Source organism: Lissotriton helveticus, chromosome 7 (assembly GCF_964261635.1).
Source record: "Lissotriton helveticus chromosome 7, aLisHel1.1, whole genome shotgun sequence".
NCBI lineage: Eukaryota > Metazoa > Chordata > Amphibia > Caudata > Salamandridae > Lissotriton > Lissotriton helveticus.
Window position 1 is genome coordinate 927,837,741 of NC_136068.1, and position 72,089 is coordinate 927,909,829.

Genomic DNA, 72,089 nt, shown 5'->3' on the forward strand with positions numbered 1-72,089 from the left:
CGCTGCAAGTTTCTATTTTACAGTGGATCCGGTGGATCCGGTTGTAGGGATTGGCCGAAAGTCATTGAATGCTGATGCCACGCCAGAACTCGTGATTGGAGAAAGTGTTCACATAACAATAACAGCTGCTCCTTGTGTTCGCAGAGTGTTTGCAACCGCCAGTTTTCATTTTCTTGGCGCCATAAATAACACGTGCTACTGTCGAAGGGGGATATGAGAGCCCTATCTTCCTAGCAAACATCTTTACATGAAAGGGAGTGAGCTACACATCTACAGAATCCATTTATAACATGATGTTCATATAGACCTCTCCCCAATCACAGGCACAAATATGGTGACAATCACAGAGATGCTGCAACATGCACCTCCAGACTATGGGTGAATTGGCATATAATATACATTCTTCGGTTTTAAGTGCAAAGCTCATAAACAGTCAAGTATTCAACGCAAACATTGAAAGTGCAAGAAAAAAGAACATATAGAACCAATAGTGATGGAGTGTTGATCAAAAAAGAAAAATACGGATTTAAAACCAAATACATGCAGTGATGGAAATGGGAAAAATACCCTAGGAACCTTTACATTTGGCCTCGAGAGGTCGCAGCAGAAAGGTGTTAGACACCCAAAAGGTGACTCATCGGGAGCGAATCTGACAGTCAATGTAGTATACATTTGTTTTTAAGGAACTCCAAATACATTACTAACAAAGACAAATGTGATTGTAAATCTGTTCTAGTGTACTTCATTGGTCACAAGCAGACTCGATTTTAAATGATCTGATGAGTTAAGGCAACTGCTACAGAGATCTTAATGCGCACAGCAATTTCCTTGGAATGAGAACAGTGAGAACTGGTGGTTAATGTACTTCCTGTACAAATCTGTATCCATAAGCTGCCTCATCATAACATAGCATAGAGGGTTAATGCGCCTACTGAAAGCACAACGTGAAGCTCATAGACTTTTATTATATGTAGACAGCTCTGTCTGTTAAGAGCAGACATTAAGGAACGACATAGAAAACGAAAGACACAGGTGTACAACCTTACTGCTTTTTCTCAATCTTTACTTAGTCTGAGGTTGCTAAAAAAAGGGTTATTTGGTTTAATAATAAAGACTTAGCAATAATTGCTAATTGGCTATCAGTGTGAATACTTTTATTAACAGAAATAGCTCGACATTTTTACAGTGCGTTCAAATCTCAATAAATACAGACCTTGGTAAAAACTCGAAAAGCTGCCTATAAAATGTTCTTTCGGATTAGTATTAAATGCACCCTGCTGTTCACAGATAGTGACACACGGTGTCGCCCTCCGCCATATATTAAATTAAAGGCAACCCAAGCCTATGTCGCTCTCTCTCTCTGTTCGCTGTGATAGTCTTTTCGGGGCAGTCAGAGGTTGCGCCTGATACGTTCAGCATCCTTTGGGGAGAGACGGATGAAGGATTCGACCGCTCCGTGGGATGGGTTTTGCCGGCAGACACTGGATTCTCCCCTGGATTGCCGTCTTCACGGTCTCGCTCCTGTGCTGCGGGGGACGGGCTGAGGGACCGATCCGCTACTCGGTGCTGGAGGAGTCTGAAGCCGGCACCGAGGTGGGGAATGTGGCGCGCGACCTGGGCGTGGACCCGAGGGATCTGTACGGACGGAAATTCCGTCTGACTTATAAAACCAAGGGTCAGTACTTCACGGTAAGTATGAAGAGCGGGGCTTTACTGACCAAAGAAATACTGGACCGGGAAGCCCTGTGCGGCAGCGCCGCCGCCTGTGTGATGAACCTGGAGGCGGTGATGGACAATCCACTGGAATTCCACCGCCTCGAGGTGGAGATTGTGGACATTAATGACAACGCGCCCGTGTTCCCGGCGAGTGAAAGCCGGTTTACAATCCCCGAGACGACTCTGCCGGGGGCTCATTTTCCACTGAGTAGAGCGAATGACCCGGATGTCGGTACGAACTCTCGGTGCTCGTACAGACTGAGCCGCAGTGAGTTTTTCACACTTGATACGAAAGTCAGTGAATATAAAAGAACGTCTGTGGATTTGGTGCTGAGCAAACCCTTGGACCGGGAGCAGCAGGCAGTGCACGAGCTGACCCTCACAGCTGCGGACGGGGGGGACCCAACGAGGTCGGGGGATTCTCACATAACTATCAGGGTCCTGGATGCGAATGACAACCCTCCTGTGTTTGATAAAGAAGTTTACAGGATCAGTGTGCTGGAAAATACCCCTGCAGGTACTGTGCTGATGAAGCTAAATGCTACCGACCTAGACGAAGGCGCAAATGGAGAAATTGTGTATTCCTTTGGCAGCCACGCATTTCTCGAGGTAAGAAAGATGTTTTCTATTGATCCAGAGAATGGTGAAATTGGAGCAATTGGACTCCTGGACTTTGAGGAGTCAAATGTGTATGAACTCGACTTTCAGGCGCAAGATAAGGGGTCCCTGCCCATGACTGCTCACTGCAAGGTCCTGGTGGAAATTATTGATGTCAATGACAACGCTCCGGAGATAAGAGTGACTTCTTTTTCTAGCCCAGTGAAAGAGGACGCCCAGCCGGGACAGGTCATTGCCCTCTTTACTGTGACTGATAAGGATGCTGGGGTCAATGGGCAAGTCCGGTGTCAAATTGTAAATGAGCTTCCATTTGTGATAACTTCTAAATACTACAACTTTCACTCCCTGTCTGTGAAGGAACCTCTAGACCGCGAGGCGGCTTCTGAGTACAACGTCACAGTCGTTGCCACAGACGGGGGATCTCCCTCACTGACTGCAATTAAGACCATTGTGGTTTCTGTGTCTGATGTGAATGACAACCCTCCTGCCTTCTCAGAGTCGTCTTATGTGATCAGTGTTCCAGAAAATAATGTGCCCGGATCACATATTCTCCAGGTCTCAGCTCTAGACCCGGATGTAGATGACAATGCCCGCGTTAGATATTCGTTGTTAGAAAACAGCGCAGACGCTGTGTCTCTTCTGAGTCTATTCTCTGTGCACACAGAGACTGGGGTCATTTCAGCTCTGCAGCCTTTTGATTATGAGAAGTTCCAAGTAGTGCAGTTTTTGGTTGAAGCAAAGGATTGTGGGTCTCCTGCCATGAGTGGCATCGCCAACATGACAATATTTATTCAAGATGCAAATGACAACCCACCAACCATAATCCAGACTGGATCCAAGAGTCCTGGATCAGGTGACACTGTGCTGGTGCCACGGTCATCCAACGCTGGCCACATTGTGTCTAAAATCAGAGCAATTGACGCAGACTCTGGACACAATGCTTGGCTGTTCTACGAATTTATAGCCTCCACAATGGGGACACCTTTCAAGATTGGTAGCTACACAGGGGAAATCAGCCTTCGACACCCCGTGGGAGAGAATTATCTTGAAAGATATGAGCTTTTCATTCTCGTAAAGGATCATGGGACCCCGCCCCTTTCAGCAACAGCCACTCTTACTGTATCACTGGTAGAAAACACACCAGAAGTGAAATTGGACTACAAACAGGTGGGCAAGAAGGATAACTACCTCACTAATCTAAACTCATATTTAATAATCTCAATTGCCTTCATTTCGGGTATTTTTATATTTTGCAGTATACTTTTTATTGCTTTACATTACATCAAAGTGCGAAATAAAAATGGACTAAGGGAAAAAACAGAGCTATGTCCTGGTGATGGAGGAGGTAATTTGTTATATTCACAAACACAGCAGGGCAGTTCGTATCTGACTGCACAGCCCGCGGACTGTGATAATGGAACACTGAAATCTAACCTGCCACATGAAGGCTGGACTCGTGTTATTCTCAACGGAGGTATACCTGGATATGTGATACAGAGGTACAGCATTGCTGAGGGAAATAACAGCCAGACACCGGGTGAGGTAAGAGAGTAAATGTGGATGTAAATATGGCATTTAAAGGTACAACGTTAATTAGAACATTGGAATTTGGCGCACTCCATTGAATACAATGGAGTGCTCCGAGCTTCTATGGGCCGGTAAAGGCCGTAAAGCAACATTCCAATTTTGTTTTATAAAGGCCTCTTGGAGCCTGAGGGGATTTAAACCACCTCGGGCGCCGAGAGGTCTTTGTTTTATTTGGTAGAACAATCTGCCCTCCAGTGGCAGAATGTTCTAATAGCCTTATAGCCCTCCGTAACTGGGCTATACCAACCATTAAAGTCCCACTCCCTTGTTAAAGGCCCTCGCCTTTGACTCGGGCCTTTAACAATGGAGCGGCCCTTTAATGTCCGGTATAGCTATAAGGCTATAAAAGAGACTATCTCAAATCTATGTTGATTTTTTTAAATACCGACCTGCAATGAAATGCAGACTGGCTGTACACAAAATAAGGCATGGAAATGATTTTACAAATAATATAATTATTTTTTAACTGTCATATTTATGTCTAGCTAGAGAGCACTTTTTTTGTCTCGCAGACCTTTTATAATGAAAACATATTTACAGATCAAGGAGCCTTGGTTTAGCCCTTTTCAGCTATTGATTGTTTTTGCAACGGACCCTTCCAGCTCTTGCTTGTTAAGAGTCATTTACATTGTGTTTCAGACTAGACAGTATTTCCTTTATATTTTCATGCTGTTCTGTTATTGGACATTATTTGTATCTTGTTGTCCTTGTGGGGGGTGCCAAGGCACTGCACTGAGGGAGCCTGTACTCTATGTTGCTTTGATATCATGACCTACATGGTCTATCAGGTATTGGCTGGCCCATGCATGCTTCATCTTGAGCAATGGCAGTGGGATCATCTGCTACTGAGTTGTTACACACTTGGGGCCTGATTAGGAGTTTGGTGTTTCTCCTGTTGGCCCGCCACCACTGAGCTGACAGGAGTGCCGCCAAGCCTGTAGTGCGCCCACCCTCTGGATTACAACTTAAATCCATGGCGGATGAGCGGTGCTGCGGTAGTCTCATGGTGGTGGTCTGTTGGGCTCATAGGGGAGCCTAACATGCAGACCGCCAAAGGAACATCCCTGCAGCACTTACCTGCACAGTGTGGCGTGCACCATATCATGCATGCCACAATGTGCAGGAACAGGGGTGCAATTCTAGGGAGAAACAGCATGTGCCCCTCTGCAGGCACCCCCAGGAGTGGCAGGGGGCCCGGTTAGGGCATCTTTAGTTGCCTCTCCACTAATCTTTTCATGGCGGGCTCACCGCCATGAAATGGGCTGTGGACAGGTAACTCAGAATATGCTCAGTGGGTTCCTGGATCCCGGCAGATGCAGCAGTACTATGGTGGTCCAACTGCCACACTCAGAATACGGCAGGTGGACTGCCAGTGTGGCAGTGGTCGGGCCACCACAATGAGTAGGGCAGTCCTATGGACCGCCATATTCGTAATGAGGCCCTTGTTATTGGGATTTTCCACCACCCAACGCATCAGACGTTCAGCATGCCTCACAGCATGCCAGGGTCTTTCTAAGATCTCATTGGTCTGAGTGTTAGGGTGCTCATTTTCCCATGTCTCAGATACGCACATGGCCAGTAGTCCTTTTCTTGCTCTGATTTGGAAGAGCCATTAAATACTAATGGGGTTACCCCAGAGAAAGTCAAGGACCTGGGAATCTATACAGTATAAACAACATTTGATCAATTTGTGATACATGATTGATTGAATACTGTTTTTCATGATAAATATATAAAAATATGATTTTCGCATAAAAAATAATGTTGTCTTTTATCTCTGTGTGACAACAATTGAATTATAAAATAACCTATATATGACCGTTTGAATTAACTTTGCACCTTACGTGTGCTGTAAAGATACGTCAGAACCAATTGTTGTTTATACTGATTGGAAGAGCAGTAACAGAACCTCGTTTTGCCTCTTCATGTTTCTACAGGACCATAATTGCCTACAGGGTAAATGGAGTATGGGCGGTGGGAGGAACTCTCACTGGGGGCTTCTACACTCATTACCCATACTGTGGGCACTGGAGTGGTGTGGCAGGGGAAGACAAAAATAAGTATCAGAGTTGACTAAATTATGCAGCAAGAAAATGCGAACTTTGTGACGTAATGTGGCACATTTTGTAGAAGTATTCACTATTTTGTCATTTCTACAAATACAAACACTGTATGTGCAAAGGGTTCACCGCAATAATATCCATTCCATTACTAAATACAGACACCATTAACTGAAAGATAACCTGTTTCTGCATGAAAAAAGGACTGCAGCTGTGTGGCAACATGTGTGGTAGTGTTTTTATTAACTTGTGATCCATTGACTCAAAATTATTTTTTGTTGTTAAAATCTGCTAATAATGCAGAAGATGATTGATTGTGTGGCAAGTGCTGCGAATTAACAAAATATTCTCTATAGAACACGGCTACTCAAAAATGCGTCCTGGTGCATTTAGGCATCCAAAAAGGAGATAAGACAGAAGTTTATCCACTCACACATTCACTGCTAGAGTCTAAATAAGAATGTTTTCAGTACCTTTTTAAATATAATTACCTCAGGAATTAGTCTCAAATATTGAGGCAGTTTATTTGGCTGGATCAGGTAATCTGGTAGACCAAGATACGGGACATTGGCATCATCCAGCCTAGATAGAATCAGTGACCTGACCACTGTAAATTGAGCCTCATGGGGGAAGCAATTGAAGAAACTTCTTCAACATGGGAAGTATCCAAAAACAGGTTTTTGCCACTGCTGACACCTGTGCTCCTAATGAAAACTAGGCATGAAAGAGCACTCCCAGATTTCTAGCCACCGCAGTTGGAGGGGGCTGAGGGAGAACACTGTCGGGCCAGGCCCCAACCAAAACTGGAAGAGGATCCCGTCCAAACAATAAGACTTCTGTCTTATCTGGGTTGCACTGCCGTCTATTGCCCTTCAGCCAGTCTAGCAGTGCCACCAAACAGCTGGCAAAATCAGCCCTCGCACTCACATGATCCCCATCATACACAAGCAGGAGTTGGGTATCATCGGCATATGAGATGATCTTGATGTTGAAGGATTCCACCAAGCACGCTAAAGGAAACATATGAATGTTGAAGAGCATGGGGCTAAGGAAGTCGCCTTGCGGCACCCCCTCACTTCAACATTTTTCCTCCTGAGGCATACAGCTTCATCCATCCCACATGCTTCCATCCTTAAGGAAGGAACCCAGCCAGCTCAGTGCAGACCCTGTTATTCCCAGATGCTCTAACCTGTGCAGCAAGATGTTATGAGCCACAGTATCAAATGCTGCTGAAAGGTCCAACAGCACCAAAGCCACATTGAGGCCCGAATATAAACTAAACTTAATCGACTCTGAGACCTCTAATAATGTGGTCTTGGTGCTGTGGTGGGCTCTGAACCCTGAATGAGAGGGGTGTTTTCCGTAACAAAAATGTGGTGAGTAGCTGGTTTACCAACTTCTCCAACACCTTTGAAGCTGCTGGCAGCAGCAAGACTAGCCTAAAGTTAGCTAAGGATTCAGGATCAGCATTGGCCTTTTTAATAAAGGGATCACATCAGCTCTTTTCCAATCGTCAGGTATTATGTGTGAGTGGAGGGAGATAGCCAATAACTCCTGATATATCGGATCATTAATGATGGAGTTAGACTTCAATATGTGAGGGGGTATGGGATCCATTGGAGACCCTGACCTACAATTAAAAAAATAAGTAGTTACATCCTCCAGGGATGGCACCAATAAAGTTGTCAATGTTGAGTGAGGTATTTGACCCACCAGGTCTTCTAGTTCAGACCCTCCCAAAGTATGGTTCACCTCTGACAAGTTAGAATGATTTCTAAGGATTTTTTCCTCAAAGTCATTTAGTCAGGAGCATAGGTACTGACTAGGTTCCAGCGGAGGGGATGTAGAATCCATGAAATTGGCTACAATTTTGAAAATCAATTTCCATCATCTCAGCCTTCCTTATACAATGTGTAGAAAAGGTGCTGTGAGTCTTCTTAAGATTCCTATGGTAGGATTTCAGGGGCAATTTATAATGTACTTTGTCGGAGTCCTGATATGAACACCGCCATCCTCTTTCTAATTTCTTGCATGCTGCTCTTTTATAAACTAATTCCTGCAAGAAACAACATGATGAGAGGGTCTTTGTAGCCTTTCTGGAGCCCAAGATGGGGGCTAATAGATTAGCCTAAGTCCTGGGCTAATCACAATGTCCCCCTCTCTAGCAGACTCGGGGATCACAGATTTAGAATCCAGCAAGGTGCTCCTTAACTCATCCAAGGGTACACTACTCCACCATATCTTCTCAACCTATGGTAGGGAAGGACAGGGATCCATAAAATAATCAAGCTTCCATCAAAAAGGCAAAAGAAAGAAATCCGACCATGGCACTGACTGGGAAGAATCTCATTTTAGTGTTGGATTAGAAAAAATGCTATATGGGTAGGCCCCAATTATAACTAAATTAAAAGAGGCAAAAGTTACAACTAAGTGCATTGGTAAGGGCTCTTCTTCCATATCTAAATGAATATTAAAATCACCAAGCATGGTGAAGTTAGTATGGGTGATACATTTAAGGGCTAATTCTTGATCAAGGGATGAAATAAAGTCTCCGGCATATCCTAGGGGGTGACAGACCAATATCACAGACAGGCAGTGCTGTCTGTCAATGGATAAGCTGAAGCCCAGGGTTTCAGCTCCTCTAATCCCATCTGGTGTTAAGGGCCTACAACCATCAGTCCTTTTAAAAGCCATTGCCACCCTACCTCCTCTTCTTCTGGCCCTGTCTTAATGCACACATACATAAGCCTCAGGGATAGCAAAGTGCCAATCAGTGCAAGCATCCTCGTTCTATGGTAAATAAATAAATAATTACCGGTACTATTTTTCTATGCATTAACTAAAAAGGATAGCTCAATAAATAAGAGGCAGAATCCGGGGTATCTGAGTCATATGGGCTTTAATCAGATGGCTCGAGCCAATGGACCATCGGGTTCCATCACCCGCAAAGGTTCAGGAAGGGACAGACACAAGAAAAAGGGGAATGGCAGCTGCCCCATCTCATTAACATCATACAGTATATATAGTAAAACAGTACAATTGCATTGAATACAGTAGGCGTAACAAGTGACAAACGGAAGATAAGAACACATGGGCGTGAAAAGAAGGCGTGCACAGGGCGTGCACGGAGACATGTGATGTAAACGTCACAGAAGTGTCATAAGTGGGTGGATACATGGAGGGGGCTACCTGGGCAGCTGGAACCTTTAACCTACTGGTGCGCGCAAACGAGTCATGACGTGTAACTGGGGAGAGCTGGGGGCTCTGACTTCTGGCACTAGAAGAGGAGACTAGAGTCTGGGATGTCAGGACGACATGTACCTATAGCATATCTGATATCTCGTGTTTGGAGTACATGTTGATAGAATCTAAAAGTCATCAGGGCAAAGGCTACTTGTCACTAAGGCTAGTGCATGCATATATTTCTTAGTGTATTGTGTGTGCTATGAATCTTCTATGGATATTAATTCAGTAATTCTCTTGCATGGAGACAGAAAGACTAGACTATAGATGAAGATGTTTATGCGGTTCGTTAGCTAGGAATGTGAAGCCGGGGAGCTGAACTGATAACTAGAGGCATAACATATTCTTGGCAGACAGGCAGGCAGGCCAGGCCGGGCACCGCGCTGCTTGGCAGAAAGTAAGTGAAGGGTCAGGGATGCGGGAGGGGCTGCATCGCTCCTCGGAGTAGTTTCAGGAGACTTGATGCTTGAATCTGATGTCCGGGCCCTGTGAGGCCTAGAAACGGGGACAACTCGATGATTTAACGTGCACAATGTAAAGACGTTGGCAACACAGGCCTAATACTTGTTGCTTTCACGGGGACTGGATAACTGACATATTAACGTTGGACACAACTATAAATGCGTCTTTATTCTGTCCAGGGGGTAAATATGCATATTAATCATGCACATATAACATATAATGGGGAACACGTAGGGACACATGACAGGGCAAAATTCAATTTTCCTCATTCCCTCCTTGTTCCCTACGTTTCCTTCAGGAAACATCAATATTCATGATACCATCTATCTGTTCATACAGCATCATTTGCTCGTCTCTTATCTTCTGGGAATGGAACTTTGGACTTGGAATACAAGAGGTAGCGCACAAGCCGCAAATCGCAGGGCCACATTGTAAACAGAGACAACAACTGAATATGATCATTACTACTATTCCTAGAAATGACAGTACTTTCCATCCCCAGGCAGATATTATATTCCAGAGCCAACCGGACCATGTCCAGGTGCCTGGATTCTGGTGTAGCTGATGGGCTATTTTATGAAGTCTCGTTATAGCTGAATATACAGACGGTGCGTTATTAGGAATGAAAATGCAATAACTAGATCCGATGACTCTACAAGCTCCGCCCCTATCGGCCAGTATGACGTCAAGAACAAGGCGGTTCTGAAGAACGACAAATCTCATAGCAGATTGCTCTTCTGTTAAGTTACCTAGGGCAGAAGTAGTCTCATTCACTACTGCTTCAAGGGTTCTGGTTAACCTACGTATTAGCTTACTATTCTGGACAGGTCCTATGAAGAAAAAGAAACCTTTATTGAAGTCTGTATACTGTTCTAATGCAGTTTCAGTCTGATCGACAATTGGGGACTCGATCTCCCTTCTATGTCTGATGTGTACTAGATGTGTATTTCTGTGATAATCGGATGGGGCTAGGAAAACTGGTGGCAGTAGGAAGGCAATGTAACATGTTCCATCCCAATCTAGGGGCAGACGTACATATGCGGTCTGACCACATACAAAATATGAATGACGTGAGGCTTTGAAAGTAGATTTCCCACTGTCACTATACTCGACCACAGTATTACAATCACTGTGTCCTAGATGTACTGAACCATTCTTTCTAACACATAACTCGCCTTTCACTGGTAGAACTGTTATAGCAGGCAAGTCTGGAGTAGTCTCGGACTGAACATTCAAAACCATGAAATTCGAGGAGAAATTACCTAGATCGTATACTTCATTTTCTAGATCTAACCCTGTCCTATGGGAAAGACCTTCCTTGTCTGGGAAACATGTTCTATTCAAAAGGGACTTATCGTCTAAGGATGATGTTATCGTAAACCATGCTCCACACGAACCATTGTGTGAAAATGGATAGGGAAAAAGTGGCAGAACTCCCTTCGGTGTCTGGTAAGGGGGGAGTCGACCACACATCCAACAATTAGTGGCAGTGCTGTCTGTCAATGGATAAGCTGAAGCCCAGGGTTTCAGCTCCTCTAATCCCATCTGGTGTTAAGGGCCTACAACCATCAGTCCTTTTAAAAGCCATTGCCACCCTACCTCCTCTTCTTCTGGCCCTGTCTTAATGCACACATACATAAGCCTCAGGGATAGCAAAGTGCCAATCAGTGCAAGCATCCTCGTTCTATGGTAAATAAATAAATAATTACCGGTACTATTTTTCTATGCATTAACTAAAAAGGATAGCTCAATAAATAAGAGGCAGAATCCGGGGTATCTGAGTCATATGGGCTTTAATCAGATGGCTCGAGCCAATGGACCATCGGGTTCCATCACCCGCAAAGGTTCAGGAAGGGACAGACACAAGAAAAAGGGGAATGGCAGCTGCCCCATCTCATTAACATCATACAGTATATATAGTAAAACAGTACAATTGCATTGAATACAGTAGGCGTAACAAGTGACAAACGGAAGATAAGAACACATGGGCGTGAAAAGAAGGCGTGCACAGGGCGTGCACGGAGACATGTGATGTAAACGTCACAGAAGTGTCATAAGTGGGTGGATACATGGAGGGGGCTACCTGGGCAGCTGGAACCTTTAACCTACTGGTGCGCGCAAACGAGTCATGACGTGTAACTGGGGAGAGCTGGGGGCTCTGACTTCTGGCACTAGAAGAGGAGACTAGAGTCTGGGATGTCAGGACGACATGTACCTATAGCATATCTGATATCTCGTGTTTGGAGTACATGTTGATAGAATCTAAAAGTCATCAGGGCAAAGGCTACTTGTCACTAAGGCTAGTGCATGCATATATTTCTTAGTGTATTGTGTGTGCTATGAATCTTCTATGGATATTAATTCAGTAATTCTCTTGCATGGAGACAGAAAGACTAGACTATAGATGAAGATGTTTATGCGGTTCGTTAGCTAGGAATGTGAAGCCGGGGAGCTGAACTGATAACTAGAGGCATAACATATTCTTGGCAGACAGGCAGGCAGGCCAGGCCGGGCACCGCGCTGCTTGGCAGAAAGTAAGTGAAGGGTCAGGGATGCGGGAGGGGCTGCATCGCTCCTCGGAGTAGTTTCAGGAGACTTGATGCTTGAATCTGATGTCCGGGCCCTGTGAGGCCTAGAAACGGGGACAACTCGATGATTTAACGTGCACAATGTAAAGACGTTGGCAACACAGGCCTAATACTTGTTGCTTTCACGGGGACTGGATAACTGACATATTAACGTTGGACACAACTATAAATGCGTCTTTATTCTGTCCAGGGGGTAAATATGCATATTAATCATGCACATATAACATATAATGGGGAACACGTAGGGACACATGACAGGGCAAAATTCAATTTTCCTCATTCCCTCCTTGTTCCCTACGTTTCCTTCAGGAAACATCAATATTCATGATACCATCTATCTGTTCATACAGCATCATTTGCTCGTCTCTTATCTTCTGGGAATGGAACTTTGGACTTGGAATACAAGAGGTAGCGCACAAGCCGCAAATCGCAGGGCCACATTGTAAACAGAGACAACAACTGAATATGATCATTACTACTATTCCTAGAAATGACAGTACTTTCCATCCCCAGGCAGATATTATATTCCAGAGCCAACCGGACCATGTCCAGGTGCCTGGATTCTGGTGTAGCTGATGGGCTATTTTATGAAGTCTCGTTATAGCTGAATATACAGACGGTGCGTTATTAGGAATGAAAATGCAATAACTAGATCCGATGACTCTACAAGCTCCGCCCCTATCGGCCAGTATGACGTCAAGAACAAGGCGGTTCTGAAGAACGACAAATCTCATAGCAGATTGCTCTTCTGTTAAGTTACCTAGGGCAGAAGTAGTCTCATTCACTACTGCTTCAAGGGTTCTGGTTAACCTACGTATTAGCTTACTATTCTGGACAGGTCCTATGAAGAAAAAGAAACCTTTATTGAAGTCTGTATACTGTTCTAATGCAGTTTCAGTCTGATCGACAATTGGGGACTCGATCTCCCTTCTATGTCTGATGTGTACTAGATGTGTATTTCTGTGATAATCGGATGGGGCTAGGAAAACTGGTGGCAGTAGGAAGGCAATGTAACATGTTCCATCCCAATCTAGGGGCAGACGTACATATGCGGTCTGACCACATACAAAATATGAATGACGTGAGGCTTTGAAAGTAGATTTCCCACTGTCACTATACTCGACCACAGTATTACAATCACTGTGTCCTAGATGTACTGAACCATTCTTTCTAACACATAACTCGCCTTTCACTGGTAGAACTGTTATAGCAGGCAAGTCTGGAGTAGTCTCGGACTGAACATTCAAAACCATGAAATTCGAGGAGAAATTACCTAGATCGTATACTTCATTTTCTAGATCTAACCCTGTCCTATGGGAAAGACCTTCCTTGTCTGGGAAACATGTTCTATTCAAAAGGGACTTATCGTCTAAGGATGATGTTATCGTAAACCATGCTCCACACGAACCATTGTGTGAAAATGGATAGGGAAAAAGTGGCAGAACTCCCTTCGGTGTCTGGTAAGGGGGGAGTCGACCACACATCCAACAATTAGTGGCATTGCTGGTCTGGTGTGAATAGTGTAACATACGTATCAAAGTATTGTTGCGCATTGCAAGTCGGTAAGATAACTCGTGAGGAGGTAGTTCACTAAATGTGTGCTCTACTGTATCATTAGAGGAAAGATGTACATGCGAATCAAGAGGAGGAAAAAATACATGTAAAACATAACTTATACATGTGATCGTAAGACTCAGAAATAACAAACAATAACGTAATAACGCATCTGCTGCGCAGATTCTTACAATAACGTATTTTCTTGGAGTTTCGTCTAACTCTCTCACTATGGGGGTCTATCTGTTATGTTATGTTATGTTAATTGGGCTCTTCTATAGCGCAACGGCTACTCACGATGGAGTGTCCCGGCGCTTTGGCGAAGAGGACCTTTATTGGAAAGGAAACATAACTGAGATTAAAAGACTTCACAATTCATAAGTAAAAAGCCAGGTTTTTAATGCCTTTCTGAAGGACATCAGACTAGGGGCCTGTCTAAGAGCGAAAGGCAGTTCATTCCAAGCGCGTGGAGCCAGGTAGTGGAACGAGCGCCCCCCTTGTCGAGTGCGTTTGATGGATGGAACGAACATTTTGAGCAAGGAGGCAGAGCGAAGAGCTCTGCTCGGTTTGTAAAGAACAAGACGCTTTCTAATATACCTGGGGCCCAAGTCATGAAGAGCCTTATAGGTTAAAGTCAAGCTCTTGAACAGCACCCTTTTGGCTATAGGGAGCCAGTGCAATTCCTTAAGCAGGTTAGAAGCACTCGCTCGTCTAGGAAGACCATAAATAGCCCGCGCAGCTGAATTTTGCACAACCTGGAGTCTCCTTACCAGATATTTAGGAAGGCCAAAATAAACGGCATTTACATAGTCCATGCGTGACCCTACCAGTGCTTGGACGATAACCCTGCGATGGTTCACGGAAATCAAAGGAAGAAATTTCCTGAGCATCCTCAGGATACCGAAACATTTCCCTGCAAGACTGGCTATTTGGGGTCCAAAAGTCAACTCATTGTCTACAATGATGCCAAGATTTTTAGCCTTGGTACTAGCATTGGTAGGAGGGAAAAGATCCTGGGGCCACCAACTTTTCCAGTTTGGTTCAGAGACACACCCGAAAAAAAACAGCTCCGATTTATCGGAGTTGCATTTCAGGCCGTGTCTCTTGAACCAATCAAAGACTGCTTCTAAACAGCCTCTGATACGTGTCCCATCAAACATCTCATTCTTGTTCTGGGTGAACAAGAGCTGGGTGTCATCAGCGTAAGACACGATCTGAGCGCCAAACGACTCCGCAACCTCTGCAAGGGGGGCCATAAAGATGTTAAAAAGCAGGGGACTAAGAATAGACCCCTGAGGGACCCCCACTTCCAGGGCTGACATAGCTGCGGAGTGAGGTGGCGCCCTGATCGTTTGCCGACGGCTGGCTAGAAATGACTTAAGCCAGTTCCACACCGTCCCCCTAAGACCACAATCCCAGAGTCGAATTAGGAGAGTGTCGTGGGGAACGGTGTCAAACGCCGCCGACAAGTCTAACATGACCAACATGGCCTTACCTCCCGAGTCTAAGACCTCTCTAATGGCGGTGGTGACTTCCAGTAATGCGGTCTCTGTGCTGTAATTCGCACGAAACCCAGATTGAGTACTGTGCAACATGTTGTTATTCTCGATGAAATCTGAGATGGATCGGTGCACATGCCTTTCCGCCACCTTTGCCAGAGCGGGGAGGAGAGAAATAGGCCTATAGTTGGCGTGTATGATCTCATACATGTCAGGAACCTGTCTAACCGCTTCACCCGAGAGGGACTTAAACAATTAAACTGTCTTACTTGCTAGACCTTAATTTGATTTTATACTCCTGCTGCGGAGTTTTCTCTAACAGGGGAAGTTTAGAGTCAGTTTCGGGGCAGTCCTTGAAAAAAGTCTTTGGACGGAGTCCATGGAAACGCTTGATGTGGCTGGAGTGTAGCCAGCCCTTCCGGCCCTCCAGTTTCACAGCGGTCCTTGTGGTCATCAGAACAAGTTTCGGCTCCTTCCAGCGGGGCTCCAGCGGGCTTGAACGATCGAAATTCCTAACAAGGACGAGGTCGCCTGGAATGACCTCGTGTGGTTTCACCTGGGTGTTGTCTGGAAAGGCAGCCGCGACCTGTGAACGACAAGAGAGTAGTGCAGACATCAAGGAAGCTAGGTAATCTGTCAGCATATTACTGTCAACATCGGTAATTTTACGTGGCATAGGTGTACCCCACATGTTCGGGGGACGACCAAACACAACCTCAAAAGGTGACAGACCTGAACGGGAGTGTGCGACCATTCTCATATAAAAAAGGGCGACTGGCAGGGCTACCATCCAATCTACTCCTTTCTCGGCACAGACCTTTGCAATACGGATTTTCAGAGTTTGATTATGTCTGTCGACGAGGCCAGCTGCCTCGGGGTGTCGTACGCAGTGGAACTTCCACTGGTACCCTAACAGAAGAGATACTTGTTTCATGAGTTCGGATGAGAATGGCTGGCCGTTGTCTGAATACACGACCCTGGGCAAACCATAGCGGGGGAAAAACTCACGAACCAACTGCCTGGCAGTGGTCGCGGCAGTGTAATCTGGAACTGGATATGCTTCTGTCCATCTGGACAAAGCGCATACAACTACGAGGACATACTTGAAACCTCGACATCGTTCCATCTGAATATAATCCATCTGGAGGACTTCAAAAGGGTGGTCAGGAGGATGGAATCCACCTTGTTCCACCGGAACACCTTTTCCTGGATTGAACTGACAACAGATCATGCAGGTACGCACTTTCTGCTTCGCTGCTGCTCGTAAATGCTTGTTAAACCAGAGGTTCTGGATGCTGTCTAACATGGCTTTTTCTCCTAAATGTGCTGGACTATGTGCTGTATTCATAATGACTTGAACCATAGAGTCTGGGAGAAACCATGTGGCTTTTCCCTTCGTCAACCATCCCTGATCTGTCTGGACCCCTCCTTGTTCAGACCATTTCTTGATTTCGTCTGGGGTAGCATGTGACTGTATGTCTAGTACGTCTTGTGTAGGGTCCTTAACTGTCATACAAGTCGTCTGATCTGGAACATCTGTCTTTGTTGTGTTAACTGGGATGTCTGGAGTCTGAGCTGTAAGCTTGGCTGTTCGATCTGCTAGATCGTTACCTTGGGAAATGGTGTCAGTGGCTTTCGTATGTGCTTTGCACTTCATAATGGCAATGGCTGTCGGTAAATGTATTGCTTCTAACAGAGCTTGAATGAGGGGGCCATGCGGAATCTTGGCTCCATGAGAGGTCATGAAACCTCTTTCTTGCCAGAGGACTCCAAAGTCGTGTACGACTCCGAATGCATATCGTGAATCTGTGTATATGTTTACTTTCAGGTTCTTAGCTCGTATGCAGGCTTGGGTCAGAGCGATGAGCTCTGCTGCTTGAGCAGACAGGGTGTCAATACGATGTGTTTCTATAACTTCAGTTTCAGTAGTCACTGCATACGCGGCTACTAACTCTCCTGTACTTGTTCTCATACATGAACCATCCACGTAAAGTGTCATGTCTGGATCAGGTAATGCAATATCCGTCAAGTCTTGTCTTGGCTTTGTCATGGTGTTAATAACTTCCACACAGTCATGTGTTGCAGGATTTGAAACAGTCGAGGGTAACAAGGTAGCAGGATTTAATATGTTGCAGCGTCTGATTTCTATGTGTGGCTGAAACAGTGTCAGTTCGTATCCTGTTAATCGTGCAATTGTCAAGTGCTGAGTCTGTGTTCGGTTTAAAAGAACTTCCACAGAGTGTGGAACTTGTACTGTCAGGGAGTGTCCTAACACTATGGAATCACTTTGTCTGATAGCTAGAGCTGTGGCGGCAACTGACTTGAGGCATGCAGGCAGAGCCTGGGCTACCGGATCTAATGTGCTAGAAAAATAAGCACAAGGCTTGTGTTGTCCTGCTTGATTTTGCGTGAGAACAGATAATGCTGTACCATCACGTTCAGTAACAAAGAGTGTAAAAGGCTTACTGTAGTTTGGTGTCGCTAACACAGGTGCATTACATAAAGCTTTCTTTAACTCATTGAAAACAAGTGTATGTTCCTGGGTCCAAGGGAGGACAGTCGATGTGGCTGCCTCCTGTGTTGTCAATTGTATCAGTGGTTTGGCTAGATATGCATACTGAGGGATCCATTGTCTGCAGTAAGAAGTGAGGCCGATAAAAGCTCGTACCTCCTTCTGTGTCTGGGGCTGTGGAAGATGTGCTATTAACTGGATACGGTCTGGTGTCAACTGTCTACCCCTCTTGGACAGCAAGTGTCCAAGGTATACCACTTGCTGGACACAGAATTGTAGTTTCGAAGGGGACACCTTGTGTCCCATCTCTGCCAGAAAATACAAGACTGTCAGTGACGCACGTTCGCAGTCACGTTCTGTACGGGCTGTGATCAATAGATCATCGACATACTGGAGCAGGGCAGTGTCAGTTGGCATGTGAATACTGTCTAGTTGTCTTTTAAGTGCTTGACTGTAAATACTAGGACTCTCTGTGAAACCTTGAGGAGCACGTGTAAATTTATAGCTTCTTCCATTTAAACAGAATCCGAAAAGGAACTGGCTGTCTGGATGGATGGGGACACTAAAGAATGCGTTCTTGAGATCAATAACAGTAAAGAACGTAGCTTCAGAATCAATGGCAGTCAATAGGGAAGAGATGTCTGGAACCACTGGGTACTGGGGTATGATACATTTATTGAGTTCTCGAAGGTCAATCACTAATCGATAAACTGGAGGTGCATTTGGATCAGTACGTTTAAGAATCGGAATGATAGGAGAATTACATACATTGGAGTCAGTTTCTACAACTACTCCTTGAGCAATGAGCTCATCAATGATTTTCGATAAGGCTGCTACAGCCTCAGGGGGTAACTTGTACTGTCGGATTTGTGGTAATACAACACCTTGTTTCAGAGTAACACGATATGGTGTAATGTGCATACAACTTACATCAGTTGGACCTTGCGCCCATAAATGCTGTGGTACATTCAGTAATCTTGGATCAAAATCACGTAACACATAATGACCTTTAAAATCACGTAAAAACAATCTCACTCCTTCCGGAGAACAGCATATGACTGCTCCTAATTCTTTCAATGTTTCAATACCAAGTAAATTTTCTGGACATGATTTCGTAAGTAACAAGTCTGTAGTTCGGGACAATGGACCAACTTCTAGGGAAACTGGTTTCGATATTTCATTAACAATCGGCTTTCCTGAAAATCCCAGGGAAACATTTCTTGAGCCTGAGAGTGGAGCCCCTGGAACCTCGTCATGACTGATGGTAGTCCTACTTGCCCCTGTATCAATCAGAAACTTTCTGTCTTTCGCTAATACTTGACTGTGTACATAGGGACCCTCTTGATCTACAGGAACCTCGATGAGAGGCAAGCCAACCTCCCTCTCTAGGCTGTTTCATGAATACTGCTGATATTCTGGATAATCTGACTGTGCGTACTGGTACATCTGTTGTGTAACATGTTGTGTGGCAGCTATAGGCTGCGGTACTGTAACTGTCTGTTGTGCGTTATGCGGTGGTTGCGAATTCTGCGGAAAACATGTTCTTGTCTAGGAGGACGCGGTCTCTCTTTCGTCTTACCTGTAGCTATGTTGTGTTTCAGAACTGCACATTCGTTTATATAATGACCTGGCTGTTTACAGTAATTGCATGTCCCTTTAACGGGAGCTGTAGAATGACTAGTTTGATTCGTACCCCTCTTCTGACTATCTACTGGAACAGACTGTGCAACTAATACTTTCATTTTCGTGTCTTTCATACGTCTTCTTTCGTGTTCTTGCTCTTCCCTGATTCTATTCTGGTGATACTGTAACGATCTGGAGCATTTGGGACGGGGTATTAGCTTGCCATGTACTCTCGACCTTTAGTACTCGATTTTTAACTTGCGGTAAAGAATTCTCAACTAGTTTGGTAACAAAAAGATGGGGATACGACTCACTACTTGTTTTCAGACCGCTATTAATAATGAAACATTTCTCAAATCTGGAATAAAAATCACTAGTGTCTTCGTCTTGTTTCTGTTTACAGGCTGAGATGGCATCCCAGTCTTCCTTTTTCGTGGCTAATAATCTTGGCAAGACTTGTATTAACAACTCGGGCAATTCTTTGGCTTTATCCCCGAGACCGGTACCAGGAACTCGTGTGTTATCTTCGTTCTCTAACGCGGTCCAATCAATCTTTTTCTCTCCCACCTCCCATTCTTTTTCTTTAAGTTTTTCATATATGCCTGCCGGCAACAGGACCTTTAACATTTTGATGATATCAGGATACGTGTATTCTCCCATACGGAGCATGTCTTTTAACTCATGGTGGAACCCTGCTGGATCTTTATCGTGACAGGGCACTAACTTTTTCATTTCTAGTAGTTCTATTTTCGTTATAGGGGTGTAAACAAATACTCGTTCGAGCTCACCCCCCGTTCCCTTAACAGGATGCACTTCTCGCAACGGATTCTGTCTATCTATGTAGAATGGGGGTGAAACAGGAACAAAATGCGGAGTCAGGAACGTTCTGTATTTGTGGCGCTGTTCTAAAATGACACTAATTAAATCGGTACCTAGACCTTTCCATCTGTTTAGGAGTAACTCGTTCAGTACATTATATAAAGGATCTGGATCAGAATGCTGATCCTCATACAGTGTAATGAGGTGCTGGATCATGTACATACCCACCAGTCGCTGCTCGGCTGGGGGCAGCTTCAGAAACATTTGAGCCACTACTTCGTCTGAAAACGTGGTAGAATCACTAGTCCATCGAACTGCTGATCGGGCTAGTTCTTGTTCATGCATGGTACTAAGTTCACTGTAACCTATTCGTAGTTTCAGAACTTTATCGGTAGCCTGGAATAATTGTTCAAGAGAACACTGTTCTGGTACGGGAGGAGGAAAAGCTTTCTTGTAGTCTAGGCGTGTGTGTCTATCAGAAGGTCTCGTCCTACCTACATACGCTATTCTGGTGGGATTCTCGTTGTCTATATCTTCGTCTGAAGAGTCATTCTCTTTCTCTGCTATTATTCTTGCTTTCTCCCTTTCGTGTATGCCTATAATTTCTTTACGAATCTTTCTGTACATGGTTTCTATACTATTTTGTGTCTTGTGTTTTCCGTCTGCTATATTGTCACTCCATCTTATCAGGACTTTCATCTCTTCTTTGTCTTTATCAGGACGATCCTGTTCTCTTATTAAACAATTTATTAGAAATTGCAAAATCATGCCTTGAGTCTCGACTTTCCTATGTGCCATGGCTTCGTGAATACTTTCTGGTTTCTCCCCTGTTCGGATGAAATGATATATTCTGTCTAAATGTTCTTTCATATCTGATATGGTAATCAAGAAGTCTACAACTCGTCGTAAACGTACGGAATGCAATATCATGTGATCTTCACCTGGCACTGGGTCATATCTACAATCAGTAAGGTACTTTTTGAGGGCTTCGTACGTGGCCACTTTTGGCGTACGCTGTAATGCTGCGTCTCTCAGCGTCAGGCGCTTTGTTTGAGGCGGGGTGATAGGAGTACCTCCCCCTGCTCCTCCTGAACTAGAATCATCAATCAATACTGAATGTGCGACTGCCGGTAACGTGACTGGTAAAGTAGATGTACGTAATGTGGGTTGGTCCTGGGGTACTGGCATATGGACAGGATTCCCGGGACCCACGGCTGGAGGCACAGTAATTACGTTATTAACAGGAGGTTGAACTTGAACAGGCGGAGTAGGATTCGTATTAGCATATTCTGGGACAGTGTCTTCTAGATAGGAAGAAAGGAAGATTTCAGCTGCAGTCGGTTTATGACGTAGCTTAGTCGGAACCAATGGTGGCGGTAAATTACAGAGTGTTTCCGGGGTCGCTTTAGGCAAACCCTCGGCGAGAAGGGGATACATACCTTTAATAAGGGCATTTCTCTGTCGGTCTGACTGTTCTGCTCTAACTCGTTCACCTTCTTCTAGTAATTCCCTTTCTTGGGCTTTTCCTGAGGATTCTCTACTTAATTCTGCTTTTCTGAATTCTTTCTCTGTTCTTTTATGGGATTCTTTACGCCATAATTCTATGGCATCTTTCTGGGATTGTCTGGCTTTCTTTTTCCATAATGCTTCTTCTACTCTCATGATGCACTCGGCATCCCATGTTCCTGAAACAGGCCATCTATATTTCTCTTCGAGATGCTTGGTGTAGTCCACCCATAAATCTAGATACAGTATGGCATCTAAGCCATGCTTATGATACATGAAATGTCCAGGACTGTCCCTAGGGGGGACAGGAACTGATTCTTCGAGTAACCCTTTTCTGGTTTTTATCTGACGTAACTTAGAAAACAGCGGCATATTTGAACCGTACTTGAACTTGAACACAATACACAATGAACACAGTAATGAATAGCAAAACAATCACTCATACCACGACATCAAAAAACACATTAATAACAGTTCGAACAGATACTACCTAATACATTGAAAACATAATACTTGAATTTCTCGAGAACAGACTTACTAGAATTACTGGATGCACTGCTAAAACAGTACAGAACATACCGGTCTCCTAAAGAGACACGTCATACCGTATCCACCTAGGTGAACACGTCGGACCGGATCTGTGTACCCAAACCCGTCGGACCGGGCACAAATTAATGAACCCGTCTAGATACGTCCCAGCAACGGTACTCACCGGGAAGCAAAACTGAAGGCCTCGGACTGGACTGGACAGCTACGACGTCTGGTTACTGCTACGCACTACGCATGCGCCTCGGGCTTCGGAAACAGGTGGGCCTCCGGATACCTCGGACCTTGCTCTCTCGGCTTGGGCTCTGGTCGGGACGATCCGCCTTCCTCACCGCCTCGTCTGGATGCCGGACCGCAGTCTCCGTCTCCTCCGTGGGCCTGAGGGAGACTTGAAGCAGAAATATCTGCACGTGCACAGTAGGGGTCCGTCACGGCTGTAGAAGGGTCAGGGGGCCTGCGTTACATCGCCGGCGCGTGGGGAAGGGGCTCGTTCCTATTCGGGTGCCATTTATGTGGTAAATAAATAATTACCGGTACTATTTTTCTATGCATTAACTAAAAAGGATAGCTCAATAAATAAGAGGCAGAATCCGGGGTATCTGAGTCATATGGGCTTTAATCAGATGGCTCGAGCCAATGGACCATCGGGTTCCATCACCCGCAAAGGTTCAGGAAGGGACAGACACAAGAAAAAGGGGAATGGCAGCTGCCCCATCTCATTAACATCATACAGTATATATAGTAAAACAGTACAATTGCATTGAATACAGTAGGCGTAACAAGTGACAAACGGAAGATAAGAACACATGGGCGTGAAAAGAAGGCGTGCACAGGGCGTGCACGGAGACATGTGATGTAAACGTCACAGAAGTGTCATAAGTGGGTGGATACATGGAGGGGGCTACCTGGGCAGCTGGAACCTTTAACCTACTGGTGCGCGCAAACGAGTCATGACGTGTAACTGGGGAGAGCTGGGGGCTCTGACTTCTGGCACTAGAAGAGGAGACTAGAGTCTGGGATGTCAGGACGGCATGTACCTATAGCATATCTGATATCTCGTGTTTGGAGTACATGTTGATAGAATCTAAAAGTCATCAGGGCAAAGGCTACTTGTCACTAAGGCTAGTGCATGCATATATTTCTTAGTGTATTGTGTGTGCTATGAATCTTCTATGGATATTAATTCAGTAATTCTCTTGCATGGAGACAGAAAGACTAGACTATAGATGAAGATGTTTATGCGGTTCGTTAGCTAGGAATGTGAAGCCGGGGAGCTGAACTGATAACTAGAGGCATAACATATTCTTGGCAGACAGGCAGGCAGGCCAGGCCGGGCACCGCGCTGCTTGGCAGAAAGTAAGTGAAGGGTCAGGGATGCGGGAGGGGCTGCATCGCTCCTCGGAGTGGTTTCAGGAGACTTGATGCTTGAATCTGATGTCCGGGCCCTGTGAGGCCTAGAAACGGGGACAACTCGATGATTTAACGTGCACAATGTAAAGACGTTGGCAACACAGGCCTAATACTTGTTGCTTTCACGGGGACTGGATAACTGACATATTAACGTTGGACACAACTATAAATGCGTCTTTATTCGGTCCAGGGGGTAAATATGCATATTAATCATGTACATATAACATATAATGGGGAACACGTAGGAACACATGACAGGGCAAAATTCAATTTTCCTCTTTTCAACCACATTTCAGTCATAAAAAGTACGTCCAAAGTCTTTTCCTTTAGCAACTCATATACTTCTGAAGCGTGCTTATGCAGGAAACGAACATACATCAATACTGCCATAACTCCTTTAGACTATTTCTAGAGGCTGTATTATTAGTGACTTGGTGGTTCAAGGGGAAAAGGCTATGCTTGCAATTGCCAAATGTAACGGGGCCAGTAGCATCCACCAAAATAGGACAACACCCGAGCAAACTCCCCCCTCTCATAACTACAATCTCCTCTGATGTGTAAGTCTGACAGGACCGACCCTCTGCTTGATAAGCAGCATAATGGCTGGTGCTGGCTGCAGTAGGGATGAGGACGGGCGAGATGGGCTTGTCTTAGGCGTGCTTTCGGCACACCAGCAACGCGCCTGCTGCGTGTCCGTGCTGGAGCAATGATTATATTGTAAAAGAAAAAAAACTCCTACTTGACTGTGGAGCACTAGAGCACGCTCGATATAAGATTGCATTGTTTTGTGTTCCAAAAAGCCCTCTTCCCAGTATGCAGACTGACCCTGGGACCTCCGGTCCAGGAACCTTTTAAAAAAAAAAATGAATTCATAGCTTTGCCAACAAAAATTCCCCCAACAATAAAGCAGCAGATTTCAACAGCTTTTAAAAAAACATCTAAATCCAAACATTTTAGGCTCTATTTCGGATTCAGTGCAGCTTAAAATGTTAAAACTCCATAATAAAAGTTATGTGGAAAAAGTAAAAGCAGAGTTGCATAATTCCAGCAGCCTTACACATTTATGAGGATATGTTCACAGGCTCTCCCCGCATGGGTGGGTGATAGCTTTTGGAGTGCACAGCTGATCCAGTGCCCCCTTCAAAATGGCGGGTTACCACGCTTTGCCCCATGACATTGAGGTGTGACCCGGCATCAGGTTGGCACACTGCTCCTGGCTTGAAGTGAGGAGTACTCACAGTGGTGTGATGAGGCGGTTGTCTTGGCTAATGGCCACATCCTTAACAAGCATTGGCATTGCCAATAGGTCTCGCTTGTGGGACCTTATAAGCACATCTTCCACCTCATTATTTTGCAGCCTAGGCACATGTTCCAATGCCGCCCAGCGAGTGGCGCTGTTTCCTCACATGAGGTAAAGAAGGAAGAGAAATGCACGGCCGTGAAAGTGGCTCTCGGGGGCGCATTCCTTTGAAGTGTCGGGTCTGATGCAATTATGCGAGGCAGGCTGGTTAGGAAGCAAATGGCAAGGGAGGGAGGCTGAGGCTTTGATGTGGGGAGTCACAAGTGAAGTGAATAATTAGGGGAGGAGAACTGGCAGGCTGATAGGCAGAAGGCTCAGGCAAGCTCGTGCACGAAGGAGCTTGCTGTCACGTGATTCACGTGAACCTAAAGAAAACTGCAGCGCAAGAAGCCCTTGGTTTCACGAGGATTTTGGCTACTTGAATTCTCGCTCCGCTCGATGCGCTTGCGCGCATCGATAGGTCGCGAAACCTAAAAAGTGTGACAAGGCTGCGCTCAAGCTCTTTGTTCCAGCCCACCTCATCACAATCCCCACAGCCTTGCATCACCACCCAAACAGAGGCCCACAGTAAGCATCAAGAGCACTGGGGCAGGAATTGCCAGTGCATGCAGCATTTGGTAAGAGGGGAGGCTGCTGATTGGTTGCCCTACAGGGCCCTTTTCACACCTTTCATGCACAAATGCAATGTATTCGTAGCATGGGCGCTTTGGGGATTGGAGAATGCAGATTGCACCAAGGGAGTTGGAGTCGCCCCAGGTAGGGTTGCTGTAAGTGAGTGGGCCTCCTGCATGATTTCTTCAGTGCATCAAGGATTTTGCTTAAGAGCTATTGTTCAGTTTAAGGTGTGGGGAGGAGCCCTTAGAGAGCTCTTCCCATGCCTGGGGGACCAGTTGAAGGGTATATGTGAGTTCACCGATTTTTTATGTTTTTTGATGCGCTGGGGAGGTATTGGGTTGTAGGTGACTTGATGTCCAGCCTACTCTGTAATTCGGGGACAAATATGTTTATACCTTGTAAATAGGAATTGTTTAATGCATATCTTCCCAATAATGTGTGATGTTTGTGTACTAATTAAATACGGCCTGAAATTGTTTATCTCTAACCAAAAAAGTTTCTGGACTCAGGCTGTGTTTTTTGAGATGCTGTCGGAATTGAAAGTAGGAAATAACAGGGACAGAGGGGCTGAGGGCATCAACTTGTCCCCAACCATATAATCCTTTCTTTCCTTTCATTATGTTTCTGCTTTTCCCCGACATTAAACAGATAACTGATTATTTTAAAAAGATTACGGTGTCATAAACTAGAACATTCCAGAAAAAGTGAAGTTGACAAATTTTTATATTTGTTTACTAGAAGAGTTTTTCCTGGGCCCCATCGGTTTCTGAAATTTGTAGGCATATGCGTAACTGAAATAATTATTTAAATAGAGTATTACACATCTCGCCATAATCTCTGCTGTCTGAATGGTCTAATTTACCCATGCACATCATTGCATGAACTAACCTGGGGTTTTGTAGCTCTGGGTTTTATTCAGTAGCGGCTGGTACACCAAATATTTGGTGAGGCAACCAGTCACTAAAGATACATTGAAACATGATAATTGAGGCAGCGTGACCAGGCACTGGAGAGAAAACATGCCTTTGTAATTTGGTAATTTAAATATGAAATTAAACAGAAGGCAGCTGGCTGAGCAGAACCAGCAAATGAGTGATGCCATCAACAAAATAAGCATAAATGATAGAAAATAAGCTAGAAACGTGGTTTGGAGTCTAACTTGCTGACATTGGTGCCCGGAGCGCAGGGCTACTTCAATCTTGACTCTGACACGTGACTAAAATGTATCTCGTGATATCACATTATCTCCCTGTTACCAGTATTTGAGGTGGTGGATGGGTGCCTGGGAACAGTGCAAGTTCGCACAGTGCACAGCAATGTGAAGAAAACCAGGAAGTCGGATAGGTGGTCCGCTTATGTTTTCCTTTCCATCTGGCCTTTCCAACACTAACGCACTGCTTTCTTACTTGGGATTACCTGATTATTTGTGGTTGCTTTCTATAGCATATATACATATATAACACGTGACCCTCCCCCTCGAGTCATGTGACCCTTTCAGCTATGTCTGGTATTCTAGACAACTTACAGTACTCTGTATACTCCAACTTGCAACCCCAAACGTGTCCTGAGAAACATGAATCTATAGGTCCCAGAAGCGAAAATTCTCTCAGCCCAGGAACTTGTGGAGGATGATAAGTCTTTCTGCACACTGCACGAAGACTGCTCATAAGTTGTGTGTTTTAAAAAAGAATGCTCTGTTTCAGCATGGTAAATAAAAAAATCTGCAAACTACAAAAGAAAAACTTGCCCAACGTATGCAGAAATCAAGCGCTCAGTAGGAACACAGCAGAGCAAACGGCGGCAGCCCGCGTGGGGGAAATAAAGTTATTTTCCACGTTCTGTTACCTGAGGTGCAGTTTCCTCCTTCTTGTCACTCAGAGAGCGTTATTACTTTTGTGACAAGAACTCCAGTATCTCGTGCTGCCTGTAACCCAGCCCGAGCACAACAGCATCCTCCAAAGAGGCAGCCTAAAGGCACGTGAACGGCTTTATCAAAACACTAAATGCCCCAACTAGCCAAGAATCTAACAAGTTTAAAACATTTACATGTACACCATTTTATTTGACATGCACACATGTTTGATCAGTCAGGCTTGTTAAAGACATGTGGACACATGAGAAATGCAGTAAAAGCATTATACATTTATTAAATATTAAACACGCATAGGTAATTTAAATTCCAAAATATACCTGGGTATTTGGATAAATAGTGACAGGTGATGAGAGAAAGAAAAGGTGAGAGGAAATGCACTTACCTACTCTGCTGGCTCGCTTCCTCTGGTACTCGGGCTTCAGACCCTCAGCCCTGTGGCTGCAGCAATTGAATTCTCCACACCAATCCAGACACTGCACTCATGCTGCTAATAATGTTAAACAGCATGAGAGCAGCACCAGGATTGGCTGCAGCGGCCTGCCTCGATGCTCAAGCAGGCACTGGGGACTCGTGCCTGTTCTCCACCTGGCAGTCTAAGACAGCTGAGTGGAGCTGTTTAACCACTTGCATGCTGATGACGGCCCCCTTCCGTCATGCACTACGGCGCTCGTGTCCTGATGACGGCTGGGGGCCGTCATAAACCCGCCCACTCGCGATTTTGCCGCACAGGCGCAGAATCGCGGCAGCATGCAAGGGGTGAAAGTGCTCATGTGAGGCTGGCGGTCGCATGACAGCCAACCAAAATGACATGCACACTCTAAAGTGGTTGAGTGAACTGGAACTACCTACAATATATTTTACTACTTTTACCCACAAATGATTCTGGGTCCTTTGATTGGGAAAAGGTGGGCACTCTAGACTAAGGGGTCGATTTATATTTTGGTGGCGAGGGAACTCTGTCGCAATGGTGACGAGCTTCCCCCCTGTCAATACTATGCTCTACCTACCTCATTTAAATGCTGGCGGACCATACATTGAAGTGGGCAGACACTAGTCCTTCTCCACTGTGGTCAAACGTTTCTGGCAGCCCGGTGGAGTAAGGGCTTTCAGAGATTTAGCTATTTATCCACTCACCTAATATAGATGAGCAGATATATCAGATATATCAGATATATAGATGTTTCTCAATATTCATCAACACCAGGAAAATCCTGGCGGTACAAGGCACTTACAAGTGCTCAGTGCAACATCCCCGCCTTCCTAACATGGAAACCAACTCCCATGGCTAAGTGGACATTGTTTTTTATTTATTATTTTTACATCCCGCTTTGGGATTTTCTTTTTTAAAAGAATAAAGAAAAAATCTTGGCAAGTTTGCTGTATGGCTCCATTATGTTGAGTGAGCCATAAAGTAAAATTACAATGCATTGACATAAACCACCATGGCAACAGTTCCTGCCACTGCTAAAAATATCTGCTGGGCTTACGAACCATTCTAGATTTGGCCACCAGCACTTTTATCAGGGCAACAGAGTAATTTACTCCATAGCCCTGGCGGAGTATGGGGTGATCACCCAAAAATAAATCAGGCCCTTAGTCATTTAAATACTAAAAAAAAAGACCCATAGGCCCCTCCTCATTCTCTAGATCAAGTTCCTTCAGTGAGTTTTAGATAATTCATCCAAGGGTTCTCTAATGCATGAGCTTTCCCAGATCTCTTACACCATATTAAGCACTTTGAACATATCAGAATAGGCCATACATAATTGGTGACACACCACCACAAACTGTGATTTAATTACTATGTTCTGCTACAAAGGATTAGATTCAGGGTAGAGTTGAGACTATGCACATATTGTGGGAGCTTTAAATGAGCCTTCAAAATATTAATGTGTACAAAGACAACCTACTTGGAAAAGCCACATGCCTCTATAAAAGGTTTGGCATCAACCTGCCTTTCATCACATTCATTAGACAACCCACCTTTGGAGAGGTTAGCACCTCATGTAAATGACTCGGGGCATATGTAAAGTTGCTAGATTTGGTCTTATGGGTGCCATGGGGTGTTTTACTACCTTGACAATCATTAAGCACAAATCTGAAATAGTTATATTCGGGTTTCTACTCAACCATGCATTCCTCTGCTGATCATTTATTCTTTCTTTAGACTCTGTGCCCAAAAAACAGCAAATTAGATTTCCCAAGATTTATGTACATGGATTGTAGGAACTCACCCCTGTTTTAGTCCCGATAGGCATAAATTGTGTTGATATTTTAATTTTCTCCCACGTCTTGCTGCAAAGAGTTTGGCAAGTTCTCAAAAGAGAAGGTGCAATACCCGAATAAATCAGTTTCTTCCAGTTATGACCTCAGCCCATTCCGCCAAACACCTCTTTGTAATCTGGGAACCAGGTGTACATTTTGGCATGTTCAACAACAATATGTTTATATCTTGAAGAATCATTAAAGACAAAGTAAGAATGTTCTCTGACATGTCGCAGTTTGGTCGAAAGCCAATATTGCAATGTGCAGTTGTGTCACTGGTCTGACTCCACTGTTGCTTCTTAACAAGATCAGTCCATAGGCTGTAGCCTCAAAATCATGGACAAATATTATTTCATAAAAAAAACAGGTTTCTTTTTTAACTGGGTGAATACGAATCCCTTCCAAAACTCTGGGGTTGCAATATTCGGCATCTGACTTTAAGAGGGCAGCAGAATCACCACGAGGCTTATGGCTGTCTCACACTCTAAGTGAAGGTTATAATGTTAACCACTTCCTTTATGGACGGATCCCACCATTGTCCAGGTTCAAGTGCCTGATTGACTTTATTTGACATGCAATACACATATAGTTTGTTGACATGGTCCAGCCAATCATATTCAGAGATTTCTTTGAGATGATGTTGTTATGGCCTATGTCATTAACATAGGCTAAACGTCGTTTGAAATCCTTTTCCTTTGCAATCTTAAGCAAATGCTGTTCTTCCCTTATACTGTCTGTCTACCTTCCACTCTTACCTTTAGTTATTTTATTTTCATCTTACTCAAACTGTGATGTTACCCTTTGCTCTTTTCTTCACCTTCCTTCTTGTTTTTAACTCCCTATTCTGACCTATTTTAAGATCTCTAGTTGTGGAATTACAAATTTGTATTTTGTCATTTTGGCCCCTTCAATGACGTGACAACATATATATATATATATACAAAGCTAAGTCTCTACCATCCTTAGCCCCTGAATCTCTGAACAAAATATTCTAGGAGTTCAGTATTGATTTTTGTGTTAGCTTTCCAGGTATTACACTTTCCTACCCTACTTTTGATGCATCCCATGTTTCAGCAACTGGCACTTAATGTTCACTCTCTAGCCTTTGTGAGATAGTAAAGTCTGGGCAAGTGTGAAAGCCAGACAAGGAGAAGAATATGCAGTCTAAAACAGCAAGCCTTTGAGTGGCTACATGAGAGTGACTGGGATGTTTGGACTAATTCACATAAAAAAAAACACCAATATATGTCCATGCTAGATATCGAATAGGTACCTCCTTCTAGGATCTGCTAGTAACCTATGTATATAGCTTTCACGTATACTCCATTAACTCATACCAGCAGCTGAAGAAAGAAGGAAAGAAGAGTGAGCAAGGGGGCCTTTAATTTCACCCCTAGTATTCCAAGTGAGTTATGTTCAGTGTCTAATGAACCCCATCTAGAACTGACCACTAACCCTCTTTTTACTCTGCATTTTTGTTGGGAAAGTGTCTATGAGCTAAGACACTTGGAAGCACAAACTTTCAATCTCATAGAAACATGTCTGTGAGTCTTTGCCCATTGTACTAATTTAACTGTCCTCATCTGGTACTCACTTCTTGTAGGACCTGTAGCTAAGGTGTTATCAGACCTTTAACTAGTGCTCATCCACTTACTAACAGTCCAGATTCCATATGTTAGCGGATATTTTGTTAGGAAGGATTGTTTCCAGTGCTCTCTTTTAAAGTAGTAATATAAGCTTAAGCAGCAGAGATACATGCATTGCATTGTTGCAACATATATAATGATAGTCTATGAATTAGTGACTTATAATGTTGCTTCTGCTGTAAGATTAAGCTTTTATAGATAATCTGTCAATGTAGTACTATCTTATAATATAGTTCTGTTGTTCTTATGATACCCTATCAAATCACAACTCTCTGGTTCTGTAATCCTTCAACCAGATAATGTTGACTTCTAGTAGTGTTGATGTTTCAGTTATGATATACCCCCAGTTATACTACCCCAGAATAAATCTGTCTCTGTGGCACAATTCAGTAATAGCTCTTTGTCTTTCATTTAATTACATATCCTCATGTAGCACCGTATCATTCATTTGTTTCTACTTGGACCATTGTGGATTTTTCAGCAAGATAAGGAATGTTGTTAGGGAGTATTTCACAACAGAACTTGCATGCTCTCAACGTCATGCTCCAGTGGGCAAATACACTTTTTGAATCCCATGACCTCTCAAATAGAAAACCACTCAAATCAATTTGGCTTCTTATCCCATAGAAATTGCTGATCCATTCCACAGTTTCTATGCAGTCCACTAAAACGTAATGATCTGTGTCAAAAACGGCTATTTGAAACTTCAAGATTCAAGCAATAAAGCTCCCGTCAACCTGTAGAGAAGAGGGTTGATCGGCAGGGGAACTAAAATAGTTGCTAAAAAATGCTTGTTTGATGTAAGCTTGATTCGCGGTCTATGTATGTATGTATGTATAAAATATTTTATAACGCGCTCTGCTACTACAGAGTATCCTGGCGCGATATGTGAACTACAACAGAGCCAAACCAGAGGGAGAAGAAAAGCAACTAGATACTGAGTTTGAAAAGGTAGGTTTTTAACCCCTTCTTAAATTCTGTCAGAGTGGCTGATGCTCGCAAAGAGAGCGGCAGGGCGTTCCAAGATCGGGCTGCTTGAACAGAAATAGACTGGCCACCCAATCTCACATATCTGATTTTAGGCGTGAACATCAGAAGGAGATTAGCTGATCGGAGTGCACGGCGAGGGGTATAGAAGGTGAACCTCTTGTGCAAATATTGAGGGCCTTGTTGGTGCAAGGCACGAAAGGCCAGGACCAGAGATTTGAATACAATGCGATGGGCCACTGGAAGCCAATGGAGCTTTCGAAAATGCACAGAAGCGCTAGTTCTTCTCGGAAGATGGAATAGGAGTCGAACCGCCGCATTCTGAATAATCTGCATTCGGTTGATGAGATATTTTGGGAGACCGCTAAAGAGGGCATTGGCGTAATCCAGCCTTGATAGGATCAGAGCACGCAGCACCGTCTCTTTTGCTTCCCTATGGAGCAATGGAAGGATCCTTTTTAGTGACTTGAGGGTCGAAAAACAGGTCGCCATAAGTTTTTTTAGGTGGACTTCAAACTTGAGATCCAGTCCAAACCAGACCCCCAAGTTTTTGGCCGGGCCTCCAGAAGAGCTGGGACAAGCAAAATCAGGCGGCCAAATAAGATCTTTAAAATTGGCCGGAAAGTTGCCATAAAATAGCAGCTCTGTCTTGTCCTCGTTGCATTTAAGTTGGGCTGACAGAAGCCACCGGAAGACGTTGGATAGACAGGAGCAAACGACACTGGTATCCAAGCAATTCTTAGGCCAGGTAAACAACAGCTGAGTGTCGTCAGCATACGCCATTATTTTGGCTCCCCACTGTTCAGCCAGATGGATCAGCGGGGTCATGTAGACGTTGAACAACAGGGGGCTCAACGTCGACCCCTGGGGGACCCCTGTGCTGAGCTTCTTGGGAGACGAGGCGAAGGGAGGCATCCAAACTTGCTGGGTCCGTTCCGAGAGAAACGAGGACAGCCAAGTCAGAGCCGCGCCTGACAGTCCCACCTCTGCCAACCGAATCAGCAGCAGAGCATGGGGTACCGTATCGAAGGCGGCAGATAGGTCCAGCAAAACCAGGACCGCTCTGCCGCCTCCGTCCAGACACTCCCTGATGGCCTCCGAAACTTCCACCAGAGCCGTCTCGGTGCTGAAGGCCGCCCTGAAACCCGATTGAGCCGGGTGCAGGGCCTGAGAGGACTCAATAAAATTATTCAGCTGCCTAAAGACAACCTTTTCACAGACCTTCGCCAGTGCCGGGAGCAGCGATATCGGACGATAACTGGACGTGGCTGAAGGGTCCAGACCAGGCTTCTTGAGGAGGGGAAGCAATTTCGCCTGTTTCCAGCAAGGAGGCACAGAGGCAGAGGCCAGTGACAGATTGACCACCTGAGTGACCTCCTGGTATACCAAGCTCGCAGCTCCCCCCAAAACCCTGGCGGGGCACGGGTCAGAAGGAGAGCCCGACTTTAGTCTTATTAATCTTATGAGTAAGATGCATTCTGCAAGATGGTTTTGGAACATACTTTTACTTCTACTTAAGTTTGAAATGTACCATACAATTGGGTCTTCCATACAATTAATTTTGATGTGTTCCTTCTTTAACAGTGGTATAAATATTGCTTGCATTTTTATAGTCTTAATCCCATATTCTGTAATTAACAGAGCAGATGTATACTTGAGATGGAAGTAAACGAGTTTGTCTATAGGGTGAATGCACTTTGCCACAGTTATAAGAAGTTAAAATGATTAGCATTCATAATCCATCTGAACTCTCTCCTGTTTAATGAATGTTTTCATGTTTATGCCGATTTGTCATTACAATTGTCTCTCAAGTTGGAATTTATTGAAGTTTTTCAAGAGACTGCTCTGTGGCATTTCTTTAAACTACCTCCTTGCTGCCTTTGTCAAAACAGCCTCTTCAGTGTCTATGTTGCAACACTTTTAGGGGAAATCATGGCATGTTTATTCTGTTTGATGCAAAAAATGAATAACAAGAAATGCAGCCTTGCTGTAGCTTTCTTGCAGCATAAAACAACTTTTACATTCTGAACTGACAGCATATGTGTGTCCTTCACAAACATTTAAAACGGTACAAGTTATTTGTGAAAGTAAAATTAGACATATATATCAGAAAAGGCAATGCACTGATCTAGATATGTAATGTTAACTGAGCTGCTGAGGTGATAGAAGTATCAAAGGGAACGTATTAATGTGTGTGCAGATAGTCCAAGGAGTATAAAACTAGGAAAAGTATCAAAATGCTGCTCCTCCCACACAGAGCCACTGTTGTATTTCACTCTGATGATCACTCTTTGTAATGCAAGTGGAAACATAGCTCATTATTCGTTTTGTTTTAAAATACTAACATGCATAGTACTTACTTTGAGCAGTCTGTTTTGAGTGACGTCGTTCATTGGTCTCTGTTCTGATTTTAGATGTGTTTCTTTCAGCAGAGCAGATCACCTATCTTCACAATGTAATAATATCTGCTAGGTAATTGTAAATGCCAATCTTGTTCATACAGCACTTACAATCAGTTCATATGTGCCATATTGTGGCAGCTGAGGGAACTGACACGCATAAAGCAATGTGTTTTTTACCTAGGGTCAAACAATGTGCTGAATTGTTGGAGACAAGATTAGAACCACGACACAAGTCAGGGATGGATGCAGGTGTATGGAGTAGACCTACTATTTTAAAAAGGGTACTCCGTTCCCCTTGGACTGAGGTGAGAGGTGAGCAAATGTGGAGCTTTGCAGCTTTCTAAAGAACACCAGCGGGAAACCAGCATGCATTAACAGCAAGTTAATGTTAAAAAAATACGCCCAGGGCATTTTGTTTAGTCACTAAAAGCAGTTTAAAAAATATAATTTAAAAGTTCTACATATCTGTATAAAAATATTGTCACTTTCCCTCATGTGTAAGATCAGTTGCACCTTTAATATTTTGAAAAAAATATATATGTGATTTATAGAAAGTAAAACCAAAAATATATATTTTCGTGTTTATTTGTGCTTGTTTTAAGTTGTTTCTGTACAATAGGTAGGTTCTTGACCATTTTAAGCTAGGATTATTGTACGGGCATGGCATCCGTTCTTGTGATGGCACTTTCTGTGTCATCATTTGTGAAATTCATATGGTGATTGGTCCCTCCACTCACTGTTTCCCCCAGAACATATGACCCTATTAGAATCCAAATCAGACAATAGTCTCCAATTTAGATATTTGTCCAGTTACTGAGACAGGTGATTGGCGGCCAAAGGGAACAGGAGATTTCCCAAAATGTAAATACTTTTGAAAGCTGTTTAGGATGGAGCACCTAAAACCACAGTTCCTTCCTGACATATATTGTTCCCCAGCCCTACTGCCTGTTGTATAGGGCATAATAAGTTTCTGCTCAATAGACTTAAGTTGCTGAGGCATATATATGTGCCCATGCTTTAGTGGATGTTCCCCTTTTATCCTCGTGTCAGTTGATGCTTCTCAAAAACAGTGCTTAAACAGTCCTCAAAAACAGTGCCTAATAGGAACATACCAGGATTCATCTGGCGATAATCAACCAGTCATATATATCACTTAACAAATCACATGGGGGCGTTCTAATTGTAACAATATGTAGCACTGGTATCAATTGCAATTTAATATGATACCACTTCTAAACATGGACAATTCCTTCAATTAAATGACTAGGGAGAAAGAAGATAAAAATATTTCACCCAGGATTACACAGCGTATAAATTTGGAAACTAGTATTAGAAACCATCCCACATGAAATCAGTCAGCAGCAGTTCATGCTCTTGCCCACAGCAGGGGCTTTATGGCCTACAGAAAAACAAGTGATTACCAAACTGACTAGTACTTCTGTTAGGCTGAAGGGGCCTGCCAATTAATCACATGTGCTTGCCACGCATGATAAGGAATATGACCGAGGTCTTCTGGCCTTTACATTTATTCCAGCAAGCTTATACTTAAAGTGATGGAAGTCTTTGAAACATTACTCATATTTCGGTGGGTAATATAACTGCTTTGAATAGTGCTAGTGTGCAGTGTTCGGATTCCGACATGGGCCAGTAACATAGTTCATTGAATGGAACCCTTGGTTCTTAGATATGGATGCAGCCTTGAATCACCCTGGGGCAGATCATCTTAGACTTGCATCCTTCTGATGGTGATAAAAAAGAGAACCAGTTAGTTTGCCAGTGACTTAACACGAGGTATTAACAAACTGTATGATACCCCCTGCCCTTGGTGTGCCTTAGTTAATCTTATAGATTTGACACAGATCTCTTGACTGGGGGTGAATGTTTTGATTTAGTCTGCATTCCGTCCATCAATTGTGTGTCTTTTGCTTCCTCACCCTAAGTGTGTCAGGTATGCCCAGACGTGGGTCTCGGGCTCACTGTGCCAATGGAATCAAGCTATCCTGGCTGATGAGGGGTGAAACCCCGAAACCAGTCATAGGATGCTTGTTTCTGGTCCAGGGAGGACCTGGCTTGGCAGTTCGGGCTGGACTGTTCCCATGCGGCGCAGGGTCAAGACTGATTTGCATATGGCCAGGTCTAAACTGGGGTGGCATGATGACCAAAAGAAGGATGGATTTAACCCAGATCTCTTGACTGGGGGTCAATGTTTTGATGTGTTCTGCATTCCATCCATCAATTGTATGTCTTTTGCTTAGTTGATCTCAGGGGCAGAGGAGGTTGTCAGTCTCTGGCAAGTGGAGCCCTATTTATGGCTCTGGAGAAAAGGGACACTCTTGTGACACAACAAACTATCCGCGGGTCTGATGAGCCTAACAAAGCTCTACAGACATGTAGCACAAGCAAAGACCTTCAATCATGCATCAAAGGCATCCTTTAAAAGGACGGAATCCCATCACCCACCAAAGTGGCATGCTTCATCTCCTTTTGGTTTCAACCAAGGGCTACAACCCCCTCACTGTGAGGGAGGAGCTCAGGGATGTTTTTCTGATGTTAACAAGCCATAGGATTTACAAAGATCCATCAGATATAAAGATTAATCATTTTTGGTGTGATGGGCGCACAGTGCAGTAATGCAAAAAGTGATATGTGATCTAAAATTGGCTAGTAGATGGAAAAACATGTTTATTCATTATCTCCTGCTGTCAAGATTAAAAACTGTGTAGATGTAGTTATGAAATATTGACTGCATTTGTCCAGAAACAAGGTCTACATGTTTTGGCCATGATGATCTTGGTGGGATCGTGGCCTTCCTCAGGACCTAGACGTACCATGCTACTGTGTGTCTGTGAATGAGTGAAGTGTGTATCAAAAACCTGTTGGTTGATACGTATACAATCTACATAACTTATTTTATTTATTTATTTATTTATTTTTGCAACTTGTTAAGCGCGAACGAATACCCGTAGGCGTTTCGGCGCTAGATAATTCTCAAGTTCTCCCAGGAGGCTCATAATAAAATTGTCTGATCACTGGTCAAAAAGCCATGTCTTTAATTCTTTGCGAAACTGCAGAAGTGAAGGGGACTTCGTGATGTATTGCGGCAAAGTGTTCCACAATTTGGATACTGCGACTAAGAAGCGACGATCACCCCAAGAAACTGTTATAGATCGAGGGACCACTAGTTGGTTCAGGGTGGCCGATCGAAGCTGTCTAGCCGGTTTGTAAGGTGTCAGCTGATCCTTAAAAAAGTATGGGCCTTGGTCATGCAGTGCTTTGTATACTATGCAAAGTGATTTAAATTTGATCCGATTATGGATCGTTAGCCAGTGGTATTTCTTGATGGTATCGGATATAGGTGAAAACTTGGGTATTCCAGAGAGCAGCCACGCTGCTGCATTCTGGACTGACTGAAGTTTATTCGTTACCCTGACCTGAGCATTTAGGAATAAACCACTGCAATATTCAAGAGATGAGAGCACTAAGGAGCTAATCAATGTTTTGGCGGCAGTATCAGGCAGGAACGGGACGATTTTCCTGATCAACCTTAATTTATGATGGGCTATTGCCGCTACCCTTTTCGCATGAGCCATAAAATTTAAATCCACATCGAAAATAACTCCCAAGTTCCTAGCCTTGAGAGCTGGTCTGGGGGCGCTCCCATGGCTGATGGCCACCAGGTTGTTGACCAATCTGGTCGAAGGGATCCAAAGATAATCACCTCCGTTTTATCGGAGTTAAGCTTAGGGCAGTTAGATGCCATCCACTCTCCAATTGCTAGCATTCCGTGTTGAAAACGGTCTGCCACCTCAAGTCCATTGTCTTTAATGGCCAAGACCAATTGAGTGTCATCAGCGTAAGAGGTTACGCTCATCCCATATGCTTTGATGACATTAGCAAGGTCCGACACATAAATGTTAAATAGTGTCGGACTTAGGGATGAGCCTTGAGGAACCCCACACGGTAACGACAGCTTGGCAGATTGATATGGGCCCAGGGTGACTGCCTGTGATCTATCGGCCAGGAAAGAGGCGATCAGGTTTCTCGCTAGATGGTGAATGCCTATCTTTTCGACACGGTCAACCAAGATCTTGTGGTCGACCGTGTCGAAGGCCGCCGATAGGTCTAGCAGTACAAGTACTGCTGTCACTCCTTGGTCTCGAATTGCCCTGATGTCATCTGCAGCCTTAATTAACGCAGTTTCAGTGCCATGATATCTTCGAAAGCCAAATTGTGATTCATCCAATAAGTGATATTTCTCTACGTACTCGACCAGCTGTTGGTTCATGGCCTTTTCGATCACCTTGGCTAAGAATGGCAGGCTCGCGATAGGCCTATAATTCTTTAATTCGGCCTTGTCTAGACTTGGTTTCTTCAACAAGGGCTTCACTAGCGTATTCTTTAAGGAATCCGGAAAAATTCCAGAGCCTAATATCGAGTTACAGACTAAGCTAATAACCGGGATGAGTGTATCCATCACCGGTGGAAGGACTGAAAATGGATAGGGATCTAATATTGATCCAGTTTTAATAGAAGAGACGATAGCTTTAGTCTGATCTTCAGTAATCGCCTTAAAACTAGTTAAGGCCTTATCCAAGGGCTGATCAGGAGGAGATGAGGTTGTTGGATGCGGAGAGAAGGCCTGATAGATATCGTTGACTTTGGAGAAAAAGAAATTGGCCAATGCATCACAAAAAGATTGAGAAGCTGGTGGAGTAAGATCAGGAACATTACCTGACAGTCTTCTAGTGATAACTTGTCGTCTCGATCTCAATTGGTTACAGTATGTTGATGACACCCGTTGATTACGACAAAGCTGCTTCACCTCACCTGACTACAGCTCAGAACGTGAGGCCCCGCTCTGTCCGTAGCTACCGTGGACCATTCAAGAGTGGTAACTGGGATACCGATGGACAGAGCGGGGCCTCACGTCCTTGTTAATAGCCAGGTGAGGTGAGGCAGCTTTCTCGCAATCAATGGGTTTTATCAACATGCCGTAACCAACTGAGATCGAGACAACAAGTTTTGTAGGTTGTACACACACATCATGCTGAAAATAGTGAAAGAACTGTGGGCAGAGCCCCAGTCTGTAATGGTTCAGAAAAGGGGGTGGTGATGAACAGAGTGTCTGAATTAAGCAGACCACTCTTACCCAGTCCAAAGATCAGGGCTTGATCCATCACCGTTATTTATCTCACTGCCCCATCCCAGCTCAGAACCTGGCTATATGCAAATTAGTCTGTCCCTGGCCCAGTGCATCATGGGAACAGGGCAGACCAAACTACCAAGCCAATTCTTCACCAGAAAGGAGACAAGCTACCGGGGACCGGTTTCTGGCATTTCAGCCTCTTCGGCCCGGCTTGCTTGAATCCTGATGGAGCAGTGAGAAAGGGACTCATGTCTGAGTATACCCTGCCACACCTGTAGTGGCCAAAAACGATTCAGAAAAGGGGGTGGTGATGAACAGAGTGTCTGAATTAAGCAGACCACTCTTACCCAGTCCAAAGATCAGGGCTTGATCCATCACCGTTATTTATCTCACTGCCCCATCCCAGCTCAGAACCTGGCTATATGCAAATTAGTCTGTCCCTTGCCCAGTGCAGCATGGGAACAGGGCAGACCAAACTACCAAGCCAATTCTTCACCAGAAAGGAGACAAGCTACCGGGGACCGGTTTCTGGCATTTCAGCCTCTTCGGCCCGGCTTGCTTGAATCCTGATGGAGCAGTGAGAAAGGGACTCATGTCTGAGTATACCCTGCCACACCTGTAGTGGCCAAAAACGATTCGGAAAAGGGGGTGGTGATGAACAGAGTGTCTGAATTAAGCAGACCACTCTTACCCAGTCCAAAGATCAGGGCTTGATCCATCACCGTTATTTATCTCACTGCCCCATCCCAAGCTGCTTCACCTCACCTGACTACAGCTCAGAACGTGAGGCCCCGCTCTGTCCGTAGCTACCGTGGACCATTCAAGAGTGGTAACTGGGATACCGATGGACAGAGCGGGGCCTCACGTCCTTGTTAATAGCCAGGTGAGGTGAGGCAGCTTTCTCGTAATCAATGGGTTTTATCAACATGCCGTAACCAACTGAGATCGAGACAACAAGTTTTGTAGGTTGTACACACACATCATGCTGAAAATAGTGAAAGAACTGTGGGCAGAGCCCCAGTCTGTAATGGGGCATGTGCACTTTATCGTTCTTGTTTGGAATATGTCTTACAATGTAGTGAAGGGGTCTCCAAATAACTCTCAATGTTCCTCCCCCTTATTTTTGATATAGGATCAACCTGTGGATACCTTTATACTTTTAAGGAGACCTGTCGCCCAATAGCATTTTGGTAATGATGTGTTTGATTGCATTTTTCAAAGGGATAACAACATAACTGCAGTGTTTCACTTGTTAAATATGTTCAGAGCTGCCAATAGTATTGAATAATTGAAAGAAAATATGTTCGTCATTCTGGAGAGCTCAGATGACTTTTTACATGAGGGGGCGGAGTATTAAAAAGTTTGTAGACCTTTGGGTTAAACCTTTTATTTTCAGTACTAGAAAAGTGTAATAGACAACACTTTATAAGTGCTTTATAAATCAAGTTATTATATTCAAATATTAAATGTCTATCTCAATTGAGCAAATGAAGCATCTCCACTTCTGTCATGAGTCTGCCCCTGTTTTAGTAACTGTCTGTTTACTTATTCATACTCGCTTCTCTTAAAAAATTATATAATTGAAGTGCAGAAGCTAATTTTGTTTACTTATGACTAACATTGATGAATGATCTTTTGTCATTCCTTTGCTCAGGAAATAAAAACTGATGACTATATATAGGATTCCCTATTATTCTATGGGAGAGGATGTGGTGCAGTGGTCAGAGCTGCTGACTCGGGACCTGGGGGGTCAGGGTTCGAGGCTCATTGTCGACTAAACATACTGATATTCTGGGCAGATCACTTAATCTGCCAGCGCCTGGATACCCTGACGTGTGATAAGCCACGCTATATAAATTTACAAAATCAAAAATGTTAATTCAAGGTGGCTGAGGCAATTGCCTTTGGTCACTGTCACCTCCTCCCTTGGTGCTGCTATCGTCCGCATCTGAAAAGCACCAAGAGCCTCCATTGCCGCTTGTGTCCTAGCCTGGCAGAGACATGTTTAAGGATGGGTCTTGGAGCCCCGTTTGACCATCATTGACTGGTCCATCAGTAGACACGGCAAGGACACCACCCTGTAGGGCAGGAGCTGTTTCACAATGTTGGTCTTGGACTCACTGCTAACTACTAGATTCTCACACCCAGCAGAGGAATGAGTATAAGTGCTTGTAATACTATATGTAATCAAATATACGTTTTTCCAACATTTGTGCTGAGATGTTATATGCTATGTTGTTTTGGATGATATTACATGATGCTATGTTTCTTTGTGTTCATTTATGTTACCTAGTGTTGTGTTAATGACTACTTGCCGGAGCATATTTACCAGAAGTAGCCCCAGACCTATAAAGAGCAAAAGCAACAGCAAAAACAAAGTTTAGCTAATTTGGGAAAATATTGTTTCAGTTTCTTGAAGTCTGTAACACAGTGTAAGTGGTGATGTGCAAAGCTGTGGTGCCCGATTTAAAGAAAGCAACCTTTGAGTTTGGATGGAAGCTTGTAATTGTGTTGCATCTTGTTTGCGTAAGAGAGCGAGAGAGAGTAGAGAGTATGTCTGTGTGTTACACTCAATCTCTGTTTCTTTTTTAAACACGTTCTTTAGACCGCAGGAGTTTTGTCACTAATAATAACAAGCTTTATTCTATTTAAAATAAATCATAAAAGCACATGATATAAATTTTCGTCATAACAACATATTTAAAGACGTAGGAAGTAGCAAAATCAATCACTGTATGTAATATAAAATTGCGGCACCCCAATGGATCAATGCAATTAAAGGTATCAGTGTTGAGACATAAAATTGAGCTGACTGGCACAGAAAACACCCACCCTCCCTTGACCATATTTCTTTCTAATTGAATCGCTCTTCCATTAAAATATTAGCACTACACAGCAGATGTTCAAGAGATCCAAGAAGGGGAGGACCTGAAACCATCTACATGCTACTCTAAAGAAGATTGTTTGTTTAAACATAAACTCTCTATGGAAATTATAACGGTGTTTAACTGATTGTGCAGTATGATCATGTTTTAATATGTGCAGTAGATCTAAAGTCCCTTCGAAGTTGCTCTGTAATATAAACGGAGGCAAGGCCAGATGCTTGGCACCAAAGTAGGTGACTTATAAAGCTAAGAAAGCCAGGTGGCCCGGCTTCTCTTTAGTCCGATGGTAAGATTATTTAAAAGAAGAGTCTAAAAGTGTTGGAAGGATCCGTGGTCCGCTGTAACAATATACTCTAGTAGGTCAAGATGGCTCTCGAATGAGAGCAGAGAAGAATGGCCAAGCCTCCGGTTCGAGTGATCGACTAACGCCCATGCCTGCTGCTTTTATGGGTCTTTGGTTGAGGCCAACGGTGGCAAATACCTCTGTTTGCCATGATTTGATTAGAGGCCTGGGGGACCGTAAACTGACAATAAGCCGATTGGATGAAAATCGTAAAGCCGATGTTTAAAGCTGTGTTTGCTGTGTTCCGGGCAGTTATAATGCCCTGCCTGCAGGGTCAAACTCCCAATTTGATCCACTCGGGCCTCCAAATTTGTTCTGAGCAGGCCCGACAGCGCTGAGCAAATGCATACTACGTGCTCCCGAGATTCGTCTAATTTGCCACATCCCCTACATGCAAGGTCATCTGAGAGACACCGCCATGAAGGTAGATGTTTCAAAAAGGGCCACTCGCCCAGACTGAGGGCAAAGAATCGATGCTTTAGATGTTGGGAATAAGGACAAGCCAAACATGGCCGGGGCCAGTGAGCTGATAGATATTGATTACTGTCCAAGCATGCTTATGTTTGGCTAAAGACTCTCTATTTAACATTCTGGAGCATAGTTGAGTGTGCTACTTGATGCGTAGGTTGAAAGCTTTGACTCCAGGATTGAGGGACCACAGGTCGTTCGCTGCTGGTTGTGACCTGCATTCGTTGAGATACCGGCTATGTGATCCACGAGGGTTATTAACACTGATGTCAGTCCATAACAGGGACACAAGTAAACCGGCTCTGGCTTGTCTCAACTTGTGGCAAAGATTAAGAATGGCCCCCACACTTTGCTAAGCACAGTTTATGAGGCCTAGCTCCAGTCTGATCTGAGCAGCAGACGAGGTTTTTGGCACCTGAAGCACTGTTTTATAGATGTTGGTCACATATTGATTAAGTGTATGAATGAGCTTGCCTAGAGTTTTGCCACTATAGGCATATTTTGTGCTGGTGATGTAGGTGAGGTGCCACTGGGTGGGTGGTGTGACAGTTTATCTAATACTGGCAATGTGTAGTGGTGATCTTGTATGTGGAGCTTGGCTCATGCGTGTTCCAGAAAGCGAGCACTCTGGAAGGAAAGAAGGAGCTAATCAGTGTTATGATAACAAGCATTGTTCGCGCACGCCTCGGCTCAAAGTTAAAAAAAAAAAAAAGGCTGCGAGATGCGCTGCGTGGTGGTGGAGGGGGAGGGGCATAGAAGTGAGGCGTGCACGCTTGGCCGAGCGAAGAAACCTGGTGTGAAATAGCAGCAGGGAAGGAGGCGGAGAGGAGGCTCTGAGGGAGAGCGACGTAGAGCCATATGAATGTTTGCGCGCCTGCAAGCCTTGTGCACTGTAGATGTATGCCAGCGATGCCAGCGGTAGCACGTTGAAGACCCCCTTACTAAATGGTTTGCTAGCAGGGCATGCGCGCTGGCTCAGCGAGACCTAAAAAGTATGGAAACTGTGATGCTGTGTGTAATGTTAGAGGGGTGAGTGAATTTGGGTGCATGGTCAAAAGTGTGGCTAAAAAAAAAATATATATATTATGGACATTTTTTTCGGTCTTTCACCTTCAGGTAACTAGATATAAAATAATGTAAGTGAAAACTAAATGCAAGTTATATTAATCAGTGGGAAATGCACTACCGTACATTATTGAACCTCTATTGGTTAATGCACTGCAGAGATCTGTGTCTGTAACCAGAGAGCCACAGAATTAAATCCTGGTTGGTGCAGTCGAGAATAGTGACTTGTGTATGTTTAGTGCTGCATGGTCCCAGTCTGTGACAGGACAGAAAGTATTGTGAACATGCAAGTCATTATTTTGAACTTGCATTACACACAATAGAAGATAAGCTGCTACAAAATGGCAAAAAGTTTTAAGATAATAAATGCTTCCTAAATTATAGATTTTAGTAATACTGAGACAGTACATAATGCAATTGTTATAACTGTCTTTTAAAAGCACACACTTCACAGCTTAGCTGGTAGCTCCCTTACAATTCCTCCCCCAAAAAAATGTGTCATCACGAAAGAGATTTATTTTATATAACCTTTTAAAAGCACACACTTCACAGCTCAGCTGGTAACTCCCTTGCAATACCTCTCAAAAAGAATAAATGTGTCATTAGGAAGCTTCAAGTGATGCCATCAAGTAAAGCAAACAGGCTTCCCAGCACCCTTTACATTTGCAGTTTAACTAGTTGTCCACATTTACATGTATTTCAGGCAGCAGGCACCCTGGCAAAAAGGATTGTATAGCTGTCTGCCCCGCCATGGGTTTCACAGCACAGGAGACTCCCTGTCCTACACTTCAGCTGTATCATTTCAGCTTGTCTTTTCACAAAAAGTTGGGGGACTGTTCTAAAAATGTTTAAAGTATTGTTACGTCGTGTCCTCAGGTGCCCCCCCCCACACACACACTTCGACCACTGTTTTCATTGTACTTCAATGATGTTCATATTTAGACCCCCCCTGCGTCGCAAGGACCGCACGAATAACGTGCTCTCGAGTTCAAAATAAAGAAGCTAATTTACTGCCGCAGGGGGACGTTTTTTAGCACTCTGTTCGCATTTACCATCTGGTGTAGGAGTACCTATTACTTCAAACTTGCAGGAGCTATCTTAGGTGAGTGTGGTTATCTTCTGTGTATCTAGGCATGGCAAGGAAGAGAATGTTATTTGATGCGTGTCTGTGTGGGAGAGATGAGAAAAGCATCACTTGATAGAAAGTCTGCTGTGGTATTTAAAGTATACTTGGATTGTAAAATAATCTGTTTCAGAAGAAAATGTCATTTTAAGCGCATTAAAGAATTGATGCAGTTGCGTGTTAAGGACAAAAGATGGCGATGTTCACCAACACTTTCTCTATTTATTAGATTTCCGTGATGTCATGAATTATGTTGAGTTTGGGGAGGAGGAACGGTAACCACTGTATCGCTGCTTCCGTTTGCAGCTGATTCTTGCAGCAGCAATTTGGAGGAGAAGGCACCCGTTTTATATGTTTTTTGTGTCTGCTAATTTCTGCATCCTTATTGTCCGAGAAGACATGTGGAGATAATCCTGTTTCCTGGAATGGGTTTTGCCGGCAGACACTGGATTCTCCCCTGGATTCCCGTCTTCACGGTCTCGCTCCTGTGCTGCGGGGGACGGGCTGAGGGGCCGATCCGCTACTCGGTGCTGGAGGAGTCTGAAGCCGGCACCGAGGTGGGGAATGTGGCGCGGGACCTGGGCGTGGACCCGAGGGATCTGTACGGGCGGAAATTCCGTCTGACTTACAAGACCAAGGGGCAGTATTTCACGGTAAGTATGAAGAGCGGGGCTTTACTGACCAAAGAAATACTGGACCGGGAAGCCCTGTGCGGCAGCGCCGCCGCCTGTGTGATGAACCTGGAGGCGGTGATGGACAATCCACTGGAATTCCACCGCCTGGAGGTGGAGATTGTGGACATTAATGACAACCCCCCTGTCTTTCCTAGCACTCAGAGCACATTTGCAATTTCCGAGTCAACAGTCCCCGGAATTCATTTTCCACTGAAGAGAGCGTTTGACCCTGATGTGGGTACGAACTCTCAGTGCTCGTACAGCCTGAGCCCGAGTCGTTTTTTTACGCTTAGTACAAAACTCGGCAAATTTAAAAGTGCATCTGTGGAGCTGGTGTTGACCAGCTCTTTAGATCGGGAACAGCAGGCTTTGCACGAGCTGACGCTCACGGCAGTGGACGGTGGCACCCCAAAGAGATCGGGGACACAAATAATTACGGTTTGCGTCCAGGATGTTAATGATAACGCGCCTGTGTTCGAGAAAGACGTGTACATCGTTAATGTTTTGGAAAATATACCAATAGGCAGTTTGCTTATAAAGCTGAATGCCACCGATCTCGATGTGGGGGCGAATGGAGAGCTTGTGTATTCACTCAGCAATCCCGAATTTCCGGATAATAAACGCCTCTTTTCAATTGATGCCGACAATGGTGAGATTAGAATTGGGGGTCCCCTTGATTTTGAAGAGTCACATTTGTATGAACTCAACGTGCAAGCGCAGGACAAGGGATCCCCGTCCATGACACGTCACTGCAAGGTACTGGTGGAAATTACTGATGTCAATGACAACGACCCGGAAATAGAAGTGACTTCCTTTTCCAGCCCAGTGAAAGAGGACGCCCAGCCCGGACTGGTCATTGCCCTCTTCACAGTGACTGATAAGGATTCTGGAGTAAATGGGCAGGTTCACTGCCAGATTCCCAATGCTCTTCCATTTACTATAGAGTCCAAATACCAGAATTACTACTCCCTGTCTGTGAAGGAACCTCTAGACCGCGAGGCGGCTTCTGAGTACAATGTCACAGTCGTTGCCAAAGACGGGGGATCTCCCTCACTGTCTGCCATGAAGACCATTGTGGTTTCTGTGTCTGATGTGAACGACAACCCTCCCGCCTTCTCAGAGTCGTCTTATGTGATCAGTGTTCCAGAAAATAATGTGCCCGGATCTCACGTTCTCCAGGTCTCGGCGCTAGACCCGGATGTAGGTGACAATGCCCGCGTTAGATATTCCTTGTTAGAAAACAGCTTAGACGCTGTGTCTATTCTCAGCCTCTTCTCTGTTCACCCAGAGACTGGGGTCATTTCAGCTCTGCAGCCTTTTGATTATGAAAAGCTGCAGGTGGTGCAGTTGCGGGTTGAAGCAAAGGATTATGGGTCACCCTCCATGAGTGTAGTATCAAATGTGACAGTATTTATTCAAGATGCAAATGACAATCCACCAACCATATTCCACACAGGAATGGGTACAGTTAACTCAGCAAATACACTCCTTGTTCCAAGGTCCGCGAACACTGGTTATGTTGTGACCAAAATAAGAGCAATTGACGCTGACTCTGGACACAACGCCTGGCTATCCTATGAATTTAAAACATTGACAGTGGGGACGCCTTTCAGGATTGGTCGCTATACAGGAGAAATCAGCCTCAGACACACGCTGGGAGAGAGTTATATGGAAAGACACGAGCTTTCCATCTTAGTGAAAGATAATGGGACCCCGCCCCTTTCAGCAACAACAACATTTACAGTGTCACTATTTGAAAACAACCCGGAAGTGAATTTGAACGACAAGCAACTAGGCCAGAATGAAAACTACCCCAACAACCTAAATTTGTATTTAATTATCACCATAGCTTTCATCTTGGGTGTTTTTATATTCTGCATTGTACTTTTCAGTGTCCTGCATTACTTTAAAGTTAATCGTGAGAAAGAAATGGCAGAAAAACTGGACCTTTGCCACGACGGAGCAGGCAAATGGTTATGTTCACAGAGCCAGCAGTATAATCTTTATTTAACTGCACAACCCACAGAAAGTGGCCACGAAACACTAAAATCTAATTTGTCTAATCAGGGCTGGACACATCTTATAGTCAATGGGGGAATGACTGGGGATCTGATGCAGAGATACAGCATTACTGAAGGAAATGCCATCCAGACACCTATTGAGGTAAGAAGGTATAGTTGGATGTAAGTATCATGGTAATAATTGAAATACTGCATTCACTGAATTTAAAATTAACAAACTTTTCAAGGTAACAAATACATGGTTAATGTCTACACATTATAACTAACTGCCTAATATAGTACATGTCTTTCGCTTGCCTTAATATATTTATATTTACTGTTAGCTAATAATGTTAAATTTGACGTGAAATTTGTGTGTGCATCTCTATTGAATGAAACGTCTAAATTTCCAAAGAAGCTTTTATTTTCAATCTAAAGTGCATTTCTTTAGAATTTAATTGTAACCATCACATCTGACAATGTTCAGACATGGCAGTATTTGATTTAAGTTATTTTTTGCATCCTGCAAATTGCTCTGAACTATACTATTTTGAGCAGTGCTTTCTAGGCAAGAATATGGTTCCTTGCACACAAAGTTGCAGGCGCCAATTTGTCACTAGCAGGTTCTGTTCTTTGGAATGGGTGAGGGCCCACCTAGCTGGCATTCCTACTCACAGAAATGCCAATTTAATCCATGTCAACTGTTGCTAAACGTGTCTTTTTGTGTTCTCCTAGACTAGGTGTTGCAATTTTGAAATATAATGAAAGATTGTAGTCAAGGCAGGTGGTGTTTGAGGTGTATTTTAGAGAACAAATATGAACAAATACTAATAATAACTAAAGTCCACGGTTTAAAAAAAAACAAAAAACTTAGAGGATCATTTGAGGTATTCTCCACACGTCACACATCAACTTTTCCGAAGCCTCTATATGTGTAATGCGCATGCAGCCATTGGACTGCTTGCTTTTATATTTAGCGTGTAGTTTCACACCAACAGTTCCCTTGTAGTAGTGGTAATGTTGAGGGGCAGGGTCCTTAATTACAGGGGCCTCTGGTCCCTTTCTTGTGAACCAACCTGGCTTTAGTTGAATGGAAGCCGAGCCCAGAGTTATTCGGTTCATAAGAGCGTTGTCTTTCCATGCACTTGAAAGTGCTTTCCCTGCTCTGCATGCACTGCGTTCACACTCCAAGATCAAAACGAGCAGTCGATTCTCAGTTCTCAGGTGCTTCTTGTTTAAATAGTGCAGGGTACAATTGGGAGGTGGCCTCCTATCTGCTAAGAACCCTCCTCTCTTTTGGGTATCTGTTGGGAGTCAGAGGTAAAGACTGGCTTACATTTAAAGAGGAGAGCAAGGTTCCATTCAGGGACTGTTTATAAAGATTGTTCATACATTACAGAGGCCACTTAAGACCCTGGAGACAAAGGTGATGTTCACATGGGTGTGTAGGCGATCTACTAGTTATTGGCCTGTATAGTGCTCACATCACAACTATTTTTTCTGAAAATGCTACCTTTAATAAAATTCATATCCCGTTCCTAGTTTTATAAAATAACGTCTATCACATTATGAAATTGTAGAATACGAGGCCTAGGCCGCTTAGAGTAATAAGTTAACCTGCATGCTTAATCTTCACTCACAAGTGGAGGACAGGAGCCCTCTAGTGGCCCTAACTGCAAGCCATTCTAGAGAAATGGATATCTCAACAGCAATGACCAGAGTGTATAGAATGCCTAACCCCAAGAATAGGGATGCTCATTCTTGGCGGGGTCTGACTTCTTCACGTGACAGAGTGGAATGCAGATGTCTGATTTGAGGTGATCAGCGATTTATATTTTAAAATAAATCCCAGATACTAAACAAATTCTCACTCAGGGCCGGCTTAAGAGCAGTGCAACCACACTGGGCGCTGACCTGTGGAGGGGGCGCTGTGACCACAAGGGGCAAGCTGTGTTTAGCAATATCTTATGATTGGAGAGATGAGGGGCATTTTTGCAGGTGGTAGTGAGAGAATCTGAGAAGGCGGTCCTTGGGTGCCAAAAGCGATGGCCGCGCCAGCAGCGCTAAAGCCGGCCCTGTTCTCACTGGCTGTGGCATGAACTCGCGACCATATGGTAGACTCTGAACTCTTTTTTTTCACGCCATTGGCTTTGTAATTTACATGTTTGAGATTTCACCAGGAAATCTATCTCACTCTATGAGATTAAACCAGATATTGTCATGCAAAAATGGAACTTTCGGAGTCATACGGAGAGCGTTCAAATTTGAACATACCCGTGGAAGATTAGCACTCCCAGTTTCGCATCATAGAACCTCTGCAGGAAGGTATCATCTTCACTTGGATTTCTCTTTCTATTCAAAACTATTTCTGATGTAAAAAAAAAAACTGCAGATGATGGACAAGTGAAAGTCACCTTTTTTTTAGAGAAAACAATAGCTCACAATATTAAAGCATGTATGCACTTTACAGCTTAGGACTCATCACTATACTAGATTGAGGTAAAGTGCAGTATAGTATTGCACAATTGGGTGCTTTTTAAAGATTATTAATATGCTTAATATATTATACTTTTATCAGTTTTATTAGATCCATGGAACAGATTTTAATGATGTGATCATAGAGAAGCAACACTTTATCATACAGAATTTGATATAAAACTTTACTCTGCTTAATACTGATGTGTATACATGGTTCAATGTTCCCAGTACGGCATGTTACCCTCAGAACACCATAACATTTAGAGCAATATTGGTTTTAGTTTAATGGACTTCCCATGGATTTTGATATAGCTTTTATTCCGTAAATTATTTGTATCAATTAACGTGTATATGATTTAAAATTTCTAATTGTAATATATCTATTAATCTGGCAATAAAGATCTATCACTTGTTGTGGATAGCTGAAAAGCATAAAATAATAGACTTATTACAAAGTCATAAGAAAACGGTGATATAAAAAAGGTAAGAAACTTAACAAAAACAGGTACTTTGCATTTATTTTATAGGAGTAAACATTCATCAAGTGTAAAACATTAATTTGGATGAAATGTTTCGAACTTATACAAGATAAAACAAAAAAAAAATACTGGAGCAGAAAAATAAATAAATCATGCATCTGAAAAGGGTAAAATAAAATACTCAAAGGATTAGTTTATTTTGTGCACAATCGGTTAGTAAACAAATTGACAACAAATATTTTTTTTCATTTTTTATTTTATATTGAGGAGAGAATGTCTGAAAGATAGTACTCATATTTAGTGTGGTGTTCTTGGGATAACAGAGGGTCTGAGCTTTGCTTTATCGTAGACATGAATTTGTATATAGCAGCACTTATTTTTCCATTATAAACAAATCAATTGCAGCGAGTTTCTATATGTGACGGTGAGCCAGCGTCTCTTTTCTTTGCAGCCCATGTTCTTTGGTCACAGAAATGTGACTGGATGGGATTCCTGTAGACATGAAGGCATTTCCTATGGACTTCAGGGGAAAATTGTGATGCGTAATTATTAAATCCAAATTGTTGGTGGCTTGACTGTTGGATCGGGTTCTCCTTCTCAATCCCAAATGAATGAATGCACATGCAGGGTTGGACTGGCTTATAGGACAATCATGTGTGTCCTACGGACTGGTCTGACATTTGTATGGGGGATGTTTTTTAGGTCTCGCGTCTAGCGAAAGACATATTGTTGCCGACTTGCCGGGAATGTTGGACAGGGGATGGGCATGCGCTTTCCCTCAGCGATTTCACCTCGTGGGCGCGCACGTCCAGCACTGCGCCGTGCACATCTCCTGTTCCACATTCCCAGCAAGTCAGCCTCTTGCCTCTCTCAATCGCGCACGCACACACCCACACTCACACATGCACACACGCACGCACCCACACACACGCATGCACGCACGCATGCCGCATGCACACACACTCCCCTCCCCCCCCTTAATTCACCGCGGCTCTTGTGGCTGCACTCGATCTGCTGTCCTTTCGTCTCTTCGGTGTTGGCTGTCTTCGCCCTTTAGCTTAGGCCTGCACTATCGAGGAGGGCAGGAGGCGCGCATCCCCGAATGACTAATGTCCCCTCACTACCATCCCAGCCCCTCGTGCCCCTTCCCACCCCGCTCTGAAGAGGAGTCCCCGGGAGGCGTGTTTAATTGCTCTCTGGAGACTGCGCGCGCCGCTCACCCTGCCTGGAAATATAGATGAGATAGAAAGAGGACAGGCGGCTGGCAAGAACAACACTGAGGCAAAGGAGCAGCGGCTTAGAGGGGTTTCCTTCACCTCAGACCTAGCTAATGATGAAGGACCCCGCCGCGTCAGGCATTTCCGTGCCAAAATATCTCCCACACTGACTCTGGGATAGAATGTGGCACATTTACCCAGCTGGTGAGGCGGGGGATTTGTGTGCTTGAAGTTGCTTAGCAGAGCCACGGATACTTAACAAATGAGCAGAGTATACCATGGAGATGTAGACATGTGCCATTGAAAATGCCGAAGGCGCCAGCCCACACGTTCCCAAATACAATGTGCGTTTTGTACATGAAGTTAGTTGCTTCTTGTAATGTGTGTGTGGACACTGCAGTAAAAGCAGGATGTGGCATAACGGCCGGAGCTGCCAACCTTGGAGCTGGGTTGCCGGGTTCGAGCCTCGTCTTCGACTCCACATCCTGTGGTTCTGTGCAAGTCACTTAATCTCCCGATGTCTGGCAACACCTTCAGGTCGAGTTCGTGCTATATAATACTGCAAAAAGAAAAACAAAGTGTGAGTTTAACTGCATAGGGCTTTTCCCCAGCATCCCAAAGCTGTTTTCCTGTGACTTTAATCATAGGTACCTCTTAGCACCGCTGATTGGATGCATAGTGATTCTCAAAAGAGGCCATGCCGAATTCTAGGCCTACGTGCTGTATTTCGTGCCAGTGTGGTGCTGGGCCACAGCTGATGACAGGCATCCACTCATGTGACACATTGTTTGCTCTCGGGTTACTTGGCACCATGGCCTGTGGCATCACTGATTAATTTCTAGCACACACAACACACACAGGATGCATGGTAATACGATTTATGATTACAAAGTGACGTTATTGCAGAATTCTGCTCCCTCTGTATGAACTCAGGGCCACTGAAAAGTTCTATTAGTTCACCGAAAAAGCAGGTTACAGACCTGGTTTAATCGTTTATGATACAGGCCTTTTTGTAAAATGCTTTCTATGGCTGATGGGCCGCTGAAGTGCTTTGTGAATGGGTAGGTTGCTCGCTCCTCCCTAGAGCCCCAGTGCTAGATTTAACCTTGTTAAGTTTACAAATAGTCTACCGCTGAATTAGTTTATTGCAAGTGTAGCAACATTTCAGACAGATTTTAAACTATTGTACAAGTTGCACGTGAGTGTTACCCTGTTAGTCGGTATGTTTTTAGATTGGATAATTAACAGCGTGTGTTAAACATTTACTCTTTGGTTATGAGTATTGTAATTATGTGGTTTGTTTCATAGGCCTCAGGGTGGGGGTCCTTTGCATCAGACATGCTAGGATCAGGTTAGGTCCCGGCTGTACAGGTTTTTCTGCAGTAGTATGGTCCAGATTGTTAAAGATAAACTTTTATGACATGATGTCTGTTTTGTTGGTGGGAAGCGTGATGGTTGTGTAGACAGACCTCCAGATGGCGACAGACACCATATTTTCTCTTTCCCTTAAGTACTTTTTTTAATACTTAGAAACAGGTGCTGCAATGCACATACAGGAGAGAGTTAATTAAGCATGCACTCTGACACTCAGGGGCTGGAACATTGTGGGCTGCCTGAAACTGAATTCCTTCAGCTGCTGGTAATGTATATCAGCAGGTTAATGCGCATACTGCAGAGCTCAGCTTGCAACCTTAAAGGAATCTACTGGCTCAGCCTTTCATCCTTCCTTATCCTTCCTTAGTGCCACTAAGCTGGAGAAATCCCTGTGCCTAATAATCATCGAAGCAGTACAGCTTCTCCTCTGCACTAGTAACTTAAGAAATCTTATCGCCCTCACTCTGTCTATCTATTGCCCTCACTCTATCTATTGCCCTCACTCTTATCTATCGCCCTCACTCTATCTATCTATCGCCCTCACTCTATCACCCTCACTCTATCTATCCATTGCCCTCACTCTTATCTATCGTCCTCACTCTATCGTCCTCCCTCTATCTATCTATCGCCCTCACTCTATCTCCCTCACTCTATCTCCCTCACTCTATCGATCTATCTATCTATCTATCACCCTCACTCTATCTATCACCCTCACATTATCTATCTATCGCCCTCACTCTATCTATCTATCGCCCTCACTCTATCTATCTATCTATCCCTCACTCTATCTATCTATCTATCTATCTATCTATCTATCTATCTATCTATCTATCTATCTATCTATCGCCCTCACTCTATCTGTCTATCGCCCTCACTATTATCTATCGCTCTCACTCTTATATATCGCCCTCACTCTATCTATCTATTGCACTCACTTATCTAAAACCCTCACTCTTATCTATCGCACTCACTCTATCCCATCACCACAGCATCACTCAGGGGCAACACAACATCACTATGCGCTACCACAGCATCACTCGTCGCCACCACAACATCACTCAGCGCCACCACAGCATCAATCTGTGCAACCATTCAACAACAACTGGTTCAAATATGTTCTCTCAATGTTTCAAGCTTTATTACACATGTCACAAAAAAGATGTTAATATTTCTCTTCTGTTCGTGCATTTTCGTCACAATAAAATACACTGAACATAATCTTCACAAAAGTTATTTACAAAAGTTTAAGCTAATGCTATTATAAATTACAATAACTTTTATTTAAGTATTAATTTAAAAAAAATTAAAAGCCATTGTTATTTGTAATGTCAATACATCTAAATCACGTAAATACAACACATATTGCATTACAAATGCTATAGGAGTCTCTTTTGCGAAAGTTAAAACTATTGGCATTGTAAATGACAAAAGCTATTAATTTAGCTATTTTCAAAACTAACACATAAATAAAAAATGTGTCATTTACAATACCAATAGCTCAAACTTTCCTAATGCGAGACCTATTGCAATGCAAATGCTTGTTTAGTATTTTGTGGGCCAGGTTTATGGCCAGGTGGGCCAGTTTTTACTGTTGATTTTCCTGATATTACCACAAACCAATGCTTAATTCAGGGGTCTTCAAAGGGGGGGGGGGGGCTCAAGTGATCCCAGTGCAGCCGCCAGACTCTTGCCAAAAGAAGTATTATGTTAATAACAGTTCTTTGTTTTCAGCTGAAACAAAGGAGCGGCAGTAAGCCACTCTGTAATGGGCCATCACTAACCTCTTTTGCTATTCATATCCGGGCTGGGACAAGGTGTCAAAAGGGAAGGGACCACAAGTATTCTTAAACCCCCCCCCCCCCCCGCCCCATTTCTAATAATCACAATTTGGATACTTTTACACGTTAGTAAGGCCTGCCTGGCCAGAATAGTAGGTTGGGCAATGATGTATTTGATTACATTTCTAAAATGGTAAAAAAACGTACCTGCAATGTTTAACTTAGTATAGACATATTTAAACATTGCCAGTTTTAAAGACTAATTGTGAAAAATGTTGAGGGGGGCCATGATGATTGTGTTTTCACTGACAATGGGGGTAGCGGGGGCACAGTATCAAAAAGTTTGAAGACCATTGACTTAAATGGTCCGTCACTGAGTACCTGCACTTTTTGATTTTGAGAGGAAGAGTACCTGCACTTCTCAGGAGTGACATTATACTTTTAATTGGAGAGTATCAGCACATCTCAGAAACAAGCAGGTACTCGCGTACAGGGTACTTGCACTTCTAATTTTCCATTTCAAGCACTGCTATAAACATTTCCAGCAGCAAAAACAAATTCATGCAACCTCCTGTGCTTAGCAAGATGCTGATACAGGGTGTCTTAACTAGTTTAAAACTGGCCTGATTTGAAAATGTTGGCCACTTTTTAGGTCTACACCTAGCGAAGGCTGCGCTTGCGCAGTCTCGCTGGGGAGATCTTATGTTTTACAGAGTGGGGCTTGAACCCGCCCCTCTTCTCCATTGGCTGGCTTCCTAAACGGAGGCCAGCCATTGGAGGAGAGGGGCGTCACTCCGTTTAAGCCCCGTCTTTTTGGGATTCAGGGGTGTGTTTTTTCATTTCTTTCTCTTTTCTTTCTCTCCTCTTCCCATTGGTTGGAATTTTACCTTCCAGCCAATGGGAAGAGGAGAGAAAGAAAAACACGCCCCCTAATCCGAAAATGACGGTGCTTTCTCCGAGGCATTTCTGCTTCGCCTCGGAGAAAGATGGTGGTGTGCCTGGCTGGACAATGGCGGTATAATCTCGTTATTTCTAGCTTCGTTGTTAAAACAAGGATGTTAATTTGCCATAACTTGCTAAACTGACTTTTCCTGTATCTATTCACCGATTCGATCCCGATAGACAATAGCAAAACGTTCCACTATTGGGGTTATCACCCAGAAACCTCTGGGACAATGCGTTCGCACAGTAGCTTATCGCTTGAAACGTCAAAACCCAGCTTGGGGAAACAGTGCTTTGTAGATACCTCGGTACAAAACAACGAAGAAGAAAGCAATGAAAGTTCAAAGGATACTTTGTACAAGATGCGTGGGAAAAGATTTTCCTTCGGTACTGAAAAAATATTTTTCTTACCAGCCATGCACTGCCTCTGGGTGAGAAGAAACGCCTTACCTTCAGAGCATCCAGACCCATGAGCCGGGACTAGCGATCCTGATCCTTAATGATGATGAAAGGCCTGCCATATTCATCGAAGGCGAGGGTGCCCATGGATGACATGGTGGCTGCTGTAAAAACGCACTAGAGAGACTGCAACAGCTATGAAGCATCCAGCCGGCTTCTAACGGCCGCTTCCAGAGACCCTCGCGCACAGGAAGTGGAACACTTCAAGGGCTGGGATGCTTACGTAGTGGCCATCTTGGAATGTCACACGTTCCGGACCACACTTATCTAAATAAATAATTAGAATATCAAATCGGATTACAAAATGTTGTATTTTAGCACGTTAAAACATAAAATCATATATTATTGGCACTCGCTCGTGCAGAAAAATAATCAGCGCTTGAATTTTAAGACATTTAACTTCCTGTGCGCTGCAAAGTTAAGGGGAGGTCGTTGGGTTCGTCGTCCTACGCAACTTTTTGCATAACATAACAGGTACCAATGACTAAAGGTTCGACTCCAGACCTCGATATATAGACAATTGTATGCACAAGCATTCTTTTTGGGTCGCGCCTAGGTCACATTAAACCCCTCAGAACGTTTAACATCATGTTTCACGATAATTCCGATTCGAGCCAGAGCTGCTCTGACATGGCCGTCAACAGTCTAGGCTTTGTGGTACTTAAATGACCACGCGCTGGATAATGCAGATGCAACCTTCTGCTATTTAACAAACGCATTGGCATTTAATATAAAATAAAACTTCTTAAGCAATCTATGGGAAACCAGCTACGCACGAATGCGAAACCGCAGAACGTATTCTTTACTTAAAAGTATTCAGCAGTGTTGATGTCACATAATTACAACAGCTTTTACGTAGGCAAAAGCTATGCAAATCTAAGATATATGTTGAAATAGTTTTTATTACCAAATATACGAGCAGTGCGTGTTTATTAGCCTTTCAGATTCTATTTCTTGTTTGAGATGATCTAACGGACTAATAAGGCTATTCTGTCTTTCTACCATTGAAGGGCATGAAGTAGCTGCTTTGCCCCTTGCTTTCCTTGGCCACAGGAAGCGGCCATTTTGGAACTGATCCCCCCTGTTCCCTCATTGTGCTTGCTTTTCTGCCCCCCGTTCCCCCGTTCCCTCGTTGTGATCGTTGTTTCTGGCCTCTGTTCCCTGTGTGTGGCTCTCTGTGTATGTGTGTGTCTCTGTGTGTGTGTGTGTGTGTCCCTGTGTGTGTGCCTCTGTGTGTGTGGCTCTGTGTGTGTGTGTGTGTGGCTCTCAGTGTGTGTGTGTGTGTGTCTCCGTGTGTGTCTCCGTGTGTGTCTCTGTTTGTGGGGCTCTGTGTGTGTGTGGGGCTCTGTGTGTGTGTGGGGCTCTGTGTGTGTGTGGGGCTCTGTGTGTGTGTCTGGCTCTGTGTGTGTGTGTGGGGCTCTGTGTGTGTGTGTCTGGCTCTCTGCGTGCGTGTGGCTCTAGGTGTGTGTGTGGCTCTGTGTGTGTGTGTGTGGCTCTCTGTGTGTGTGTGGCTCTTTGTGTGTATGTCTCTGTGTTTGTCTCTGTGTGTGGCTCTGTGTGTGCGTGTGTGTGTGGCTCTGTGTGTGTGTGGCTCTGTGTGTGTGTGTGTGTGTGGCTCTCAGTGTGTGTGTGGGGGGCTCTGTGTGTGTGGGGGGCTCTGTGTGTGTGTGGGGCTCTGTGTGTGTGTCTGGCTCTCTGCGTGCGTGTGGCTCTAGGTGTGTGCGTGGCTCTGTGTGTGTGTGTATGGCTCTCTGTGTGTGTGTGGCTCTCTGTGTGTGTGTGGCTCTTTGTGTGTGTGTGGCTCTTTGTGTGTATGTCTCTGTGTGTGGCTCAGTGTGTGTGTGTGTGGCTCTGTGTGTGTGTGGCTGTGTGTGTGTGTGTGTGGCTCTGTGTGTGTGTGTGTGTGTGTGTGTGGCTCTCTGTGTGTGGGGGAGCTCTGTGTGTGTGGGGGGGCTCTGTGTGTGGGGCTCTGTGTGTGTGTGGGGGGCTCTGTGTGTGTGGGGGGGTTCTGTGTGTGGGTCTCTGTGTGTGTGGGTGGGTCTGTGTGTGTGTGGGGGGGCTCTGTGTGTGGGGGGGCCTCTCTGTGTGTGGGGGGCTCTGTGTGTGGGGGGGGCTCTGTGTGTGTGTGGGGGGGGGCTCTGTGTGTGGCTCTGTGTGTGTGGCTCTCTGTGTGTGGCTCTCTGTGTGTATGTGGCTCTGTGTGTGTGTGTGGCTCTGTGTGTGTGTGTGTGTGGCTCTGTGTGTGTGTGGTTCTCTGTGTGTGTGTGGGGCTCTCTGTGTGTGTGTGGGGGGCTCTGTGTGTGGGGGGGGGCTCTCTCTGTGTGTCTGGGGCTCTGTGTGTGTGGGGGGGCTCTCTGTGTGTGTTTGTGTGGGGGGGCTCTCTGTGTGAGTGGGGCTCTGTGTGTGTGTGTGTGTGGGGCTCTGTGTGTGTGTGTGTGTGGCTATGTGTGTGGGGGGGGCTCTCTGTGTGTGTGGCTCTGTGTGTGTGTGTGTGGCTCTGTATTTGTGTGGCTCTGTGTGTGTGTGGCTCTGTGTGTGTGTGTGTGTGGCTCTGTATGTGTGTGTGTGGCTCTGTGTGTGTGTGTGTGTGTGTGTGTGCGCGCAAGTGCAATAGGTCTCGCATTTGCGAGAGATTAAGCTATTGACATTGTAAATGACAATACCATTTATTTATCTGTTCTCAAAACCAAAAAATGTGTCATTTACAATGCCAATAGCTCTAACTTTGGCAAAGGCGAGACCGTTGCATTGTAAATGCTTGTTAACTATCTGGTTCAATAACGGGCCAGGTTTTTTTGGGTGTGCAGTCCTATTTTTTGCCCCAGTCCGATCCTGTCCACAGGCCGGGAGAGAGAGGAACCTCTCCTTGTCTGCCTGGTTGTGTTGTTGGTGTTTTCCAGCAAACTGAGTCAAAGGAGCACTTGTGTGGTTTCATCCCCAGGGGCAATACAGGCCAGGCCAAATTAATAATCCGGTTTATTTTACTTGCCTGTTTCTGCTGCTATTGAATTGTTTGAAATTGTCCCCGTTGCGCCCCAAGCAGGCGCGCAACACCCATTGGGCTCACCGGGCTTCAGCCCCCCCCCCCCGTCGTCTTCTTCAGCCCGGGCTAATTGACACGCACTGAGATGACTGCGCATCGGAGCTGAGAATGTCATTGTTATTGATGCATTCTGAGAGGCCCGGCTGTCACGACGTCAATGGTATTTACCACTAACATCTGAAAGATGTCAGCAGGAACGATGGATAGATGAATAGTCCCCCTCCTCTCCAGAACGCACAATACACAGTGTAAGGGTAACACAACTATGTATAAATGCCTCCCGGGGAAAAAGGGAAGTGGATAAAATAATAAAGGTTGTCCAGAGGGGCTTCCGAGAAATGTCTGGAGGCCGTCCACCCACTCTCTCGCCAGTCTCTAAGAACCCCCGGTTGTTTGCTGCAGGTAAGAAAAGAACAAGAACCAACAATTAGAAACCCAGCACTGTACAGGAATCAAGGAAACATAACATCTCTATAAGGATAGGTACTAACTGTTGAGGTGGACTGGAGCGCCTGAAAAACCCTCAGGAAAATAAACCATGAAACAGTAACACGTCGAGTGGAACCAAGCCTTCTCAGGAGCAGCCTGACAAACGGCGGCAGTACCGTATTTCAGCCAAGGTTTCGAATGTCGACAAAATCAGCAAGGAATGAAAAACCAAGAATAAACAAAATCATCAAGGGGTTTCTTCGTGTAGCACGTACCGGTACCGGCACGCCAGGATGCACAAAAAGTAATTTCCCAGGAAGAGCACCAGTGACGGAGACGTCAACGCGCTCCTGCGCGGGTCTCACAAACGCCACTCAATATAGCGAGGCCGCCCGTCTTATAGATGCGGGGACTCGCTAACGCAAAAAGAATGCAGAAAACAGTCTCGAGAAATGCTGGGAAGCAGAATTCGTTCTGCTCAAGGAAAACAAAGTACCTGGATCTCCGCTCCGACTATACAGGCAAGGCTCCGTCCAGACCGCACTCAAGGTCCTGATTGACAAGCCCCGAGCCGTTAACTCGGAAGGCTTTTGTCAATACAACGCTTCCGTTTCCGTGTCTGCTGGGCCTCTGGGGAATGTAGTTCCGTAATCGCCAGGCTCCCTCCAGTGGCGATATGCGGTAACCACATCGTCTGACCATCGCTATTCGTCCCTTCCTGACCCTAGCACCCCTGGTAAGCGCTACACCGGCAGCCCGAGCCAGCCAGCCTCTGAACAGTATCAAGTGAACCCCCAGCCCCCCCCCTCTTGTTTTCCTTTACTAGCGCCGAGGTGATATCCTTGCCTGAAGGCAGGGATTTCACCTAAGCACTTGATGTGTTCAGCATGGGGTGGGGGTGGGAGTGGGAAGATGCACACAGCAGAGGGAAAGGGACGGCCAGTGCAGGTGACGCTTTTCCTTTGTAAAGGAATTTCTGCTGGTGTCATAGCCCAGGGTTTGCTGTCTGTGCACTTGTATGGATGTGTATTCCATACAAGTGCACAGACAGCAAACCCTGGGCTATGACGCCAGAAGGAATTAATTTACAAAGGAAAAGCTTCACCTGCACTGGACATCCCTTTCCCCCTGCTGTCTGTGCACTTGTAGGGAATTCACATCCAGGGTGCTGCTCACCAGATAAATGGTGAACAGGGCCATGTATCTTTCTCTAAAGAGGACAGTCCCCTCTGAATATGAATATGTAGTGTAAGTTTGTAGTGTTCATTTTTTGGGGTGCTAGTGGGTAATTTTAAGGTTTAGGGTGGTTAAGGGTTTTGGGGTGCTATGGAGTTAATTTTAGGGTTCAGGGTGGGTATGGGTTTTCGGGTGTCAGGGGGGCAATTTTAGGATTCAGGGTGGGTATGGGTTTTCGGGTGTCAGGGGGGCAATTTTAGGATTCAGGGTGGGTATGGGTTTTGGGGTGCCATGGGGTTCATTTTAGGGTTCAGTGCGGGTATGGGTTTTGGGTTTGTGAGGGGGGGACATTTTAGGTTTCAGGGTGGGTGTGGGTTTTCCAGTGTCAGGGGAGCAGGGGGCAGTTTTAGGGTTCAGGGTGGGTATGGGTTTTGGCAGTGGCGTCACTAGGTGGGTGCGGGGGGTGCGGACCGCACCGGGTGACACCAACACATGGGGTGACACCAATCTGCACTGCAGCCTCACATCTGCTCTCACCTTTACTGTCGCTCCCTGTGCAAGCTTGTTCCTCATGCTGTTCACACTCGCCAGCGTCTCGCAGGAGATCTGCAATTCTTGACTGCAATTTTCTTTGCTCACAAGGCAACTCTATAGCAGCCTAGCTCACCTGAGGGTGCATGGTTTCCTATTTTTCAGTATCTTGCACAGTCTTCAGTTTTCCAGTGAACCAGTTCCAAATTTCAGCTTGCTTTTCACTACAGTGCAACCTGTTGCTCGCACTCTTGTTTATGCAAATCCAGGGAAGACAGATGGAGTAAGAGAGAGAGGGAGACAGAGGGAGCTAGAGGGAGTAATACAGAGAGAGGGCGCTAGAGAGAGCAAGACAGAGAGAGAGGGAGATAAAGGAGTAAGACAGAAAGAGAGAGGGAGCTAGAGGGAGTAAGACAGAGAGCGAGAGAGCTAGAGTGAGAAAGACGGGAAGAGAGGGAGCTAGAGGGACTAAGACAGAGAGAGAGGGAGACAGAGGGAGCTAGAGGGAGCAAGACAGAGAGTGAGAGGGAGCTAGACAGAGAGAGAGGGCGCTAGAGGGAGTAAGACAGAGAGAGGGAGCTAGAGGGAGCTAGACAGAGAGAGGGGGCTAGAGGGAGTAAGACAGAGAGAGAGGGAGCTAGACAGAGAGAGGGAGCTAGAGGGAGTAAGACAGTGAGAGAGGGAGACAGAGGGAGTAAGACAGAGAGAGGGAGCTAGAGGGAGCTAGACAGAGAGAGGGAGCTAGAGGGAGTAAGACAGAGAGAGTGGGAGCTAGAGGGAGTAAGACCGAGAGAGAGGGAGCTAGACAGAGAGAGGGAGCTAGAGGGAGTAAGACAGAGAGATAGGGAGCTAGAGGGAGCTAGACAGAGAGAGGGAGCTAGAGGGAGTAAGACAGTGAGAGAGGGAGACAGAGGGAGCTAGAGGGAGCAAGACAGAGAGAGAGGGAGCTAGAGAGAGAGGGAGCTAGAGGGAGTAAGATAGAGAGAGGGAGCTAGAGGGAGCTAGACAGAGAGAGGGAGCTAGAGGGAGTAAGACAGAGAGAGAGGGAGCTAGAGGGAGTAATACAGAGAGAGAGGGAGCTAGAGGGAGCTAGACAGAGAGAGGGAGCAAGAGGGAGTAAGACAGAGAGAGAGGGAGCTAGAGGGAGCTAGACAGAGAGAGGGAGCTAGAGGGAGTAAGACAGTGAGAGAGGGAGACAGAGGAAGCTAGAGGGCGTAAGACAGAGAGAGAGAGGGAGCTAGACAGAGACAGAGAGAGAGAGGGAGCTAGACAGAGAGAGAGGGAGCTAGAGGGAGTAAGACAGAGAGAGAGGGAGACAGAGGGAGCTAGAGGGCGTAAGACAGAGAGAGAGAGGGAGCTAGACAGAGAGAGAGGGAGCTAGAGGGAGCTAGACAGAGAGAGGGAGCTAGAGGGAGTAAGACAGAGAGATAGGGAGCTAGAGGGAGCTAGACAGAGAGAGGGAGCTAGAGGGAGTAAAACAGTGAGAGAGGGAGACAGAGGGAGCTAGAGGGAGCAAGACAGAGAGAGAGGGAGCTAGACAGAGAGAGAGGGAGCTAGAGGGAGTAAGACAGAGAGAGGGAGCTAGAGGGAGCTAGACAGAGAGAGAGAGCTAGAGGGAGTAAGACAGAGAGAGAGGGAGCTAGAGGGAGTAATACAGAGAGAGAGGGAGCTAGAGGGAGCTAGACAGAGAGAGGGAGCTAGAGGGAGTAAGACAGAGAGAGAGGGAGCTAGAGGGAGCTAGACAGAGAGAGGGAGCTAGAGGGAGCAAGACAGTGAGAGGGAGCTAGAGGGAGCAAGACAGTGAGAGAGGGAGACAGAGGGAGCTAGAAGGAGTAAGACAGAGAGAGGGAGCTAGACAGAGAGAGAGGGAGCTAGAGGGAGTAAGACAGAGAGAGAGGGAGCTAGAGGGAGCTAGACAGAGAGAGGGAGTAAGACAGAGAGAGAGAGGGAGCTAGAGGGAGTAAGACACAGAGAGAGGGAGCTAGAGGGAGCTAGACAGAGAGAGGGAGCTAGAGGGAGTAAGACAGAGAGAGAGGAAGCTAGAGAGAGTAAGACAGAGGGAGAGGGAGACAGAGGGAGCTAGAGGGAGTAAGACAGAGAGAGATGGAGCTAGACAGAGAGAGGGAGTAAGAGAGAGAGAGGGAGCTAGAGGGAGCAAGAGAGAGGGAGCTAGAGGGTGTAAGACAGAGAGAGAGAGAGATCTAGAGGGAGTAAGACAGAGTGAGAGAGAGCTAGAGGGCGCTAGACAGGGAGAGGGAGCTAGAGGGAGTGAGAGAGAGAGGGAGCTAGAGGGAGTAAGAGAGAGGGGGCTAGAGGGAGTAAGAGAGAGAGAGAGGGAGCTAGAGGGAGTAAGACAGAGAGAGGGAGCTAGCGGGAGCTAGACAGAGAGAAGGAGCTAGAGGGAGTAAGACAGTACCTAGCGCCGTATATTTCTGACAGAGGTGGTCCATGCGGTAAGTCGTGAGGGGGTGACACCATGAGTTACCCGCACCGGGTGACACCAACCCCAGTGACGCCACAGGGTTTTGGGGTGCCAGGGGAGAATTTAATGTTCAGCATGGGTATGGGTTTTAGGGTGCCAGGGGTAATTTTAAGGTTCAGTGTGGGTATGGGTTTGGGGGGGCAAGGGTGTAATTTTAGGGATCAGCGCGGGTATGAGTTTTGGGGCTCCAAGGGGGTGATTTTAGGGTCCAGAGTGGTAATGGGTTTTGGGGTGCCAGGGGGTAATTTTAGGGTTCAGGGTGGGTATGGGTTTTGGGGTGCCGGGGGGGTAATTTTGGGGTTCAGGGTGGTAATGGATTTGGGGGGGCAAGGGTGTAATTTTAGGGATCAGTGCGGGTATGGGTTTTGGGGTGCCAGAGGTTTTTTTAGGGTTCAGGGTGGGTATGGGTTTTGGGGGGTAAGGGTGTAATTTTAGGGATCGGCGTGGGTTTGGGGTTCTAGGTGGATGATTTCAGGGTTCAGGGTGGTAATGGGTTTTGGGGTGCGAGGGGGTAATTTTAGGGTTGCATGTTTTCTCCACTTGACCTGAGCATTAATCGATCCCGTTTATCTGACATTTTAGCCCCGCCCCATTGATTAACATTAGCCACGCCCCTTCATTTGCCATGTTAGCCCCCCCCCCCCGAAATTAAGACCTAGTTGCGCCCCTGGCCCCAAGCGTTGTAGTTGTGTTTAACGTTAGCCCCATGGCTGGTGAATGAGCTAACTAACGTTGTTCACATTGTTCAGTTTGTACAGGTAAACCAAAAAATGCCTCACACAGTCTGACACTGCGGGCTACACTCGGAATCCCCAAGCTCTTTGATTTGTGGTTGACAGATTAAATACTAACGAGGGGTTTCTTCATTAATAGCAAGTGTTAGGCTAAAAGGGCAGCAGAAGAAAAAAATAACTTTTCTAAAGTAATTTTCGTAAATGACACTAGTCAGTAATTGACAGTGGGTGCATTCGAGGTCGCAATTAATTCACTTTCACTACAAGTTAAACGAATTTAGATGCACCAATTAAGTCCTTTTTGGGAGTACACGCCATAAAGCTTGTTAGGTATTACCAAACAGAGTTGTTATTCCAAAGCCCATCCAAGATTGACTGGTGCGAAATTTTAATTACTTTAGACTTGTATGATAACACAATACGGATAAACACACTTCAAACACACGCTGTGCAGCAATCCTGAAATACTCGGAACTGAACTGAAGTGAAATGTCTTACTACTGAATTCCTTCTTGTTGTTTGCTACTGCCGACACAAGGTGGCGATATTTACCATCACAATTTCAGACAGCGATACTGTACTTTGCTTGACTTTTATTCCGTGCAGCAGGCAGTCTTAAAGCAGCAGCTGTGAGATGATTAGATGGGGATACACACGTATGCGGCTGAATAGAGGATTTGCAGTGACGCCACGTTCGTTTTTGTAGCAGATAATTTGTTGGCGAGGACGCTGCATTATCTCCCGCACCGTGGAATGGGTTTTGCCGGCAGACCCTGGATTCTCCCCTGGATTCCCGTCTTCACGGTCTCGCTCCTGTGCTGCGGGGGACGGGCTGAGGGGCCGATCCGCTACTCGGTGCTGGAGGAGTCTGAAGCCGGCACCGAGGTGGGGAATGTGGCGCGCGACCTGGGCGTGGACCCGAGGGATCTGTACGGGCGGAAATTCCGTCTGACTTATAAAACCAAGGGGCAGTACTTCACGGTAAGTATGAAGAGCGGGGCTTTACTGACCAAAGAAATACTGGACCGGGAAGCCCTGTGCGGCAGCGCCGCCGCCTGTGTGATGAACCTGGAGGCGGTGATGGACAATCCACTGGAATTCCACCGCCTGGAGGTGGAGATTGTGGACATTAATGACAACGCGCCCGTGTTCCCGGCGAGTGAAAGCCGGTTTACAATCACCGAGTTAACGCTTCCGGGGGCTCGTTTCCCACTAAACGGAGCCTTTGACCCGGATGTCGGTACAAACGCACTCTGCAATTATCATGTCAGCAACAGTGCATTTTTCGTTCTAGAGGCTGACACGACCGACTGTAAGAGTAAGTCTATAGAGCTGGTGTTGAAGAAATCACTTGACAGAGAGCAGCGGACTGAGCATCACGTGACCATTACAGCTGTGGACGGGGGAAACCCGAAGAGGACTGGTACGTCAGAAATTATCATTACTATTCAGGACGCTAATGACAACCCTCCTGTATTTGATAAAACCGTGTACACAGTAAAGGCTCTTGAGAATGCAACAGCAGGCACCCTTATAATAAAAGTCAATGCCACTGATTTGGATGAAGGGGCCAATGGCGATATAGTGTACTCTTTTAGCAAACTCGCACTTTCGAAATCAAAAGAACTTTTTTCCATTGATGGAGAGAATGGTGACATTCGGGTTTGGCGTCCTCTCGATTATGAAGAGTCAACTTTGCATGAACTCAACGTACAAGCTCGGGACAAGGGTCATCTTTCAATGACAGCTAATTGCAAGGTATTGGTAGAGATTATTGATCTCAATGATAATGCCCCGGAAGTAGAAGTGACTTCCATGTCTAGCCCAGTGAAAGAGGACGCCCAGCCTGGACTGGTCATTGCCCTCTTCACAGTGACTGATAAGGATTCTGGGGTGAATGGGGAAGTCCGTTGCCAGATTCCCAGTGACCTCCCATTTACTATAGAGTCCAAATACCAGAATTACTACTCCCTGTCTGTGAAGGAACCTCTGGACCGCGAGGCGGCTTCTGAGTACAACATCACAGTCGTTGCCACAGACGGGGGATCTCCCTCACTGTCTGCTATGAAGACCATAGTGGTTTCTGTGTCTGATGTGAATGACAACCCTCCCGCCTTCTCAGAGTCGTCTTATGTGATCAGTGTTCCAGAAAATAATGTGCCTGGATCTCAAGTTCTCTGGGTCTCTGCGCTAGACCCGGATGTAGGTGACAATGCTCGTGTTCAATATTCCTTGTTAGAAAACAGCGCGGACGCTGTGTCTATTCTGAGTCTCTTCTCTGTTCACACAGAGACTGGGGTCATTAATGCTCAGCAGAGTTTTGATTATGAGAAGCTTCAAATGTTGCAGTTCCAGGTTGAAGCAAAGGATTGTGGGTCTCCTTCCCTTGGTGGTATTGTCAATGTGACCGTATTCATTCAAGATGTGAATGACAACTTCCCAGTGATATTCCATACAACAACCAGTAGTGTTGCCTCAGAAGAGACAGTACTAGTTCCGCGGTCTGCGAACATGGGATACATTGTAGCCAAAATTAGAGCCATTGACGCTGACTCTGGACACAATGCCTGGCTGTCCTACGAATTTAAAGACTCCACAATGAGGACACCTGTTAAGATAGGACGCTACACAGGGGAAATCAGCCTCAAACACCATCTGGGAGAGAGTTACCCAGAAATAAACGAGTTTATAATCCTGGTGAGGGATCATGGGACCCCACCACTTTCAGCAACAGCAACACTCACCTTGTCATTGATTGAAACCAAACCGGAAGTTAAATCAGATTACCGGCTCATGGACAAGAATGAAAACGACCTCACCAACTTGAATTCTTATTTAATCATTGCTATAGCTTTAATTTCTAGTGTATTTATATTCTGCATTATACTTATTGGTGTTTTACATTACATTAAAGTTCGAAATGAGAAAGAAAGGCAAGAGAAACCGGACTGCTGCCCCGATGGAGCAGACAATTGTCCATATTCCCAAAGTCAGCAGTATAATCTGTATTTGACAGCTCAGTCCACAGAAGGTGGCAACGAAACGCTGAATTCTAACCTGTCTGGTCAGGGGTGGACTCATATTTTAATAAACGGAGGAGTGACGGGAGATCTGATGCAGAGATACAGCATTGTTGATGGAAACACTCCCCAGGCACCTAACCAGGTAAGAGTACACACTTGTATTTCATATTCAAATGAATATTTGTAAGTAAATGCAGTTTTCTAATACACAGTTCAAGAGCAACTGATATGCTTTAGAAAATGTTTTTCTTTTAATTCATAGTCACAAACCCCATGGATGTCTTTTTGAATGATTTTGCTTCATTTAAATGGAAGGAGGTGTTTATAGGTATCCAATTAATATCACCGTTGTTTGCAGGTGTTTAAGTTACCGTGGACTCCTCTGGTCAGTTTGCACACTGCGATGCGCTTGTTCTATTAGTACTTCCATTATCTTTATTAGATATCTTTCCATGGCTTATATTGCTTGTGGCTTTCAGTAAACGTCAAGAGAGGATTTAGGTATGTTTATTATTGTGTTATTACCATCTTGTTACTGGTTTGTGTGAGAGGGACAATTTACATTTCTGAGCAGGTCCATCTATGTTGCACTATTCATGTTGTCCTGTTAAGGTATGTGATGTTGTGTGTATTTGTAAAGTACAATAACACCTGCAAGGGTATTCTGGCACTGAACAGGTGTGTGTTGGTACCTCTGTCTATGATAGGTTTGTTAAATGAAAATCCAGGTCTTCAACTTCTTGTGGAATACAAAAAGAGAGGAGGAGGCTTTGATGTGGAATGGGAGGTTGTTTCATGATTTAGTAGAGACGTATGAGAACGCCTCCTGATCTGGTTCTGTATATGTGTGGGATGTGCGCGAGTTGGAGTCCTGCAGAGCAGGAGTATCTGGGTGATTGGTGGAAGGAGATGCAATTGTTCAGGTAGGTAGGGCCTGTGTTGTGCAGTGCCTTCAATGGGTGTGTGAGGATGCTGAATTGAGCCTGTTTGTGTATCAGGAGATAGTGTAGTTCCCTGAGGTGTGGTGTGATATGCGTTCTGTGTAGGAGGTAGAGGGTGAGTCTGGCTGTGGAAGTCCGGATGGTTTGCAGTTTTCTAGTGTGTTTCTTGCTGATCCTGGCATGGTGGGTATTCCCATATTCCATTGCTGGTGACTAGTGTGTAAGTAACAGTTTTTCTAGTGTTGCATGGGAGCCATTTGAAGATCTTTAGCATCTTCAGGGAGTGGAAGCAGGATTCAGTGAGAGCGTTGACTTGTGCGGTCATGCAGAGTTTGTTGTCAATTATTATTCAGAAGTTCTGGGCCTGCAGGGGAAATTTTCACGTGTAAGTTAAGTTCAAAGATGTGTGGATGATTTGCATTCCTACTCTCTTTAATGCAAGGAAGTAAACCGGTTTACCAGGCTTTTGCTATAGGTGTTGTACCGAGACTCTGTTCAAACGTGGAAAGATCCCACCTTAACAATCAGTCTTAGGCACCTACATGTTGACATACTTTTCCCTTTAGAATGGTTGTACTTCATTCACTTACTTTCAGTCTGAGGATTTTTCCAGCTATAGAGTTAACTAATTTGTTTTTTCCAGAGTGACTATATCTGTAATACTGCTAGCTACGGACATGGTTTAGGCTTTTTGCCTGTCTCTGTATTGAAATGAAATGAGTGAATAGTTTTAACATGCAAATAATAGACTAATGTAAGCTCTCATTTCAGTCACAGTAGTTAAAGAAAATCGGTAAAGGTTCTATTAGTAGAGTTTTATATAGTTACATTTTACTGGCAAAATGTTTTGTCCGATCAGATTGATTATAGCTGGACATAGCTAGCTTCTTGTCACTGTCTGCTGGCCCCAATTGGTCGTACAGAGAAACACCACGAGTCTCACAAAAATACTTAGTAGCCTCAATTCACAAGCTGGCTGTCAGACTGATGAGACAAACAGGAAAATAATGTGATGTGTTTCTCATTTTTTCAGAAAAGTAAACAGAAAACATGATATGAGAAAAAAGATAATGTGCATAGACTTCAACATGCAGACATGAGTGATATTGCCCGTGAAAAAGAACCAGCTGGCCCTGTAGAGTCTTTGTTTCCATAAAAAATACAATAGGGTTCAGCTGCAATGTCGTATGTTTTCCTACCTTTGCTGAGGATCTATGTTGTGTCTTAATAACTTCAGAGTCAACACCAGGTAAGAGATTAAAGCACAGTTGTATTAACAAGAGGAAAGACACTCTACACAGTAGCAGCTGCTACTGAACAGGGGAAGGGGTAGCGCAGGGGGGGAATAAAAAATAAAATAAAAAAAGACTTACCTGAGTGCGGCCGGCCTCCGCCTCTCCTCTGACGTCTTTTCCGTGCTGCAACAGGAAGCACAAATCCTCCCAGAATCCCCTGGCCAATCACAACTCTGCAAAGCAGCATTGTGATTGGTCTGAATGTTGTGGTTCAGTGTTTACACAGGGACAGGGAGGCTGTGCATGTTCCCTATCAGGCTGTGTAAAACAGCCTGGGGGGGGGACATGCAAAGTGCACAGGACGGTTTGGCCGTAGGGCTGGCCAAACCATCCTGCGAACTTTAGAGAGTGCCAAACACTCCTCCATCTGGCCCTTGCTCTGGCCGCCCAGCCCTACCCACTCCGCCCGCACCTAAGCAGGAATGAAAATGATAACGTTAGTTACCATTTTAGATTTCAGTTTCCTTTTTAAATGGCTCCCAGAGCAGTAGTACAAAAGGGGGTGGTGATGGACGGAGCATCTGAACCAATCAAACACTCACACCCAGTCAACAGATCTGGGTTTAATCCATCACCGTTCTTTAGCCCACTCTGCCACCCCAGTTCAGATATGGCCATATGCAAATCAGTCTGACGCTGTGCCTCATGGGAACAGTCCAGCCCGAACTGCCAAGCCATGCCTTCCCTGGACGGGAAACAAGCTTCCTAGGACCGGTTTCTGGCATTCCAGCCGTCTTCAGCCAGACTTGCATGAATCCAGTGGTAAAGTGAGCAAGGGACTCACGTCTGAGCATACCCTGCCAACTTATGGCGAACAAAGCAGTACAAAAGGGGGTGGTGATGGACGGAGCATCTGAACCAATCAAACACTCACACCCAGTCAACAGATCTGGATTTAATCCATCACCGTTTTTTAGCCCACTCTGCCACCCCAGTTCAGACATGGCCATATGCAAATCCGTCTGACCCTGTGCCTCATGGGAACAGTCCAGCCCGACTGCCAAGCCATGCCTTCCCTGGACCGGAAACAAGCTTCCTAGGACCGGTTTCTGGCATTCCAGCCTTCTTCAGCCAGGCTTGCTTGAATCCAGTGGCAAAGTGAGCAAGGGACTCACGTCTGAGCATACCCTGCCAACTTATGGCGAACAAAGCGGTACAAAAGGGGGTGGTGAT

The 72,089-nt window shown here is 44.9% G+C and overlaps 2 pseudogenes; both read left to right on the top strand.

Moving 5' to 3' along the window:
- Positions 1–1,461: 1,461 nt before the first annotated feature.
- Positions 1,462–46,140, top strand: LOC144769335 (protocadherin alpha-13 pseudogene; annotated as a pseudogene).
- Positions 46,141–46,198: 58 nt separating this feature from the next.
- On the top strand, positions 46,199–48,722 carry LOC144769336 (protocadherin alpha-10 pseudogene; annotated as a pseudogene).
- Positions 48,723–72,089: the final 23,367 nt, after the last annotated feature.